General features: G+C 40.4%; 6 protein-coding genes across 8 annotated transcripts; 5 read left to right on the top strand and 1 right to left on the bottom strand.

Annotated features, from left to right (window-relative positions):
- Positions 1 to 6,506: 6,506 nt before the first annotated feature.
- guca1c (guanylate cyclase activator 1C) lies at positions 6,507 to 10,604 on the top strand. The gene is made up of 4 exons (XM_030066601.1): positions 6,507 to 6,890; positions 7,475 to 7,624; positions 8,963 to 9,050; positions 9,499 to 10,604. The coding sequence occupies exons 1-4, from the start codon at positions 6,696 to 6,698 to the stop codon at positions 9,633 to 9,635; spliced, it is 570 nt and encodes a 189-aa protein (XP_029922461.1). The 5' UTR covers positions 6,507 to 6,695; the 3' UTR covers positions 9,636 to 10,604.
- Positions 10,605 to 13,077: 2,473 nt separating this feature from the next.
- On the top strand, positions 13,078 to 13,631 carry thrsp (thyroid hormone responsive). The gene has a single exon (XM_030066602.1). The coding sequence runs from the start codon at positions 13,126 to 13,128 to the stop codon at positions 13,543 to 13,545; it is 420 nt and encodes a 139-aa protein (XP_029922462.1). The 5' UTR covers positions 13,078 to 13,125; the 3' UTR covers positions 13,546 to 13,631.
- A 639-nt stretch (positions 13,632 to 14,270) lies between these two features.
- On the bottom strand, positions 14,271 to 17,291 carry ndufc2 (NADH:ubiquinone oxidoreductase subunit C2). The gene is made up of 3 exons (XM_030066603.1): positions 17,003 to 17,291; positions 15,398 to 15,541; positions 14,271 to 14,475 (listed from the first exon to the last, which is right to left on the bottom strand). Exons 1-3 carry the CDS (start codon positions 17,139 to 17,141, stop codon positions 14,426 to 14,428), a joined length of 333 nt encoding a protein of 110 aa, XP_029922463.1. The 5' UTR covers positions 17,142 to 17,291; the 3' UTR covers positions 14,271 to 14,425.
- A 1,565-nt stretch (positions 17,292 to 18,856) lies between these two features.
- On the top strand, positions 18,857 to 24,312 carry rab30 (RAB30, member RAS oncogene family). 3 transcript variants are annotated; one of them, XM_030066599.1, is made up of 5 exons: positions 18,857 to 18,985; positions 20,945 to 21,043; positions 21,137 to 21,220; positions 21,335 to 21,518; positions 22,441 to 24,312. In XM_030066599.1, exons 2-5 carry the CDS (start codon positions 20,951 to 20,953, stop codon positions 22,689 to 22,691), a joined length of 612 nt encoding a protein of 203 aa, XP_029922459.1. In that variant the 5' UTR covers positions 18,857 to 18,985; positions 20,945 to 20,950; the 3' UTR covers positions 22,692 to 24,312. The 3 variants fall into 3 exon arrangements, with proteins under 3 accessions (XP_029922459.1, XP_029922458.1, XP_029922460.1); XM_030066598.1 differs by having other exon boundaries at positions 18,857 to 18,979; XM_030066600.1 differs by having other exon boundaries at positions 18,857 to 18,979; positions 20,950 to 21,043.
- A 5,403-nt stretch (positions 24,313 to 29,715) lies between these two features.
- Positions 29,716 to 46,827, top strand: prcp (prolylcarboxypeptidase (angiotensinase C)). Its single transcript, XM_030066596.1, has 9 exons — positions 29,716 to 30,191; positions 35,407 to 35,547; positions 35,633 to 35,734; positions 36,191 to 36,372; positions 37,538 to 37,695; positions 40,121 to 40,293; positions 43,465 to 43,632; positions 43,751 to 43,938; positions 45,738 to 46,827. Exons 1-9 carry the CDS (start codon positions 30,030 to 30,032, stop codon positions 45,940 to 45,942), a joined length of 1,479 nt encoding a protein of 492 aa, XP_029922456.1. The 5' UTR covers positions 29,716 to 30,029; the 3' UTR covers positions 45,943 to 46,827.
- Positions 46,828 to 49,489: 2,662 nt separating this feature from the next.
- On the top strand, positions 49,490 to 51,895 carry fam181b (family with sequence similarity 181 member B). Its single transcript, XM_030066428.1, is given in 5 exon segments — positions 49,490 to 49,522; positions 50,516 to 50,550; positions 50,552 to 50,613; positions 50,616 to 50,692; positions 50,695 to 51,895. Coding segments are annotated over 5 exon segments (1,266 nt in total). The 3' UTR covers positions 51,754 to 51,895.
- The last annotated feature ends 19,202 nt before the right edge of the window (positions 51,896 to 71,097 follow it).

The raw sequence follows: 71,097 nt of genomic DNA on the forward strand, positions 1-71,097 counted from the left end.
TTTTGTAGAGTTAAAAGAGAAATTCTGGGTTTTTTATTGTTCCAATAAAAGTTAGTCATCAATGCGTCTGTTGTTTTGAGCCATTTGTCAGTGGGGGCAGTGGGAATCATTGAAAATAAGCAGTTAATCTGAGGCAAGGTTCTCATTGTAAATGCAGCTATTTGTCCTATGAGACTGAGTGGGAGTTTGGTCCAGCGTTTAAGCTCATCTTCTATTTTTTGAGCAATGGGGTGTAATTGAGGTTGAATAACTCAGACAGTCTGGAGGAAATATTAATGCCTAAATATTTACATTACCCGTGTGGAGTGGGAGGAGATGAAGTGTACAGTGTTTTTATCCAAAGGATGAACCACTCTCCAAATTTGTGTGGGCTGCTAAATACGAAAATCCAGTTAACTTAATCAAATGCTTTTTCGGGCATCTTGAGATACTGTTATGGTTTTGTTTTGTTTTTTGTGGTGATATAATGATTAAGTTGAAAATGGATGTTATCTGGCGCATGGCTGTTTTTGATGAAGCCTGTCTGCTCAAGGTGGATTAGGATGGGGGTGGTCATTTTTAAGCTGGTATTGATTAATGAGAGCGGACGGTTGCTGGATGGGTGGGCTGGGTCTTTACTGAGTTTTCGTAAAAGTATCATAACAGTGTGCTCGTGTGTGTGGGTGGAGGAATTGGCTTTGATTTCTAGTTAGTCCATAAAATAGCGGTGATAAAGTTTCCCAGAAATGTTTATGGGATTCAGCTGGTTATCCATCATCTCCAGGTGATTTATTGGCATTTTTTTAAAAGTCTTTATTGAGTTCCTGAATGGTTATGGGTGCATCTAAAATGTTTGCTTGTTCTTTAGGTGGGATAGGTAATTTCAGGTTATTTAGAGAGATATCTATTTCTGATCGGTTCATCATCTGAAGAGTATAGGTTGCCATAAAATTTATGAAATTCTTTATTTCCTGTGGAATGTGGGTAATATCACCTGTAGAACTGCGTATTGACGAGATAAACGCTTTCTCTTTTTTGTGTTGTGGTAGATTTGCCAGATATTTACTTGATGTGTTGCTGTATTGAAAGTTTTCATGTTTGAGCTGTTGGATAAGGAGCTGTGTTTTCTTAGGTATGATAATCTCCAGTTGAGTCTTAAGCTGGTTCAGTTCCTTTTGTATTTGATCAGTGGGGTTACTTGTACGTTGGTTTGTTAGATTTTTAATTAATTGCTCTAATGTGTTTTCTAATTCCTGTTCCTGTTTGTGTGTGTGTGTGTGTGTGATGATGATGATGACTTTACCTCTCATTACTGCTTTATCTGTTTCCCATAACAGTGACTGAGATTTCTTTCCTCTCCAGAAAGGATGCCCACTTTCTTTGGATCATTGAATTGAAATTGGGGTCTGCTAAAAATGATGTATTAAAATGCCATCTTGTAGGAGGTTTAATATGTGCCTGACTGTTGAGACAGGCAGGGTGGGCGAGAGGGGGAATGTGACAGGAGTTGGGAAAAACATAGAGCATGAAGGACAAGAACAACACAAACACCAACAAGGGAGGAACTTGCCTCACCGGGCAGGGAAATACACATAACAGTATTATTATTATTATCATTATGTTGAGTTCGATTTTAGCACATTTAAATTCACTTTAGTTCAATTCAGGTCATTTCTTTTTTATTATTGGCTCATCTCAGTTCATTGTTGGTTAATGTCACTTCATCATTTTTTTCCCCATTCAGTTCACTTAGAAGAGCCATGGCTTGGTTTCTGTGTTTCTGAATAACTGTCCATCAAATATGCAGACGGTCAACTGCTGATGAATTTTGTTGATTTGTTTTGTTTGTTCGTGACAGACAGCAGGGCTGGGTTTCTGCCCTTGTTGCTCTCCTGTACCATGTTTCTGTCAGTCCTTTAGTTTGCTCAGCAGAGGGAGTACATGTGCAAGTATTAGTGCATCACAAAGTGAGACTGGCTACTGATGCCACCTCTTCTGTTTCTGCATGTGTTGTTCCACTTCATATCCATATTTTTTGTTTGTAGTGCTAGTAGCAGGTAGTTGTAGATAATAGTGCTTGTGGAAATTAAATTTAGCCACTAGAATTATGCCAGTGTGTCTGTTGGCAGTCTGTCTCCTGGCAGCGTCCTTATAAACATGTCCTTTTTCTAATAAGATTACAGCTGTGATGAATGTCTGAGCCAAATTGTCTGGCAGTGATGAGTCAGTCTTTTACCGGTTGGTTATTTGTTTGTCCTCATTTACAGGCGGCTGGACTCTTCATCGAAAACAACAGCTCCTTCCTTTGGGAGGCTTCAGCAAACCGAGACACTAGCTGCAGTGTAAATGTTATCATTTTTCATCAGTTGATCAGTATTACATGTACCCAGATGTGTAAACTTTATTATCTCTTGTACTTTTCCAGGTGCTTCTCACTGTCCAAACCATGCACAGGTAATGTGCCGGCATTCGGCACATAGCTCAAATTATGCCCAGTTTTTTACAGACAATATAACTTATTGAGGGTTAGCTAGCCTTTCCACTCAGGACACACTCTTTAATTATAGCCAAGAACAGGTTCACTCATGAGTCACTCCAATTCCTGAAGTTTCAAATAAAGATAAGTTCTGTTTTATGCCCAATTTTAGTGTATATTCAGTTTCACTGTATGAGTCAACAGGGAAACAGGAAAGGAGAATTTCACCCAAAACCTAAACTCTAGTTTTAATGACACAATTAGAGTCAATTCGAAAGAAAAATATTATTTTATTCTGTAGGCTTATGATATAAAAAATCAGCATAATGCAGGATAGTGTACAGGAGTTTGTTTGTTTGTTTGTTTGTTTTTTTTCCTCTGAATGCCGTTTAGCCCACATGCAAATAAAGACAGCGGGGAACTTTTTGGACCCACTGTATATTTGAAGAGCGACATAAAATTTCACGCCAGTCTTCATGCCGCGTGACGGTCATGTGCTAGTCTGAAAGGTCAAGTTGAGACAGATCCAAGAGATTTCAACAGGAGCATAACCAGATCGCACCACCTGCACCTTGAAACCCTCACGTTGCAAATATTGCATCTCACCAAGAATAAACAGCAACACAAATGATTGATTCAGAAAGGTTTGCTCAGGCCGCTCTTTACTGTATCTTTCTGTAACTGTGTCTCTTTGAGTAGCAGCTCTCTGAAGCCAAAGTAAACAGTTTGCTGGGTTTGAAATGGCTGGCAGCAACAGCCGGACGGTGGAAAATGGGTCTAGGTTGTATACATCTTCTAGGCTAATTGATACCAGTAGCCTTTCCTGTCTGTGACTCCTGGCGGTCCGTGCTCTTAATCCTATTTTCAGAATTGTTAATCGTCTAAAGGTAGATTTACTATAACAAGCACGCTGAGCTTTGATAGCCTGGCTGGTTTAAACAGAGCCGCGCTGCCCTCACACTGGAAAGCCTTTTTGCTGAGTGGTTTTCATACAGATGATCCTGTGACACAGGTTCTGCAGAGCCACTTATAAGTCCGTCTCCGCCCGCTGTAGAGCAAAAGGTCACTCACAAGTCACACTGCTGGTTAAACATGTATTTATCCTTTTTAGGGGGTGCAAGCCATTCATGTATTTTTTTTTAATCAATCATTTTTTTTTTTTTTTAAATAAATCAATAATTCAATAGGGATTATCTCTGACCTTTATATACATAATATCATTTCCCTCCCTTTATTAAGTTTATCAACACTGTTTTATTCTAGGAGGGAAATTAACACAATGGAAAATAGATATTATGTTAAGTGCCTAAGTAGTTTTTCGATTTTATTCATTTATTTGTTTATTTTAAAATGCTGGTCATTCTGTGACTTGTCCCGAGAATTTATTAAATTAAATTTATTAAATTAAATTTCCTTGTATGGAATGCAGTTTCCATAAATTCCATGACTTTTGAGAAATTCTATGGGAGCCCTGTTTTATCAACACAAACTCAACACAATGAAGTAAAATGCACTGTAATGCAAAAAATGGTAGATTTCATTCATGAGTAGGACTTGGGTTGGAGAGTCATGACACTCCTAATAACTGTTTCATGAAATTCTCTTTATATTTCAACCAAACTGGGTCCAAAATGCTCAGAGTGTGATGTCATGGCAGGCGATGAAGACGTCTCCTGATTTCTGCTCCATTTATTTAAATGAATATAATTGATGTCTAATTATGTCCTTAATTAGTGTTAAATTATGAGTATTTCCTTTTCCATTTTAGCAGTGCAGTGCACAGACTCTGGGAAGGTCAGAGGTGAAATGAAACACTTCTCTCAGAATTACAGCTTGCCCAGAGGACGACCACCCTCAGGAAGAGCTCTGAAACGCTCAGCTCATACTGATGTTTTTGACAAATCAGTGGTAGTGTTTTAAGCCAGCAATGACATGACGCAAGACACTAAGAAATGACATTCTTCATGACTGAACATTCACCTTTATATGATATTTTACAGCAAAACAGCAACACGTCCAGATATTATGTGCAGCAGCTTCTTCCATGATGATGATGATAATGTGTTCACTCCTCTCCATTTTTACCTTTTTGAAAAACTTGTTTGAAAATGTATCACTAATTCTAAAAAAAAAAAAATGAGATAATGAGAATAACTGCCCTTATAACTTCAATCAAATGCAACATTTAAAGAAATGAAATCACTTTTTTTAGCTTTTTGATAAAAAAAAAAAAACCTGGACTTTGCCCATATATCCGATTATTGCTCTCCCTGTTTATTTATTTAGTTAGTTTGTTTATTTCAAACGTGAAAAAAAAAAAAAAGATTACTATGCATTAATGAAAAGACAAAAAATATAATTCAATTCAATCTTTATTAACAGACACAAGGTCCAATAAAAACACACAACAAAAGACAAGACAACATCAACCAATTAACATCAGCACATTGAATGACTACAACAAGAGCCTGTACCAATGATTCCAAATAGAAAAAAGTAAAATAAAATAATCACATTACAAGGCAGACCTAACCAAAAGACATAGATCCCATTCACATGTCTGAAAAGGAGTGGGAGGAAGTAAAACTTATCTGATCCCACCCCCTCTTCATAATCCATCCAATAAAACACTATATTATATCCCACCTGCTGATATCGCAGAACCATAAACGCAAACACACAATATACACATATATCCATGTACATATATGCATCTCACACGCAGACATATACATACCTTGAATACAACACACATATACCTGAATGATAAACTAAAAAAAACAAAACAAAACATCAAACAACCAGACAAACAAAAACAAACAAAAAAGAAACAAAAAATTTATAAATACTAAACACCCAGTGATATTCAAACACCCTCCTCCATTCTGTACTTTGTGAAGATCGTTTCCTTAAATCTGTTTTTAAACTGATACATGCTTGGACATTCCCTGAGCGTCGCCTCCAAACTGTTCCATAGCTTAACCCCACAGATTGATATACAAAAAGTTTTTTTTTTTTTTGTTGTGCATGCCAATTTAAGGCAGAAGTTGAAATTTTGGGATATTTTATACTTTTACCACTCTACATTTCACAGGGAAATACTGCAGTCTTTACTGCGCCACATTTATATCACCGCTGTAGTTTGTCGTTACTTTGCAGAATGAGTTTTTACTTGCAACATATAAACTATGATGCGCTGTTAGAGCCGACAAGACAAGGAGCACTTAGAGCTACAACATGCTTCTTATCTTCTAGATATTTCTTGTTAACAATTCTTACACACTTTTATTTTTCATTTTGAACCACATTTTACTGCTACTTCTATAGTTTTACATATTCTGAGTACAGGGCTTTTACTTTTATTGGAATTTGTAGTTATGTAACTTTCCATATGTGTATGGCTACTTTTCCCACCACTGCATAGGATTATATCTGTGGTATGTAACATTTTGTCAAAGCAAAAACGGCATTTCTATAACAGGCCCCTCGGTGTTACTTATAGCACAGAAAAACCCTTAAGCCTGTTGGTGCCCCTTACATGTTATGCATTATGCATAATGGCAAAGAGGATGAGTGTAGTACAGCAGGAGTTCCCTTGGCTAATCATATCCACAAGGGAATCCCAAGACGTCTATGACAGCTGAGTATATGAGGGGATATTTTGCACATATGAAGAATTTTACACATTGCACAGGCCAGATTTCAAAACAAAACTATGGCACTTAAAAAAACATCTCGGCACCGAAGGAGAAAACTCAAAATCTCAATAAGGAGTCCAAATATAAGCACTGAAACAGAAAAAATGTCAAACACGCATGCAGCTGTAACCCTCAACCCCCATGGCGGACATTGACCTCCAAGGCAAAAGGGCTTCAATTAAACATTTTAATCTTCTGACAGGCAAAGAGTTCAACACGAAGGAGTTTCCACTGGTGTCCCTAAGACCCCATTCAAGTAGATAGAGGCATCCAATCCCACCTTTATCTTGGCCCAGTGCACGCTAGAGATGCCCTGAAGTTCTTGGAAGTCTTCAACACTTATCCCATTAAGGGGTTATCTCTCCTTTTGGCCGCGAGAAGACTTAAAGCTTAAGACTGTGATTGCATGAGGTTTCAGGGCAGACCCGGTGCTGCCTGCACTCTACTACCACTGTCCTCACCTGCCTCGGCTCCGCTGCCAGCTCTGTGCAGGAATCTTGGTTTTTACCTTTTCCCCCCGGATCTCGCCTGTGGAGGAAATAATGGGTGCCCACGGCTCCAACCTGGACGACATCCTGGAGGAGGACATGCACCACTGGTACAACAAGTTCATGAAGGAGTCTCCGTCGGGGCTCATCACGCTCTTTGAGCTCAAGAGTATGCTGGAGATGAACGGCATGACGGAGGAGGCCAGCAGCTACGTGGACCAGGTCTTCTTCACCTTTGACATGGACGGGGTACGATCATGCAAACACCTGTATTTACTTTTCTGGAAAATAATGACATTGTATGATTCCTTTGGGAAAAGGACACAGAATTATTAGTGATTAGTCTGATTTCTCTGTGTCTGGGTGACTTGCATTATGTTCAGCAATTAATTCATTTATGTTCAGTGTAAGCAACACCCAACTCTGAAATATGCCAAATATTTTTGCAATGTATGTATGTGATGTAACGCTTTAAAAAGGGAATGATTTGAGACTGTGGAGACGCCGTGCATGCTGGGAGGGATCAGCAGAGGTTGAAATCTTCTCAAGATAGTTATAATCAACTTTGACCCCTGAGCTCTTGAGCTATAAGCTTAGGATGTAAGAGTGCAAATTGCACTTGGTAGATATATGATTAAACGTTAAATAACTATTCTAATTTCTTAGGTAACTGCATTACCTTAAAATGTGTTTCTTCAATGAGCAGCCTCTGCTCAGAAAGATCAAATAGCTGTTGTTTGAATCTCAGAAATCGGCTCTTTTAAATGTTGCAGTAATAGCACGGACATTCATATTCCTCTCCCTAATTGCCTTTTCCATCGTTCATTTCGCAGGATGGGTATATAGACTTTGTTGAATACATCGCAGCAATAAGTTTATTACTGAAAGGAGAAATTAACCAGAAGCTAAAGTGGTACTTCAAGCTCTTTGATCAAGATGGAAATGGAAAAATAGACAAGGATGAACTGGAGACGATATTTAAGGTATGTTTCCTGACCTGGCAGGTGACCTGGACTAATTTTTCTTCCTAGAACTGTAAAAGCTTACCTCTGAAATTGCAGAAAAAGGTTTAACTGGACATGAACTAGACATGCCACATAATCCAGAGGGGACTGCTTATCTAATCCAAGGTCTAAAAAAAGCTTTCTCTATAACCTAATTCTGTAACCTAATTTACTGACTCCTGCATTACACAGTAATCAGGCCACACAAACTGCATTTTGTCACCAAGTTGCCAGATTTTTGTTTTTCATTAAGGTCATATTGCCAATATTTGGATGATTTACTATGCATTACCTTTTCATTTGCAGTGCACTTCAGCTTGCTAAACCACCTTGAATGATCTTGTCCTCTTCACTTCTCTTCAAACACATTTAGAAGGAAATCAGTAGAATATATTTCCAGTATCAGTGGTAGTGGTACTGTAGTAGACATAGTAGCTGTAGTAGTCTTTTAGTTAATCCCACCATTCAGTATCTGAATGGAGACAGAGCTACAAGTTGTGAGTGTGCACAACATTATATCAGTTTGCTGGGCCTATTTTTAGTTTCTGTTTAACCCAATTAACCAAACAAACAGAGGGATAAAAGAAAATCCATCACTGTAGCCCTGTTTTAGACTTGTTTTTAAGCATTTCAGTGTACTAATGGGTATTATAACAATGGTTTTAATACTTTATTGGACAGAAGATTGCTTTAATTTTTTTATTTTTACTTTGATATCTTATACCTCCATATTTCTTCTTGTACTTCTCGTGCACCCAAGTACAAAGGCGTATTGCGTTCACTTAAAAAAAAATCTGTTTTTTTTTTGTTTTTTTTTTAATTAATGTGATTATCTCAGAATTATGAGAAAAGCTTTAATGTGGACAAAAATCCACCCAGTTCTTCTGAATTAACAGAATGCTGTGTCTTGAGTCACCGGGTAGCCAGTTTGCATGCATTTCAGATGCCTAATCTTATTTCCGTGTAGCATGCCGTGTCGGCTCAGCTGATCCCGGAGAAACATCGCAATGTCAAGCAGATTCTCTCCCCCCGAACAGCCCTAAAGTCCTAAGGTGGCTGGCCGACAAACCTATCACAATGCCATCTGGATTACAAGTATCTCACAATGTCTCAAACCTAGACTGAAATAAAACAAGATTAACTAAACAGTCATGACGTAGTTGCTCTCTGTGAAGTCCAGCTCTAAAATCACATCATCTCTGCCGGGATTCTGAGACAAGTTGCAAGTTATAGGCTAAAAAAGTCAATCCTAGTCAAGTTTGTGAGACAGGCCTATTATCGTTCTGATAAATAATAAATGATAAACTCTTCTTCCAGGCTATTCAAGATATCACCAGGAGTTACGACATCCCTCCAGAGGAGATAGTGACTCTTATATATGAAAAGATCGATGTCAATGGAGAAGGTAAGAATGATCTCGCCAAATCTCGTCAGACTCCTGTCAAACCGGTGTTGAAATAATGGCAGTTTATGAGAATTTTGCCTTAACCGTTTTCTTGGGAGGCGAGGTCAATTTATTTGTATCACACAAATCATACCCAGTGCTTTACAGACTGCACATGCAAAAGCAAAGGATGATCAAAACAATGACATAGAAGACAATCAGAAGCACACAGAATAAAAACAATAAAACACACAGGCAAATGAGATGGTTGGTAACAGTGTCACCATTACCAGGCATGTGAAGTCATGGCCCAATGCCTTTAGTTAAAGTGAAAAATTGTATTGATGGGAATGAGCGTGTTAGAAAAAAGATGTTCAGAGATGTATACTTTTCTATTTCATATTCGCAATAGTATTTCCCTAAAAACATAATATAAAACACACTCCGTCTTTGCCGTTTGTGTCAACAGGTGAGCTGACACTGGAGGAGTTCATCAGCGGAGCAAAGGAGCATCCTGATATCATGGAGATGCTCACCAAAATGATGGATCTTACCCACGTCCTGGAAATCATTGTCAGGGGTCAGCAGAAGAAAGCTGTGAACTGAAACCTCAGTTTACGGCCAGGTGGACTTGGCCCGAGACGGGAGAAGATCATACGCTGAGGGTGGATGGATTTGAAAACCAAACGGTGAAGAGTAAAGAGTGTAAGGTGCTTGATAAGTCCCATCTCGATCACCACTGCCTGCGAGGTGATCCTAAACACTTTTTATGCCCATTTGATCTCTCTGCATATCACCTGAGGGAAGCAGACAGAGACTTTGTCCTCTTCGCTCTGCTTGTGCTGTCACATTTTCTGTGTGGTGGCTCTTCGCTTTTGTTGAAGCTTAAGACGCTTGAACGGGCGACAGTCTCAGTGAGAGGAAGCCCATCTGTTTTCACGGTCCCATCGAGGTATAAGCAGATGGCTTAAAGTACCCACAAGGTGAATAAATCACTCTGAGGCGCTTGCTGACCCTGTTTCCACTTGGTTTTAACATGTGTTTCGGCTGATGCGAACACAAGGGGACAGCCGAGACACATCACCGTTCACACCTGTCTTTATGCTTGCGTCTGCAAAGTGTCTTAGCTGACCACTTGTATTCAGATTTTGTTACTGCCTCCACGGGCGGGGCAATATACACAAAATCAAATATCACAATATCTTTGACCAAATGACTCAGTATTGTGATGATATTCTAGGGATGACTGCTGGTTTTCTGATTCCTGCTAAACAATCATCAGTAATGTGGATATGATGACCAAGCAGGTGCAGGCAAATGATAAAACAGCCAACAGTCGAATAAGTTGAGAGATTTGCTTTTCTTAACTGTAATGCAGCCTTTAAAACCAGGAGAAGACAACACTTATGCCATATCACGATATTATAACATCTGAAATCTCAGATCATATCTAATTTCGGATCATGAAGTCGATAAGATATCAATATACACTCAGTGGCCACATTATTAGGTCCACCTGCACAGCTGAATACAATCCAATACAAATGCTCTGCCATCAAATTTTATTTTCTGATGCCTATAATGCTCAGCTTGTCTTGTTGTCACAGTAACAGAGGTGTTCATTCACTTCTATGTTTGGCACTGAGCTCATAGTTAGTGCTGCTGTTGGACTGGACTGTATTTTACTGAGAGCTGTTTCCAATATTTTGTCCCCCTCATTGTATATAAACAGGGAGGACAAAAAATTAGAAACACCTACAAATATAATGTAGTCCGGTACAAGACTTCTGCAAACTACAACCTCAGTAATAAACATAGAATTAAATTCACACATTCTCCACACTGTCAACAAGAAATGAACATTATAAACTTTGTTAAAAGGTAGAATTTATGGTAGAGCTGTTGCACTGAACCGCATTAGACTGGACAGGTGGAGCTGATAAAGTGGACGCTGAGTGTATGGCACCCAGCCCTACTGCCTACATCGCTATGTCCTCACTGGGGACGCATCAGGACACAGTAGCATTTATACTACATGTGACATGTGGTCAAATGCGACCCACACCAGCTCCGCAAGTGGTTTGAGTGACGGTTGTTTACACTTGTACTTAGCGCTGTCCGATCACCAGAAACGCATGTTAAAGCCAAATGTAAACAGGGCCTTATTGACCCTTCAGTGCTGCACAAAGTTCTTGGATTGCATTTTTTTAAAATACAAAATAACAAGCAGAGTGGAGTACTTTAGTCTGAAATGTCTTAGACAGCTTTGGGACTTCACATTCTGATTGGTCCAACTGAAGATAGTTGTCAGATTCATTTGTTGTAATCAAAAAGCCCCTAGTTCACTTCTTATTCCGAACTGGATCTAAATGTCCTTCCATTATACCTTAAATGTAATGTAATTACTTTATGGTTGATTAGATTCAAGGGCAGAACCCTCTCGCACTGTTACACTTTTTGATCTTATGGTGTTGTTTATAACCTGCACGACAGCTACACTGAAGCTACTAAAACTGATTTTCACCTCTTTACCATGTAACTGTTGTAAAAAAAAAAAAAAAAAAAAAAATGTCGTCACTATGAACATGTTTATTGATGTATTTTGCATTAAGAAAAATGTTGCCTTAACCTCAATGTAATGTTTTATATAAAATGATTCCTTGCTTTGTCTTTTCAAAGAAACGTATCACCATGGCATCGTTGTTCACTGTGTGGTTCTTCAAATTTCCTACAGAATATGACACGTAAAAGTCTGTTTGGGTGCATCGTAAACACGGCATCTAGCTTTTTTTGACATCTACTCGACACACAAATGGTCATGTTAGGGAGACATGGCATACATTACTAAAACATACATTATTAAAAGGGTTTTTTTTTTCATTATTTTTGAAAATCTGCGTGATTTAAAAACGGTGACGGCATCGCTCTATGGCGCCACCTGGTGAGCATAACAACTGAAGTGGTGGGAATAGATGTTTGGTGGACATCGAGTGAATGCAGGGAAACACAGTTACTCTCACAATTATGAAACACAGCCCAGCCCTCCAGTACAAACACACACACACACACACACACACACACACACACACACAAAGTGCACATTTAAGCACATATGAGTGAGATCAAGGCCCCTTTGATTCCCAGTGTCCTTACTCACTGTGCAATACACAAAAAGCCTGCTGTAAAATATACATTATAGCAGAAGGGTGTGTTTTAAATCATATCTGCATCCAGGAGCTGCTGCCCCGCTTGACAAAAGCCCTAAATTTTATTCTTATATGAGAGATTTTATTTGGAAGATGTCTGTGTGACATGGCCCTTGGCTCCTCCTCTGAACCTGTCTGCCAAGGGGACAGTGTGTGTGTGTGTGTGTGTGTGTGTGTGTGTGTGCACAGTATTCAATCCCAGTTATGCAGAAAATGCCAGAGCTTTTCACACACATAACACAACTTTACAGACAACATCACTTAGAGTTAAGAAAATATGTGCATGCTTCACCCATCTTATCCAGCACCTGTTTTGAAGTGATTATGGAGGAATCAAACTAAATTTCCTTTCAAATGGAGACAAATTCCTTACTCAGCAAAGTTCACTTCACCTTTGCAATATAATGTGCTGACAAGGAAAGAACCATGGGTACAAGTCTGCATGATAAGCTAGTGTAAATAAGGCTGGTGCTGCCTTAACACCAACTGTCTCTCCTGTGGTTCATTTCAAACCATCAGACCATCTGTGAACTTGAGTGAATCAACAGTAAACCCTATAATCTTTTTATATAGAGGTCGTTTATAGATGTCTACACGGTTAATGATTGAACAGAAAGTGATACTGGTGAATACTGTTCAGACACTATTACAAACAAAGAAATGTCACGTTGTGAAAACCAAATAAAGATAAGGCTTTGACTCGACATAGCTCTTGAAACGTTCCTAAATCAATCAGGCCATCCGATTACGTAACCGCTCTGATCAACCCACCTCAGGCTCGGGGTATAAATTCAGCAGTGCCTCTCGTTGCGGCCTTGCACTGCACGCAGGCCTCCCACCGCGCCATCACAGCACAGGACAGAGCAGCCGAGCAAATCACAGCTGGAACCATGCAGTCTGCCGAGGCTAAATTCAACAGGAACAGCCTGCTCTTGGCACTGAGGCGGTACAGCTCGGCTGTCAGGGACATGGAGCACACCATCCTGCTCCCGAGCCTGCTGCGTGACGTGCCCACCGACGAGGTTTGGGACTGCGAGGCGAGAGAGGAGTCCAGCAAAGACTTGTATGAGAGCTACCTGATGTTTAAGACCATAAGAACCATGGTGGAGAGCGGCCTGGTGCCTCTGGACGACCACAAGGCCAAGAGCAACACGACTCTGAGCAAGAACATGGAGCCTCTGCTGGACGCGGACCCAGAGGCCCTCTTCCACTTCCACCTGAGGGGACTGTTTTCTGTGATGAGCAACCTCACCAAGAAGACCCAGAGCCTCACTGACAAATACATGGACATCATCGGCGTGGCAAAGTAGAGCACAAGTCAGACGTGTAGATTTCAAGCAACAACAAACAACATCTCGGGTGTTTGAGTACATACTGTGCAGTATATGTAGCAAACTTACCCAAATATCTCAAACATCAATCTGTTTACATTCAGTGCCTCTGACTTCAGGAAACGGAATAAACGTGTTTTGCCAAACTTGATCATGTGTACCTTTTGAGTTGCTTCCTGCAATGCACACTAAAAGCATCACCATGCATTCCTTCTTTCATTTTGTAAATGGTAAGGAAACACAGCTCTCATCTGCATGAGAACAGGGGATGTTTCCGCTCACAGTGATTTTAATCTGTAACAAAAACGTGGATGTTAAACTAACAAATATGACTTGGCCATCCATGTTTATAGTTGCTAATAATAGACCAAATTCTAGAAGATATTTTCTAACACTTGTTAAACTTATCTGGCTAACTTGTTAATCCTGCTTTGTGGAATAAACCCCGGATCAAGGGGATTTAGCTGTTTAACCTTTAAAGTTGCATTAAACAAAATTGCCAAGGATGAAAAAGCATCAACTTCAATAGCTGAGTCCAAATGGTTCTCATCTTTGGTCAACACTGACAGATGCTTCCACATTTTTTGTCAGTTGAATCCTCATGTCAATTTTTATAGCACAGCTTAAAGGGAATAATGAAGCTATGGTCTAAAATATCATCCAGTTTTAAGAGTGATGCAAAAAAAATCAATTCAAACAACAGATTTCAATTTAGGTATTTTTTTTTTATTATTATCATTATATACATAACTATGCTTCACACAATGTATGACAGCAAACTTTGACAAAAAGGACCAAACACACAGATGGCAGTCTGCAAAATGTTCTCTCTCTCCTCCGTCTCGCCCGCTGCCAACACTTAGCGCACAGCATGGAAAGGCTCCACAATCTCTGCAAGGGTCCTCTTCTCTGGTGAGACAAAGAGAAAAGACAATAGTATCCCACTACACACAAAGCTGGTCCATTATTCTACCTTCTGCTCAGTGTCTGGGCCTGTAGATGTCCCAAAGCACTTCATGCAACACAAAAATCATGGCTCAAACTGCAGAACATCACATCCAATATGCTCAGCTGAATTAATTTGACGATTCAGGTTTGTGATCCATACATGATGTACGCTGACTGCAGCAGGACAATAAGCCTATCATATTACAACGGTGATAGTTCAGATTATCCCTCACATTAAAAATGCTTTAAAATGTTCAAATTTTATTATCTATCCTTTCCAGCATCGTGTAGGGATCACACACAGACACAGTCAGTATAGCTGTGTGATCTGACAGACACAACAAATCAAAAGGCCTGCTGTATCCTAAAAAATGCAGAGAGAGGAGAGGAGAGACCATCCCTTGCCAGACAAATTAAATTATTACTCTAATCGGACCACAACAGTGATCTACAGCTTTATCTTATGGTACTTTCAAAAAAAGAAAAATCTGTGACAAAACCACAAGGAAAGCAGTGAAGCTCTTTCTCAAGAATCTAACCATATTAAACTGTTACTGTATTCCCCATTTAGCTAAGTGTTATATTAAATAAGACAAAACTTTGATCTCCACAATGGGAATGGGGTCACTGCTGTGGCAAACAGTAACAGGACAGAGCAGAGAAATGACAGAACTAAAAAACTGCTACACAACATATTGAGACAAACAAAAAATGAAGAGAAATGTGAGTGAAAAACATGAAGAATCTATCCATCTATCTTACAGGTTGAACAAAATGTGGACGTGCGTACTGCTTTAATCGTTTCAGGGGGAATGGCACATCTTGTGTTGTGCTGTTGGGTGCTTGTGTCTTTTCTCAATTAAAATAAAGAAAAACTACTTACCCTTCATTGCAAATTCCTCTGGGTGCATTTTTATATATTGATTCATGTCCCGATCCAGTCTGGCGTAGGTGTAATTTTCATATTTTGTAATGTGGTAGCCAATGAACCAACCAATTGTTGCTAGCAGGACTTGCCGATGAACACCTAGAAAAAGAAATCAACTGTAAATGGCAGGTACTATAAATCTATGTTTAAATCATACAGTGTTTAACAATATGACAACAGAAGGATGTCAAGGGTCCAACACCGAAAGCATAATCATAACACATCTGCAGCACTGAAGGCTTTCTTTACACTGATGTGGACTTGTATTAAGCACCTTACACTTTGCAGAATTAAAAAAAGGAAACAGGGTTATCTGCAGATTTGAGAAAAGAGATTTGCAAACTTAACTTAAAATCCGCTGCACAATCATTGTAATGCCCGGCACCCCAGTCTTCTCAGCTCTGAGACTTACATACAGTTTGTTTTAACCTCCATAACAATCAGGTTTCTCTTGAGTGGGTATTTGCACCTGTCTGCGTCTCTACAAACTGTGAAACATTTCTTTCCAATAGACAAATTTTACTTGCTGCTAAAATAAAATACATGTTTTCATGTCATGTAGGCTAACATAAAGTGAAACACACTATATTGACGCAGATATGATGCCTAGCCTACACCTGACCCCATTCTGTGTTAAACCATGGGTAAATACTTGAAAAACAAGACCTCCTATCACTACATGCATTTTATTGAAACTATACTTTTTCAAACGGTACATTTAGATAAGTTAATACTTTTTCAAGACTAGAACTCATGAATACCTGTGACTGAGCAGCCCCGCTCTGTTCTCTCTATCATTTTAAATTGAACTTATGATTTGAGTTTGATTTAGATGATTTGAATTTGGGTGATTAATAATATAATAATTTAACCCCTTGTAGACTATTGTCGCAAATTCGCCTCAAACCACTTCCAGTCTTAATGCAGCCGAGGTGGTGTGTGTGTGTGTGTGTATCCCACTGATGCTGTTGATGCATATTTCACACACACCAAGAATTGTATTGGAAGCACTCTACCACCACTAATTTAGCATTTGCTTGAAGGCAAAAACACAATTTATTTTTGTAGATAATTGTAAATAAATTCAGGCAGTAAGGGGCTAAAGCATTCCACTTACACAGGGCAAAGATCTTTTTTTTTTTTTTTTTACCGTTCACTCCAGTTGTCTAACTTCACCCTGAATATCTAACACATGAACCTTGACAGCCTTTCTGTGAGTAATCGCTACAGTTATTATATTTTTTATAGTTTTCATTCATTTTTATTTTTATTTCAGTTGACTAAAATGTGTTTTGACATGTGGTTTTAGTTTTAGTTGACTATAATAACCTTGGGGAAACAGCCCACTGGCTCCCCACACAGCTAAATGATGTTTTCATCTCCTCAACAAGCTCCTGCTCGGCTGAGACGATGCAGCTGAGGTCTCCACTTTATGGCGACAGTGCCTTGATGACAGAAGCCTGGTGTGCTTTAACATGCACTTAAATATATATATATATACAAAATACACGCCTGAGACGGGACTGGGCAGCCGATGCTAACAGCTGCTAGCATGCTAACCTGCTTTGAGCGGCGGCCTGCGGTTCATGGCGTTCTGCAGCATCGCCGAGCACCAGCCGACACCGGACAGCCACACCGAGTTCCTGTTCACGATGCCCGGCGGAGGCAGGGCCTTGCCCTCGTCTGGCACCAGCACCATGGTCCGGTCTTTCTTTCAGGCCCCGACAAGACCAAATCCTAAATCACTAGACTCCACAGCCACCTTCCTCTCGCTCGGAGGAATCACCTCTCAGAGGAAGTCAAGGGCATAGTGTGCAACACCGATGAAGCGCCCGGCGGAAACAGAAACCCAGTGTCCTTTGGTTCCGCTCTCATCTTAACGAGCATTTCGTCTCCTAGCAACCCCAACGGAGGAGAAGGGAGGGTCGGAGGGGGGAGGTGTTGTTATGGTGTGGAGACAAATTAAGAAAGAACTAATTAAAACAACCAGGACAGGAAAAAAAAAAAGTTTTCCAGAGGAATTGTGTAGTTATCCACTTGCAATTGGAACTGCCATACTATAAGTATTTAGAAAGATGCACAGATAGATAGATAGATAGATAGATAGATAGATAGATGGATGTACTTTATTGATCCCAAATTGGTAAATTCGTCTTGTGTTCCAGCAGCAGGTTGTCCAGCCATTGCACGGGAACACTGGTAGACAACACAAAATATACCTCATCATTTGGAGAGAGAAATATAGACGTTTATCTTTTAAAAAATTAAACACAAGTAACAAAACAAATAGAGTGGGTCAATACAAAGGATATAAGAAAAAAAAGAAAAACCTCTGCACGCCAGCAACAGCATTAACTTAGTAGAAGAGACCCACTAGTAGTACTAGTGGTAATGTAGTAGTACTAAGATGTCAGTACTCACTACTTAATAACACTTTTACAGTACAGGGCTACCTCATATTCAAATTTAGATTAGCCTACTATTTTGGAGTTTCCATAATATTATTATTCGCATATAGACTTAAAAAATTTACTATGATATGTATAAAAACATTCATTGTATGATTACCCTAATATTAGTTTTTTTTTCGTGAAGGAAAAAATGCACAAAATGTTTACTTGAGAGACATACAGTCGGTATTTTGGCCGACTGAAAACGATGAAAAAAAAAAAAAAAATCAGTCATGAATATCATTAAAGTTAGATGTTTTGGTTGGTTGGTTAGATCAACAGTTACCCCTAGGGGTACGTTGAAGTACTGCACGGGGTGTGTGAGGGTTGTGTGTGTGTGTGTGTGTGTGTGTGTGTGTGTGTGTGTGTGTGTGTGTGTGTGTGTGTGTGTGTGTGTGTGTATGTATGTATGTATGTATGTATGTGTATATATATATATATATATATATATATATATGTATGTGTGTGTGTGTGTATATATATATATATATATATATATATATATATATATATATATATATGTGTGTGTGTGTGTGTGTGTGTGTTAATTTAAAAATATCAGTCACGTATAGTTCCCAAAATAATTACGGTACCCTATGCTATTATGATAAGTTAAGTAAACAATGTAAATGTGAGTATGATAAACCACGTTTTACATTCAGTATTCCCTCCGTGTGTCCTAAAGGTGTCAAATGTGTGTTTTTCTGGTTTTCTGGCTCACTATGACCGGGAAGCCTGACAAAAATCAAGAAAATGGATTTGTGGTTGAAAGGAAGCAGTGAAGGAGCTGAAAAAAAAGGAGAAGTGAGAGAGAAGACAGGAGCGGAGCCAACAGAAGACCGTCAGTGTGAGGAGCCTCTTTCTCCTCAGGGGCCGGGAGCTGCGCAGGGTTTGGGGAGCACCGTGTCGGCCCGCGCTGCTCCTGCGAGCCCCGCGCCTCCAGGACCGGTGACGTCATTGGACGTGCGGTGCGCGAGCTGCTGAGGATAGAGGAGCGTGCCCAGCCCAGCTGCTGCTCTGCCCGTCTGATCAGCTCACCTATGCATACCAAGTAGTTTCCAAATCGGGGGATCTCCCCGTGTTTTAGGTAAGTGTTCATTCTTTTCCAGCTCGACCCTAAAGCCCGTGGCTGATCTTCTCCCCCTCGCATCTCCTGGCTGAGCCAAAATGGCTCGGGTCGCACGGTAGCCCGCTAGGTGCTACTGTTAGCTAGCTGCGCCCCTTATTCCACCCAGATTGAAAACGAAACCTCATCTGGGAAGAAATGCAGCGTTATCTTTGATTTTAAGTCTGTGACAGGGTAATCGGCACGGCGTTGATAACTGCATTGCAGAACAAGACTGAAGCGGCCAGCTGGAGATGCGACACAACGGGAAAGAAAATGCACACATACAAGCGATCCCAGCTGACGTTAGCCAGAAAACAGGAGTCATTTTTTTGGTCTTATTTCTCTCTCTGAGATTTCACATTACATTGTTTTTTTCAAGCCAAAATCGACTAGTTGATCATGCGCTTCATAAACTCGTTATTAAATTATCACGTAGGCCCGAATCACAGTCCTGGTTACTGTGATTTATTCTGCTGCAGAGAGTATTCAGATTGCCATGTATTATCCAGTCATGTGCACATTGGTTTCAGATCCATTTGAATGTGTGTGTGTGTGATGTGGACACTGACAGCTGCAGCAAAGAAAGCCGCTGTAACTTTGCGTTTGATTTTGCAGCACAGTTTCAAACTTATGGCTCCATGTTCCCCCTGTAAGAGAGAGAGAGAGAGAGAGATGCCCAGCCCCCTGAACCTGGAGCTCCGACAAAAAAAAAAAAATGGGGGAACGCGTTGTGCAAATATTATATAAGATAGAAATGGTATAACCGCCTGGGGAAATGCATGAGAAAGCACTGAGCACATTCCCTCTGTGTTGACTCTGTTTCTGCCCTTCAGTATTACAATAATAAGTGCAGTGGGACTGCTGAAGTCGCCGCTGAGGACTAAATATTATGTTTGTTAGTAACTCATATATTGCACATCATTACCAGCTGTGCAACAAGTGACAGCACAACATTAATAGTGAACTGGTCAAACATGGAGGCCTCCAAGGAGTGCTTGGAGTGAGCAGTTTGCAAAATGGACACAAAACAACACAAGAGCCCAAACATGCAGTGTATGATCACATACTGAGTGATGAAAAGTAGAAGGCCCGCCTGCTGATAAATAGACTGCACTGGTGATCAGATTAATGGACATTGTCTGCTTGAACATAAATGCACTTTAAATGCAATGCAGTTTTGAATAAGAAGAAAAGTAGAGTTGAGGAATAAAAGGTGCTGCATGAGTGATGGTCAAACTGAAATGTCGCGTTTACGTCGTGGTTCCAAATTTGATTTTGTGTATTGTGTGTTTTAGGTTTGATTTCACCATGTTGAACTTGTCAGGTTGTGTGTTTGTTTGTTTATTTTTTCACATCACATATTGCGGAATTATTTTGCAGAAGTAGTTATAAATAATGAATGCTAAACTGTAGATGTTAGCCAGCGTTAGGGTGGTTTCATATGCAGGTTTTTGTGCCATGATGGTGACGGACAAATACTTAAAACCCTCTACTGCTTCAACAGGCTGATCATTAATCAGAACAGGTGGAAGATAATGGCAGGCATAATGATGACTCATAATAACCAGCTCCTTAGTCTCACTTTTGCTAATAAAAAGGGGTTGGTGTTTGTGAAATAGGCCAGAATCTGTTTCACGACCAGATTTAAAAAAAAAAAAATTCTCACTAGGTATTAAGGAATTATGGATGATACAGATATTTTCACATATTTTATCTCCTGACAGCACTAACTTGGGTCTATATTACAACTGTTGAGTAGTGTCAGTGGTATCTAACTTTATTTTCAAGTTTGAAATCTTGTCTGCTTCTATTTGAATCTCACTGCAAACATTTCACAGTCTTTCCAGTAGCATCTATGTACCCTGGAGACAAATTTATTCAGTGCAGTCGTATGCATTGATTTTGTACTCATGGTTCTATTTCTTTTCTCCCCTTTTTTTCCAGTTTAGCATGAGCATGGAAGATTATGACTACCTGTTCAAAATAGTTCTGATTGGAAATGCTGGAGTGGGAAAGACATGTCTTGTCCGGCGCTTTACTCAGGTGTGTACAGCTCTGTGCTTATGAGATTTCAGTGACTGAATTATAGCAGTAAACACAAATAATTAGACAGTTTTTCTCTGTTTATTTCTTTAGGGCCTTTTCCCGCCTGGACAAGGGGCTACTATTGGAGTTGATTTCATGATTAAAACTGTGGAGATCAAAGGGGAAAAGGTCAAGGTATGCAGTCTTTTCATATATATATAAAAAAAGAAAAACAAAGTAGCATGCTTCTTCAGTGTTGAAAAAACTGAGTGGACGGACAGTTAATCATATGAAACGTTTGTTTTACAGCTACAAATATGGGACACGGCTGGACAAGAGAGGTTTCGCTCCATTACTCAGAGTTATTACCGTAGTGCCAATGCCCTCATCCTTACTTACGACATTACCTGTGAGGACTCCTTCAGGTGCCTTCCAGAGTGGCTGAGGGAGATTGAGCAGTACGCTAACAACCAAGTGGTGACTATATTAGTCGGTGAGCAAGCACTACTTTCTGCTGTAATAACTGATAGAGCTGTGTCATCACTGTACTGGTGGTGCACCATATGGAAAATGCAGTGTGAAGTATATTTTTTTATTAGGATATGTCACAGTTTTCTGAGGCCACCTAAATGAGACCATGAACCAGCCAGCTGATTTTACAAGCAGGTGTTAGACTCTCAAAGCCCATTTCCTCTTTGTTAAAGCTGGGATAAGCAGTTTTTTTGTTGTGTTTTGTGTCATTGGGCAAAAATTCCATAATAACCTTTCAGAGTATTGTAATTCCAGTGGTCTGAGAGAAAACCAGGCTTCAGCACCTCCTCTTGGCGCTGCATTCAGGCTTTGGAAATTCTAGCTTGTGATGGGAGACTTTAGCCAATCACGAGTCATTTCAGATAGAGGGCGTTCCTATTGGCTCTTCTAGAAATGCAGATTTGCATGTACACATTCAATTGGTGTCCGCCCAGCCTAGTTTACCTCCCTTCTTGCTTTGACTTTTCTTGACATATGCACATACTTGTCTAGTGGGAGCGGCTCAGGATATTTTCAAATTCTTTTTTTTATTGTTTTTTTGTTTTCCTTTTCTAGAAAACTGCGTACCCCAGCTTTGAAGTACATTTTAAATCTAATTTCTGTGTGTTTTATGGTCACATGAATACAGGAAGAAAAAAATCAGCAAAAAACATTTTGTTTCTTCAAATTTAGTCCCCCACCACCACCACCAACACACACACACACCCTCCACACTCACCCACACACACACACACATTCCTTGCTTACATCTATCCCACAGATACATGCGCGCACACACCCCTTCCATCTGTCCCATCTACACACGCCCACTCGCCTCTGTCAAGACAATGTGTACTGTCATGCGAGGAACCAAAGTGTTATTTGCTCTGTTGTTTTGCCCACAGGAAATAAAATCGATCTGGCGGAGAAGAGGGAGGTTCTCAGACAGAGGGCTGAGGACTTTGCCGAGGCTCAGAGCATGCTGTATCTGGAGACCTCGGCCAAAGAGTCCGACAACGTGGAGAAACTCTTCCTTGACCTGGCCTGCGAGCTCATTCGCGAGGCCAAGCAGAACACGCTGGACAACAATGACACTGCCCCGATGCCCGGTGAGGGTAAAACCATCAGTTACTTGAGCTGCTGCAGCCTCAATTAGAGAGAGCTCAGCATTATGGCCATGGTAACTAAGTAGCCATTGACTGTGGAGGGCAGATGGCAGAGCCCCAATGCCTCCGTCCTCCTGAACTGGCATAAGGCCTCTTCTTAGTCCCATCACTTTTAGTCCCATGCCTTTTTAACCTTCAGCTGTACAACAAGGGAGTTAGTCAACCTTTGTTTGGCCTTTCAGGAACAAGTATGTTAAGAGGAAACTGTTTAAGATGCTGCCATTATGGAGAAGAATATTGTCCTCAGTGCAACAGGATGCCAAGTACATCTGGCTATTTTTTTCTTGCCCGATGAACCCAGGAACTCTAATATGTTGTAAGAAGCTCAATGAATTTGTAGGGCTCTGTTTTGTTCTGTTCATAGCGAAATGGCAGCATCTCCTCGTCGTTTGCTTTGTAGGATTCATTTCCATGAAATTTCAACATTCACCAGCAGTGTTATGTGAGTTTAAAGCTCTACCAGCTATTTTGTTACAGACTCAACATAGCTAACAACATGTTACATCAATATCAATATCAGCGAACGGTATCAGCTAATGGTAATCATATGTTTACATAAGGTATGTTTTAGTGATTACCAAGTCTGATGAAGTTGCAAAAAGGATTTGCGAACTTAACCCAAAATCCATTGCACAATCATTGTAATGCCCACCCCAGTCTTCTCTGCTCTGAGACTTACATACAGTTTTAACATACTGTTTTAACCTCCATAACAATCAGATTTTTCTTGAGTGGGTATTTGCACCTGTCTGCGTCTCTACAAACTGTGAAACATTTCTTTCCAATAGACAAATTTTACTTGCTGCTAAAATACATGTTTTCATGTCATATAGGCTAACATAAAGTGAAACACACATAAAAGTACTACATTGAAACAGTATTCTGTGACATTAACAACTTAAGCCTTTTTTTGAGGATACTTTTAGTACTTGTGATAAGTCGGTTGAAACAGTATGAAAAGGCCTGTTGAACTGTCGGCTTGTTAGTACAGATAACACACAGTTCAATGAAGTGACATCTTTATTCAGCTGTCATCTGTTCATTTTACCCATAGATGTGTATACTCCGGCCTTTTGTTGTTGCTGCCTAGCCATGAAATTACCACTTTTTATTTGTTTGAAGGGGTATGTTCCAAGTAATTTTGTATACGACTTGTATTTGTATTTCATATGCTTTTATGTGAAATTTCCCGATTGTCCAGCATGTTCTGCCATAATTTCTAGTGTCTAACTTTATCTTCTATATACTTGCCATAATTGTAATGTACTGTATTGCACAATGCCATATACTGCACACTTATTTTTTTAGTGTTATATTTTGCCTTTTGTTGTACAGACTTGTAGGTGGATCTCAGCACTTTGCTTTTACACTATTTTTTTTGTCCTTTTTTTTTTTTTTTTGCAATAATCCCTTTGTAAAGCTGGCCAGCGTATTTTGTTTCGCCTTTTACCTTAGATTTAACAGTAATGACTGATTAATTCCTTGCATCTTCTTTTCAACACATCAGAAATACAAAGAAAAAAGACTATGGGGATATTGTATTTCTTTTCCTTTATGTGTACAAAATAATCTCTAAAGCTACTCTGTATAACATTAAATAATTACACTAAATATCGCATGACCTTTGTCATATGTTATTATTGCTTATCTCTGATCCATGTAATGTAAATGATAAAATTAGTCATAGAGTTTGAAGGCTATTGCTGATCATGGACTAACTTCGACTACTAGTGTTTTTGGTGTGACAGGATTTCAGCTGAGATTTTTTCTTTTTTTATGCTGTGTTCAGGTCGGCTCAGGGCTTCTTAAAACTGAGCTCTGACTTAGGAAAAAAACAAAAAAACAAAACATGGGCCATGTAACTTCATCCGAGTCAAGCTGGAAATTTGATCAAAACATTTCACAGCTGCAATTTCTGATTTCAGTCCAAGTGGAAAATCTCCTTTTGCTGTTTATTGTCAGGACTGAATACATTTCAAACTGTTTATTTCATACACTTATGGCGTCCCTCCTTCAGATCACGTGAGCACAGTGATGTTGCATGTTTTAAATTCCAAGTTGAACTAAATGCAGCATTCACTGGAAATTCCTTATAAGCAGAAACTCTAACTTAGTATTTCTGAACGGGGGTGCTGGAAGCAGTATTTTGCATAGGGGACGCTGAGGTATATTTGGGCGTTTGTGTGTGTCTGTTTTAATGCCAGTTTAGTCCTACATTCTCAATGGACATATTCACAGTTTTGTCAACACACTTGCTCTTATCACTGTCATCTCAAGGTTTTTTTCGCCCGAGGTTTTTCCTGCTAAATTTAAACTTTTCTTCTGACTCGCTCACTCCCAGCTTGTCACTGTGCTCTATGGAGCGACGTGCATCGTTTTTAATTTTTTTTTTTTTTTTTTATTATTATATTTTGTAAAGCGCGTCAGAGTAGGAAAACACAGTTGGAAAACACAGTTTAACACACAGAAAGAGGAGAAAACTCGGCCGAAGTCCGTCTGTCTCTCTCTTTGTCCCTACAACAAAGCCTCTATAGGTCAGTGGTGTGTACAGTCGGCTCTCCTTGCTCTTTGTGTGGTGTTTTATGTGTGATCAGAGCCTATTCAAAACTGGAACTCGGATTACCCTCTGATTAGCCCAGTGGCTGGCAAGAGGCGGCCTGCGGGCCAAAATTGACCCGCCAGCAAGATTATTTTGATTTTTGTGGACTGATAATCCCAGATATGACTATAATGTCCAAAAACAGCATCTAGCCCCACCCGAGGAGGGCTTTATAACCTGAGAGTGAAAGAGACACAGACATCCACAGATCAGCTGGGATCAATGGTGGACCGCGGTCGGTGCTGAAATCTCTTAAATTTATTATCTGATCTGATGTGGACAGCTCTGAGCAGGCCTACGTTAGCACACGTCAGGCATCAGGAGGCTATGCATCTCCACAATGTGTTTTCAGTGGGAAAAACTGACCCGTGGCCAAACTATAGGCTACTATAGGGTTAGCCGTTTGACTGGGTTATTTAATGTAACACACTCTGCCGCTACAGGTCTCAGTATTTTATCAAGTGGATGAGGGAGGTCCTGCACTCCCGTAGGGATAGGCCTCTGCCTGCATGAATCCCCTCTGGTTAAGAGAAAACTGATGATATGACAGAATCCAAGCTGATGCAGCTTCAAGTTTAGAAATAACAGGGTACCAAAAGTAGGCTACAATGAATGATTTCAACCATTCTCTGTTCAGCTTTCTTCCTCTGACAAATGTTGGCACTTTGAGATGGACGTGAGTGAATGTGACTCCGCTATCCAGGAGCATCGATATCCAGAGCGACGGAGAGGCCCAAATGACGCACATCTGCCCGGGGCAGCATGCTGGTCAAACATGCGGAGTGTTACCTGGCTCCCTGGGAGAAGACAAGGCTGCTCCTTCTTGCCTTCCAGACATCATACCTTGGTGAGCAGGGATCCAGCCAAGTCCTACACACGCAGTCCAAGTCCAAGACTTGACGGCCCCGGGCGCACTGCGGCTGAAATGAACATCTCTGCAGCCCGCAGTGGAGAAACTGGCAGGGAAACAGCAAGCACACAGCTCACACTAGCTTTAAAAACAATTTAGCTTGTTTACAAAAGTTACAGGCTTGCAATATAGCCTATCTTTCTTTCTTTTTTCTTCCCCAGTCTAACCTCTAATTTTTTTTTCATCGGCTTTTCTCATTTTCCGTTGGAAAAAGTAAGATGAATTTATTAGCGCCTTCTGATTGGTTTAAGGTTTAAGGTTTAAGGTAACTTTATTTATACCCGGAGGTAGATTTGGGTTGCAGCCAGTGAGAAGCCCCCCCCAGACAAGAGACAAGAGACAAGAGACAAAAAACAAAAGACAAAAAAAAAAAAAAAAAAAAAACACAGCACTACATCAGCACATGGAACTACTAGTACTACTGATTAAAACAATGACAGATAAAAGTGCAGCGCTGTGTGTGATCAAAGGACATGAAATAAGTTAATATGTGAGTGTATAAATAAAATTCAAAATTCAGAGTTGAGGCATTAAAAGATTGCCAGCCGCATACATACATTTACACACATACAGTTGTCATTTATTCAGTTTGGTTTGGCAACTGTTTGTTGGTATATCTAATTGCTGAGGGGACAAAACTCTCTCTATATCTCTTTGTCTTACAGGCTGGCAGTTTATATCTGCGCCCTGATGGAAGGGGCTGAAATTCATTGTGCAGAGGGTGGGAGCCATCTAGCAGAATGGAAGCAGCCTTCCTCTGTAGCTGCCTAGTGTAGAGGGATTCAGGGTAAAGCTGTGGCTCACCAGTCAGCCTACTGGACCACCTTACTATCTGACTGAGGGAGTTCTTATTTTGAAGAGACAGATTGCCATACCAACACACCAGGCAGAATGATAGTATGGCTTCGATAAAAGCACGATAAAAAAGAGTCAGTAGGGTTCTATCAACATGAAAAGAAGACAATTTCCTCAAACAATACAAACGCTGGTTTCCCTTTTTAAACACAGCTTCACAGTTTGCCTCAAATGTAAGCTTGTTGTCAATGATTGTGCCGAGATATTTGTGTTTTTCCACAAACTCCACTATCTGACCCTTTATTTCTGTGGGCGTCTGGACCTGGGACTGTTTTCTAAAATCAATGTGCATGTCTTTAGTTTTTGTCACATTCATCTGCAAGAATGATTTGTCACACCAGTCTGTGAACTCCTGGACTATCGGGCCATGACATACTTCATTACCTTGAAGAAGACTTACAATGACCGAATCGTCAGCGTACTTCAGGATGAATCTGTCCGCCCTGCTGCTGCGACACATGTTTGTGTATAAAATGAACAGAAGAGGGGACAATACGCACCCCTGGGGGGAGCCCGTAGAGGTACAGCTCTGGTCAGATAAAGTGCCATTGACCCGTACTCTCTGTGTCCTGTTAGTTAGAAAATTTAGGATCCAGCCCACAAGGTTATTACTTATATTAAAATGTTCCATGAGCCTATCCGTTAGGACATGGGGTTGAATTGTATTAAAAGCAGATGTAAAATCAATAAATAAAAGCCTAACATGTGTGCCTTTCCCCTCTACATGTTTGAGTATCATATTTGTAAGGGTGACAGTGGCATCCTCAACCCCTCTGTGTGGCCTGTAGGCAAATTGCAAGGGATCAATATCAGACTCTGTCCTCCTCATAATTTCAGCTCTCACAAGTTTTTCAAAAGTTTTCATTACAATGGATGTCAGAGCAATAGGTCTGAAGTCATTAAGCACCTTAGGGCAGTTGGTTTTGGGGACTGGAACTACTATGGCATCCTTCCAACATTTGGGGACTTGCTGTGTTTGCAGGGACCTATTAAATATGTACTGAAATAAAGGGCCCAGTTCTTTGGAGCATGGTTGCTTTTTGTTAATAATTAAAGTTTGAATGTGAAGTTTAGCACCCCGCCTTCTGATTGGCTGCTGTTTGTGATCAATAAGAGGCCTAATTAATTGAATTTTGAATGTCAAATTTCTAGCACACACTCATAAACTTAATAAACTAATGATAATGGTAATACAGTTAAATCAAATCTGTTATTTGGCATTCAGGGGCATGCTTTTATAATGATATGTTACAGACTAATAATCAGCATTCATATTCCTGTAAGAGAATTAGCTTATAGCATTTTAGTTGATGGGGGCAGAAAGGGACCTGGACAGCCTCTAGGGGGCGCTGGCCCCAAAAAAAGGTTAAGGACTACTGTTCTAACTGGTTGAACAAAAGAACGCTAAATGGACGAAGACATGGAACAAGTTTGCTGTCAATATAAGGTCAAAATGAAAGAACAGTTTATTTATTTATTTTTTTGTTTGTTTGTTTAGTAATGTTTTCCTAAAGGCAAGTGGAAGTCTTAAGTGTCAGAGATGGAGCAGCTAGTGAGAGGAAGCCAAACTTCAGTGCTCTTACCACTAACTGACGAAAATGTGCTGACAGCCACAGAAATCATATTTTCAGCGGCAGCAGTGTAGACAAAGTGCCTGTTGTTTGGCTGGTATCAAAAAAAAAAAAATGCTCTAAATTATTAAGGTTAGCCACAGAAATGGACTGGGCTTTAATTCTGTTTCTATGAAGCCTGATATTTAAAGTTCAAACTAGCCTAGCATGGCTACAAACGAATGCTAAAAGCCGTTTAAGCGTTCATGTATCTCACTGTCCTTTTTGTTTTTTTTAATTTTTTTTCTTTTAACCAGATGGGACTTGGATGTTACCTCAAAAGGGTGAGAGCAAAGCGGGTTATTTGTCTGAGCCCACTGAGATTTACCCCAACTGACTTTTTTCTTCTCCAAGGGCTGTACACCAGGGTTGCCAGATCTGTGAGACAAAAGCAGCCAAACAGCAACTCAAAACCAGCCCCAAACCAGCCCAACCGGGTATAAAAACGGCCCAAAAATCAGCCCAATACCAGAACTCAAAATATGCCCATAAAAATCCATATATGTTGCTTTTAAAGTCCAACAGCATTGCTATAATTGCAAAATGCGCTATAATATCTATAAATAACATCATAAACATTAAAGGCAATTTCCCGAAACAGTTCTTTCACCTATTTAATTTACAGTATATCAGAACTTAAAATATAATATGGGATACCTTACTTCAGCTGAGTGGTGCTGATGATGTGATTGGTCATGTGCTGAGTGGCCTCACACAGCATTGGCATATTATTTGTCTGTGGAGCAGGTGACATATGTGGATAGTTTATATGCTGATCTGGCCCGGAGTCAGTTTGACAGGATTTGGGTATAAACATTAGTCATTCAAAATATGAATCTTTATTCATGTCTGCCCAACCCTCGGACAAAATTTGTTACCCGCGGCAACACTTAAAAAGTAGCCCAATTTGGCGGAAAAAACGCGGACTTGGCAACCCTGCCCCAACTGACTTTTTCTGCTCCAAGGGCTGTACACTCAACAGAACTACAACTCCCATCAGCCCTTGCGACTCTATTTACAGTAGGGTCCTCTCTGTCAACTGTCTGGGCTCTTTCGGGACCAGATCGCTGTGCGGGACGACTACCGAACCTGAATTAAAACTGATAACTCCGTGCTACGACAATGAGACCGACACATCCAGGACGGCGTGCCCCCTCCGCCACGCTGCTAAATCTGGCCCCAGCGGCTGTCTTGACACACCTCTCTTGATTTGCTGACAAGCGAGTCTTACTTCCTCTCCGGGGAGCCAGACAGGTCTCCTCTTCCCACTGCGGGGATCATGCGACCTCATTGTGTACGGATCGATCTGTGAGGCACTTTGACAGTATCTCAGGCACAGGCAGCCGCAGCAGAGATGAAGCTTTCGGGGAGAGCCGCGGCCACGCTTCTCCTGACGCCGTGGCTCACTTGTTTACACGTGATCGCCCTCAAATCACAACTTTTCACCAGACTTGGGGCTGTAGATCACTCCAAGAGGAACCCCATCAGCTATGAAACACTCTACTTTAACCAGAAGGTGAGTTTGAAACTGCCATTAAATGTATATATGCCTTAACGAATTGTTAAAAGAGTCTTTTAAAATAGATGTTAGAGCTATGATTTGCATATACATGACTTCCCTTCTTTCTGTTTCAGTTTTTTTTTGTTTTTTTGGGGGGTTTTTTTTTGGTTCTCTAGTGGTTTCCTGTACAATTTTAGTATGTAGACTCCATGTAGTGATTTAGTGGATGGTCAAATCCACATAAATTTAGTTGACTCACATGTTTAGACAAATAAATCTTAGGGTATGTGATATAAAATGCGTCATGCTCAGTAGAATCAAACTGAAAGTTCTTATGAAGATAGAGTCTTTTGAAAATACAAATGCTTTGCAAAAATACAGCTGATCTTGTTTCTTTGCAAGTGGCGGTTTGTCCTATAATGATGATTACTGACTGCTTACAGTGAAAGCCAGCTTATTATTTACCACTACATCACAGGCTGCACTGTTTGTTCACCATACACCACTTGCTCTTTCTTTAATTTTCTGTGTAGTTAATTCTGCACAAGTTATTCATCTGCCGTGTCTGGAGACAATAAGTGTTTCCCTCTGGCTTCCTGTAGTGAGGGAAAACCATCACAATTGGCTCCGTTCCTGCCAGCAGAGCTGTAACTGTGCCCTCTGGCTCCTTGCCTAAAAAGGTCTCCAGGGCGCAGTGAATTTGAAACGCTGCACCTCAGGGGTATACAAGAGCTATTCTTGCAGCCCTTATTTTTTTCATTTAGTGTTACTTCACTGAGAATCCAATTGCGTCTTGGGTATGGTGGTAAACAAAAGATCATGCTCAGTGAGCTCCTAACGTGACTCATACAATCAGATGACTGTGCTTTTGTCTGAGTGCGCTCCTATCCCCACAGCTTGGGATGCAGTGAAGGGTAAACTCAGTTAAATTCATTTTCCCCACTGTTTTATTGGCAGAACACAGTTTACCCACCCGCTTATACGATGACATGGATAATTGTCATATAGATTCATTGTAGACGTCATAGTAAGTTGGAATAAACTGATGTAGGCCTAAGTGAAAGTAAAAGGTCTTTTAAGGCGAAAAAAGTATAACCTGAATCCTTGAAATTTTAATTTGGTTCCTGATTATGGCTGGTTACCTCATGGTGTTCCCCAGCTGGAAGTCTTAATTTATCATTAACAGCTAATTAGTAAGCGTTTTCATTGTGCTGAGAGTCACAATATTTTTGAGGCACTTTTTTTCTGTATTTTTTAAAATTCGAGGGTATCCTTAGGCTATTTTGATGAGGTGCAGTGATCAGCATCAGCAGGACAAGTGGGGTATTTCCATATTTAGATTTCAGTATAGTTTGAATGCTGTGTGTTGAAATAGTCATGTGGTATGTGCATACATGTCACGCACACTGCACACACATCACATACCATGACAGTAAATAGAGTGTTAATAATGGAAACAGAATTTTGAAACAGATACTGATGATGCATTCAGGCGCTCCTTAAAACATGTGATCTGGAAAATGTGTCATCCAAACAACCAGCATTGATGAGGTGCCGGTGCCCAGGTCTGAAAAGTCAAGACCAATGAGATGACGTGAAATACCAGTCTATACTAGACTTAATTATTTACTTATTATGTCCATGTGGTTTGCTCACTTTTAATAAATTACATTAAGGCAAATATATGAGGAAATCATATTTTGCCATATATGTTGTTATGTTTTACACATAAATATAAAGCATGTGTTGGCATGTTCCATCACAAAAAAAGTTCATAGGTCACATGTGTTCATGGATCCTGGATAACATAGAACCAGCTTGAATTTACTGTTAAACTTCAGTCTTTATTGAGTATTTAGGCATAATTTAATGGTCCAAGTTGGAAGTTTACTTTTTTGCAATGTCAGTACAAGCAGTCAATGTGTGTGCACAGGGAAAATATGATCTAATAATTAATAAAGTTGAAAGAAACTGCTGTTAAATAATGAGCGAGGCAAGCTTCAACATCTCATCTTCACCATTGCGTATGAATATAGAAACAAATTGATTTATACATATAGTGTGTTAAAGTGTGTATTAGCAGTCCACACTATTAGGACTGTGTATGCCATCAAAACAGTATTTGGAGATGAGGACAATGCACCCCACCTAATCCAGCCCACGCCATCCTGCCTAATCAGCCCAGCCATTAAGAAGATTGAAAGCACCATTTCCTCCTTTTTGATGCCCTTTGTCTTGTCCGTTTCCTCCCCAGCTAATCAACATGGAATAAGATGGTACTTCTTTGTAAACAAGTAATATCTCTATTCCTTTTTCATTATCACTTGCTTTAATGCAGTGGTCTTCACACTTTCACAAATGTATAATCAATCTTACAGCTTTCTGTATTTTTTAATCTGTGGGTGTGTGAAGAGAACAGTAAGTGATCTAGCAGTTGTCCAGAGGAAATCCTCTTAACTGTGTTTTGCCTGCAGACAATGAATGGAAGTGTCCTTTAGCATCCTTTTGGCCGATTGACTGCTCTAGTTTATTGTAGTTTGTTCTTCACTCGTTTCCCACAGGACTCCATTTGCTGGACGGTGTCACGACAGATGCAGCCTCCTATCTTGCGCTATCGCAGCAATACTGGTCAAATAGATGTGCAGTGTGTGCCCTGAATTTAATTTGAAAACCCCATGCTCAAGTGGTGCCTGCAGTAACCACACGGTGGCACTATGTAGCAGGATGTGGATATGTTAAGAAACCAAATCTCATAGTTCCTGTAAAATGCATACTGAGTTAGGTGGAAGTGAAATTGTACACAACAGAGGTCCTTTTGGTAGGCCAGGTTTTATATTTAACTGCTTTAGTCTTGGCATTCAGCTGATATTTGCTCATAGGAATATTATATCTAACAATGTCAACTTTGCAGGGTATTCTAGTGCCATGTATTGTTCTGCCTCGTACACTAGGCACACCTGTACAAAAAGAGCTGTATCAGTGTGTTTCACTGTTTAAATAAAAATCTGAAAATGGCCTTTGCTTTTTGGAGAGTTTCAGTCCAAAATTAGATGTCCACCATTTGGAAAAATAGGAAATAATTTCTAGCACAAACTTCAAACAAATCATGTTTCTCTATAACTGATGCTTTGTTGACAAAATTATAACACTTTTATACTCTTTATTCTCTGTATTTTTCCAAACTTTGGAAGCAAACTCTCCACAGTGGAAGATATTTTGCTGCTGAAAGACTGAACCTTTCCTTTAAACCGTCTGTTGGTCCCTCTCACACTTAAAAGCCCTGCCAAGCGCCAAGGAGTAGAGGGTTGAATGAACACATTCAGGCCCCCGAATCTTTTTGCTGTCATTGGCTCATAACATTGCTGGCTCCTTTGTATCCACTGAGAAGGGAAGTGAGCGAGAGGGGGGGAAAAAACAAAACAAAAACATTTTGTATTAAGTGTTGGGGCTGTTTCAAGCGTTGGACAACTCTGCTATGGCACTCAGCAGCCTCATGGGGCTGTCTGCTCCATGGGGTTATTGGTTTCTTTCGGTCTTTGTTTGATGCAGAATGCAGGAAATATGGTTGAAAGGGGAAGATACCCGAGAATCCCTGAGGTTTGATGAAAGGATATCTCACAACTCATCTTAAGTGGAACTAATGTGGCATCCCTTAAACTGGCTCGAGATTTTTTTTTCAATACAAATTGAGGCTAATTACCCCAGTGTCCAGCCTCAGGATTGTCCCTTCACAACACCAGGGCTGGCACAAGGCCAGGTACCCACTCATCATACCCAGCTCACAGCAGTTTGTTTGGAGTGTATTGGATCCTCCACAGCTCCTTACTGTTGCGTCCTTTAAGGTGCTATGTGTAACCACATACACTTATAGAGTTTTAAAACATGAAGAAAAGAGGCCAGCTGTTGCCACAAGGACTAAAAAATAATTTATTCTGGTGCTGCTTTGACAAGAAATGTAAAAATTAAATATTGCCTATTTATAGTGTCTGAATCCCTTCAGTTTTTTTTTTCCCCAAAAACTAAGGTTATTATGATTTCTTTATGATGTTGCTACTGTGCATTTGGCATCTTTAAGAACACAAAAGTTAAGTTTTAGAGTTTTCAAGGTGGTACAATTCATCCAGTCTGCTAAAAGTTACTTTCCCATACAGCTAAACTGCATTCTTGATTTTGTTTAGAGCAAAACTTTTTTTTTTTTCACAGATTATGTTTGTTTCTGTCATATCAGAAATACACATTTCTCATCAACATGTTTTGTATATAATGTTGGGTGGCATTTTAGCCAGTTTCAGTTTTAGTCGTTTGTTTGATCCATCCACTACCCCACCTACTTCCTAGCTTGGACTAAATGATGACAAATGTTCTCGTGATACGTTACAAACAAACATAATCCATGACAAACACACGTTCCCACACACGTTAGGAGACAGGGTTTGGTTCTAAGTGTTTTTTTCTATTGAGCTTAACAATTTTTGAGCTTTTCAGCACACACAGTAGTTTTTAGACATTGGTGTAGTTACCATAAACAAACATGGCCACCGCCGAGAAGGCTGGCAATCTCTTCCGGTCTTCAGACAGCGTTTTACATCGCTTACCACCAAGTCAGATATTCTGTGAAATTGCTTGTATTGCTTTCCAGCACAAAGGGAGATTACTGTATAGCACAAAACAGGAAGGGGGCGCTGTTCTTTAGCACAAGAAATACACAGCTGTCGAGTTTAAAAGTCACGTTAACTGATAACAGTGAATAGCAGTCTGATGAAGTAAGCTCTGATCCTTCTTCTTGCTCTTAAAATCCCCATGAAGTGACACTCTTATTCCCTCAATTTTATATTTCCTGTAATAACAGGATGTTAGGGCATAAATGGAATGAGAGATCATTTTATTGAGACTTGGAGCCAAAATGCATGTAGAGTGACTATGGGTCATACAAGAGGGTTTGGGGGAATTTTTCGAAACATCAGTGTTATAATACAACTGGGATGAGAGGGATGCTGCCAGTCATCTCAGCTGTGATCTCATTTGTTTATGGTAATTATACCAAGGTAAGACTGTTAATTTGACAATGACATGTTTCTGTTTAAAAATGCAACATATAGCATCATTAATGACTTGTCTAACAGCAACACGCTGAGCATGTTAATTATGTTTTTGTGAAATTATGCCAGTTTGTGCTTGTATTTATGGCTACATGGTAACTTTACAGTTGACTCATTTTCACTTGTTCCAGATTGATCATTTTGGATTCTTAGAGGATGGCGTCTTCAAACAGCGGTACCTTGTGAATGACAAACACTGGCATCAGAAAGGAGGCCCAATTTTGTTCTACACCGGCAATGAAGGCGACATCACCTGGTTCTGCAACAACACTGTAAACACCGGGCAATTTCCACCCATTTGCCTTGTATTTACATTGTATGTGATCTTAATTTTAATAGACAGCCTATCATTTGTAGGGCTTCATGTGGGAAATTGCAGAGGAGTTGGGCGCCATGCTGGTTTTTGCAGAACATCGTTACTATGGAGAGTCTCTGCCATTTGGAAAAGAGTCTTACAGTGTAGGTAAAGATGCAGTGATGCACTTTGAGCTATTTTAAACTAAGTATAATCTGTTAAATTGCATATTTTTCTCCTCTTTTTTTTTTTTGATGCTGAATCCAAAGTTAGTTGGTGACCTTCACAGTTAACAGATGCTATATACTATATATACTACAGATGCTATACTTGATGCTATATACTTCATTCCAAAATGGTATTTAGCAAGAAAAGAAAAGAAAGAAGTTGAGATTTCCTGTCAGTATACTGAAAGTATGAATGATCAAACTGCTAGTATTATGTATAAAAATACACTATATATATTTCCTATTGGAAAATTCCCTTATTGAACACTTAATAACACTGAAAAATTCATTTTCAGTGCCAGCAGTAATTTTCTAGGGATGTGTTTGTTTATTTTTTCCCAAATGCTGGCCTTTTCATTTTTCAAACAAAACTCCTTATTTATTAACCTGCAGGACAGCAAACATCTGAACTACCTGACCTCAGAGCAGGCCCTGGCAGATTTTGCGGTACTGATTCAGGAGCTGAAGAACAGCAGGGCGGGGGCTCAGCTCAGCCCTGTCATCGCTGTTGGAGGCTCTTATGGAGGGATGCTCTCCGCCTGGATGAGAATGAAATACCCCAATATAGTTGTAGGGTAAGATGTTTTTGTGATTGTGAGCAGCTGCAGGTTACATTTACATAATGCTGCACTAGGCAGCTTCACACTTTGGCAACTCCAAATGGCAGCAAAAAGGTAACTGTTTGAAAAAGTTCAGCTTCAGTACCCAGAAATTATGTGACGTGACACCAGTAAACTGCGCACCGCATGCTCGTGTTCACCAACTGGGACGGGTCTGTTATTGCTTTTCAAGAAAGAGATGAGAGAGGCAAAACATCAAATAGAACACTGATGTGTCCAGCTTCCTCTGGTTGGCGCGCATGCTCTCAGCTTTTTCAGAGACAGCATTTTGGTCTTAGGTTTTTATTCACCACTTCCTAGACTTCCTCGACTCTAGACTTTAATTTGGCCAATAGGTGAATCTATAGCATCTCACTTAATGGGAATGTGATTCACATCTCTACTGCAGTTGTAGTTCATGCTTTATCCCTATGGTAAGGGTGTATTTTTACATAAAAATTTCTCTTGTTCCATTTTAACTGTATAATGAGCATTAGTAAGCTGCTGCTGGGTGTGTTGTATCATTGTGTTTTTAGCTAGTTTCCTCTGCCTGTGCGTGCATGAGCTGTTAACACAAAAACATGGCAGCTAGGTGCCCTTGCTCAGTAGCACTTTGTGTCAGGCACTGCTGGTACTAAGAAAGGATCCAGCAACTTTTTTGCAGAAAGGCTGGGTGATAAAATCAAGTATGATAGCATCTTTGACTAAATAGCTGTATCAGTATTACTATACTGTATTATAAGGGATGACTGATGGTTCTTTCATCAGATATTTACACACAAGAGATTTTTGTTAAACAGTCATAAGTAATATGGATATGACGACCAAGCAGGATGAGGTAAATAGCAGAACAGCTACAACAGTCTAATAAGTGCAGACAGTTGCATCCCTTTGCTGAAATGCAGCCAAGACAAGACAACACTTATGCCATATCACGATATTATATCCAAAATCCCAGACAATGTCAGGTGTCATGTTGCTATATTGATATAATACCCAAATCAGCCTGCCTCTTCAGGATGCTGCTGCAGCCTTTGTGTTGTTCAGATCAGCTGGGATGATGGTTGTGTTGTTGTGAGGTTGGGAACAAACAAGTGGAGAGGTTTCTGAGTCTCAGAACTTTCTCTTTCTTGTGTTTCAGCGCCCTGGCAGCCTCAGCACCAATATGGCAGTTTCCTGGGATGGTGCCATGTGGAGACTTCTACAAAATAGTAACGCAGGACTTTGCCAGCAGCGGCTTTAACTGTGATGTAAATATCAGAAGGTCATGGAAGGCTATTGATAATGTCTCTTCCACTGGTGAGTCATGCTGTGCAAACAGAGGGAAGCATTTTCTGTGAGTGGCTGCTGGCAGAAGGGAGTGGGAGTCTGCTTCTCTGCTGATAGTTTTGGATGGGCTACCTGCCACCACTGAACTCTGAAAATAAGGCAGGCAGCATACTGATGATAGTGAGTTGTTATGATGGATTTATTTACTTTTTGAATGTTGTTATGCTCTAAGGAATAGTCTGTGTGGCTCTCTCACTCCAGTAATTTAGAATAATAATCTACAGTATAGGGTGGCTTACCATACACACTGCAAAGAATGCCCAGTATAACAAGTAATGCTCAGTGTTAAAATGTGTTATTCTTCAAACAAATGGAAAAAAAAAAATCTGCCAGAGCTAATCAACTTGTTTCCAGAATTTTTTTGAATCAAGTGTCATTTTCCTGATACTCTTGGGCTGATCTGCCTTATTCTGCCTCGTTTCAACACATTTATATTTGTTCCCAGGAAAAATTCGAAGTGAAGTAAAACTGCCTGGAAACAAGTGAGATTATCTCATCCCACTGGCAGGTTTTTCCCTGTGTTTTAAGAAAAACAACATTTTTCGACTTAATATGAGACTAAGTGAGTTATTAAAGGCAGAATGAGAAGGATTTTCCTAAAAAAAAAACAACAAAAAAAACAATGTATATGTGGATAATCCCTCTCAATCCCAATCACTTATGAGCCACTAGAAGTGTGTGTTGGTGTGTGTGTGTCTGCAGAGACTCTGCCCTCTGCCTGGATTCTCTTGTTTTGCTGAGCTCACGGCTCTTCTGGGCATCAGCCTTTGGGCAGCGAGTGTGTAGCTCCCAGCCAATCACAGCGTGCAGTGCCAGATCAATAGCACGACATCAAAAACTGCAGACGCAGATTGCGCTAAAAAGGAAATCTAGCGAGGTGAAACGCCAAGCTGACAAAGCTTGTTCCACAGCGAGAGTGAATCTGGGGTTGGCTTCCACTCGCTGGCGAGCGCTGAGGGAGAGGATGACGATGTTTTCTGCTGGACACGGAGGTGCCAGCAGGCCAATATTTTTTTTTCCAAGGACGATGGCATTACATTTTGGGCAAGCCTTTGATTCCGTCGCCATCCTAGGAAACAAAAGCTTGCTGCTGGTGGTTATTTTAGCCAGGGACGAGGGGCCAACTTTGAATGTTGTGTTTATAAACCACAGCTGACAAATCCTGCTCATTCTGCCTTCAACATAGATGATATGTAACCTCATCTTCTTTGATAAGGGACACCTTTTCACTTTTCACTTCTTCATGTTTTTTCATATGATGTAGGATAGCCTAATCTTTTCTTTTTTTTTTTTTTTTTTAAACAAGACCCACCTCTCTTAAAATGCAAAACTCAAAGAGGTCATACTAAAACGTGTGGTGTCACTGGGTGTAAAATGTGGAGCAGCTCTATAGAGTTGTTGCAGTCAGTGGAAGACTGATTTTGTGGATCCACAGAATTTATAATCTCATTTATAACCAAATTATCTTTGTGTTTTTAGCAGTCAGTTCTGGATCAAAAATTCTTCCCCTAATCATAACCCTCATCCATAAAAAAGTACTTTCTTAGCCACCTTTTCCATTTTGCACAATGCTAGACTGCAGGCATTTTGGAATTGAGTGGTGCTTATTGATTTTCATCAGGAGGCAGGTGGTAAAGTAGACCAATAAAAAAAAAAAACTTTAATCCTTTATCAACATTTTCAAAGTGCAGCTTAATAGCTGCTCTTAAGGTATGCCAAAATCAAAGAAAGAAGGAGGAGGGAATTGCACAAGGCTTGTTAAGTAACAGAATATTTCACATTCTCGAGGTTCATTGTTGCTTGAGTTATAAAAAAAAAAAAAAATCTCACTACACTCATCGGTCAAGCTTTCCCCTTGGCCGGGCCGCACATAAGTTGCATTTAGAGTTTACTAAAACCTTGATCAGTGTTCTCAGTTTGCAACACAAGTAAACAAGCAGTTACGTTGTGAGACAGCTTTGTAATCATTACTGTCAGGTGAAATAAATGTGGGAGGAGACACTAAATATTAGCTGTAATTTGTTTGCTGTTGCTGTTTGTAGAAAAGGCAAAGGGGAGGAACAATCAGTCAGAGCTGGAATGAAGATAGAAATCAGCTATTGCATGAATGTTTGTTGGTTAAAGTGATTTAAAAACATGTGGCACACACACTGAGGGCACGAAAAAGAATACAATTTGGTATTTCCAAATATTTCCCTGGGGGTTGGAGTCAAAGCTCAGTGATACCGACTGGATATTTGATGTTAATTCAACTGTTGATATAAAGCAGACGGGACAGTTACTTTAATCTAATATGGACGCATTAACACAGTTTGCTTCAAAACTGCCAAAGCATGGATGTATTCCTGTATTTCCAGTTATTTTTAATCCCGTATTTTTGTGTTCTTTTGGCCAGGTCGAGGTCTTCAGTGGCTGTCAGATGAATTTAGTTTGTGCACACCTCTCAAAAAGAGGAACGATGCTGTCGGCTTCAAGGCGTGGCTCCAAGAGACCTGGGTGAACCTGGCCATGGTGGACTACCCCTATGAAGCCAGTTTTCTCCAACCGCTGCCTCGGTGGCCCATCCAGGTAAATGTGGTCACATGTTTAGACAGTTAACACAAGAAACAATATCTTAAAATTAAAGTCCCCCTTCGCTAAAAAATGGGTTTTTCTCATGTCCCCTTAAATGTCTGACCCTGTCTATTCCGATTTGTATCCGTGCAAAGTTTGTCAGTCGAGAGGTGTTTTCACTTTCCTCTACTGAAGGGAACCGTGACGGGGGAAGTTTCACATCCCTAAAATCTGACATTCAGACATAACCCAGGCCGGTACATCACAGATTTGGTACATCACAGATCCTGCAGTCAATCCTGCCTGCTGACAGGGTGGTGCTTTCGCACAACAGTGTTTTATTTTCTGAAAAACAACAAGACCAACTCAAAATGGCTGAACAATGAACAATACTAGTGTAACTGAAAGATTTGCTGAAAAAATATATTTTTTCCTGGATAGATTATCAAATAATGGTATAATTGTGTCGTGAGATGGGACCTTCTGGTTCTGTAAACACAGAGCTGAAGATCAACCAGACCAACTTGAAATGGCTGCTTCACATTAACAATATTAATGTAACAAACAAATTCACTACATTTTTTTTTTTTTTTTATCAAATATGGCCCAATATTCATGAGGGTGCGATATTTCTTGGTTCTGTGAACAGAGCTGTGGTTACGAGCCTGTGTACCAGCAGGCAGGGAGGTGGGCAGCGACTATTTGTATATTCATAGATCTGCGCATTTTTAATCAGGGCAAAATTTAGAGTTATATTTAATGCAGTTTTAAGGTAGTAAGGGATATTTTTCATGGAAAAAACTTAAATAAATATGTAATGTTGATGATCAGAGATTGTTTTTTTATGGGCTTAATAAATGGCTGGAGGGGGACTTTAAGTCTTCCAAATGTTATTTATTGCCTGGGCTCCAAAGAATTAGCCAAGAAACATTTAGCTGAACACCAAATTAATTTCTGTTTCATTGCAACTTTCAAGTTTATGTTTGTCTTTAGTTAAACGCTTGATTTGGCCTGACATCCACTCCTTAATTGAAATGAATGTGCGATTCAGCCGATTGTGTGTCACAAGTGTTTGTTGTGGTCTTCCAAGCTTTTGTTTACAACAGCTGTCAATTAACTTCATTAATATTCATAAGGATCTAGTTTCCTTTAGATTGTAAGTATTCTTTAGATGAGCAGCTACAAGTAAGCCACCATTCTTTTCTTCTCTCGTACCAATGGCCCTTTCATTTGCACACTCCTTCAGATCTCTGAGGTGTTCTTCTAAGGCCGGTCACATGGCGCCACAGAAAAAGGACATTTTGCCCAGTGCCGCTCATGAGGGCATTAGACAAAGGTTCACCACACTCATTTGAACAGGACTCTAACAAATACTTAGCTTAACACTTCATGTGGAAAAAGCAGTTTACAGTAACTTGCCAAAGGAGTAACATATCAACATATGCATTATTTAGCATTCAAAGTCCAAGCCAAGTCTTCCACATTTTTAAACCCTCTCTCTCTGTTGTGTCCTTTGTTTTCGCTGAAAAGACCTTGTGACAGTACAGCGGCTGTTTTGTGGAGCCTGATTGACTTGGGTGCAGTGCATTCTATCAGTCACCTTGGCATGTCACGTGCATAAACCAAGCCCCACTATTGACCCTCAACTCTCTGTTTTCTGCTCGGTGCTTCAACGCCCCTCCGAGGTGCCCCACACAGCAGCCTCATACACAAACTGTTTACTGTTACCACAGATTTTTTTTTTTTTTTTTGTTTGGCTCATTTATCCGCTCTTGTCCAAGCTGAATTTTTACCGCATACCAGTTGCCACACTTTTGCCACAAAAATAGAACCAGGTGCAACACGTTAGGTGAGATAAACACTAAATGGTCATTTTGCGTTTTTTGGCTCCTTGCTTTTAATGTATGCGACCCCTATGGGTGGTTTAAGCGGTTTAGGCAGTGGGTGCAAAGAGGAGCTTTTTTAATGACAAAGCTAATGTGATTATCTGAGTGAGTGTGAGAACGGGGTATTGAGGGCTTAGAGGAGGGAAATCTGTTGGCAGAGATGAATGTATAAGCCTAATCCTATCTGAAAAGTAGGGAGAAGATGCTTTGGAGCAATTGCAGTTTTTTTTCACGGTATAAATCTTTGGTTGGACATGTCTGTAGCCCTCCTCATCCATCGACCACCAACTCCTCCCCAGCCTGCAGACAAAAGCCTTAGTAACAGACTCCACTAGCGCAGCTCCCCTCCAACCTCCAAACAAGCAAGCCCAGTTTCTGTGCTTCACAAAGAGTGCAGAACAACGGCCAGAGCCAACTCTGCCGCTGCAACCATAACAACACTCAGAGCAGCAGCTACAGTCAAATCAAACAAAAGTTGAAACTCAAAGCATTTAATATCAGCCGCATTATTAATTTTGAGACATCAGACATAGTCAAATGGACTGGGAAAAAGGAGAGGAGAGCCTCTAAGCCATACATCTTTTGAGATCATTTGCATTAAGTAAATGGAATGTTTTTCCTCTTGTGCCAAGATTAGAGCAATAAATTCAAGTTAGGCTTACTTTCATTCCAGTGAATTTCATATGCAAATGAGGCGCCACAGCTTCCTATGTGGAAAAACACTTTATGGGCCGCAGCAAAACAAGTCTAGTAAACAGCTCGGATCTAAGACAGTAGATACTTTGATAGTCTAATTGTCCACTTCAGTGTTATTCATAAACACCATGCATGAAACTATTAATGCTTAATTAAGCTCATTTAATCAACACCGACTATAAGGACTGTAGATTTGGCTCCGTCCATCCGTTCGTCCATCCATCTGTCACGCATGATTTCTGTGCCTCTGCTGGCCTGTTTTTTGATGAAACTTGGGGAATGATGGATTTTGACACTGGCGGCTGGCATTTTGAATGTAAATCTCATCGGCCCGCAACACTGCCACCACCAGGCTGACACGACCCTAATCTTCATGCCCAGTATCTCAGATGCTGCTGGGTCTGAGGTACTGTTTTGATGAATGTTTAGGGAATGATATGTTTTTACATTGATAACCAGTTTCTGCAAAATGAAAGTGTTTGGCCCATCTCATTACCACGAACAGACCAAAAAGTTCCCAAACTTGCACCAACAGTGGGGGATGTAATGGGACTCTTGACTTGATTTTTTCATGCCATTTATGATAATTTGTTATATTTTCCAGGTGGTGTGCAAGTACCTTGGTTTCAATGCCTCCGTGTCTGACTACCAGCTGTTGCACGGCATCTCCCAAGCAGCCAAAGTTTACTACAACTACACCGGAAGTGCTTCCTGTCTCAACACTTCCCAGACGGCGACTGGCAGCCTGGGTTTCCTCGGCTGGTACTATCAGGTGCGACAACACAAAGTGCAGCTATCATTCCGGTCACGCTGCATTAAGCAACCGTGAGACGAACGAGCGTGCGGCGTTACCTGTCAGAATGAATGTGGCTTCAATTTCTCATCCTCAGGCTTGCACGGAGATGGTGATGCCCATGTGCACGGACGGTGTCCAGGACATGTTTGAACCTCAGGAGTGGAATTTCCAAGCTTTCTCGGATGAGTGTCACACACTGTTTGGTATCAGGCCTCGGGCTGACTGGGCACGCACGGTGTATGGGGGAAAGGACATCGCCGCACACAGCAATATCATCTTCAGGTAAATGTTGCATGTCAAAACCCAGACTTGGGTTGAATTACGACCCGAAAGACAATCTCTGTGACTTTCCAGGGCTTCTCTGGTACCGTGGATGTAATTCATGTGAAAAATCTGCATGCTGTGTATGAGAGGAACATAATGAGAAGCACTGACCCAGGTCTGCAGCATGCTGTGAAGCTCTTGTCACAAGAAAGAAAGAAAGAAACAGTTTTATTTATTTATTTATTTTTCACATATTTTACGATTTACATACTTAACTATTTTCACAGCCTGTGCATGGAAACCCTAAAGAGCGCTACTTAGACACTGACCAAAAAAATAGCCCGAGATATCATTTGGCAGTTTAATGAAGGCTGTGATGGCAGGAGGCACACTCTTCCTGCAGAAACAAATATTTGTCTGCAAGCACTAACTTAGCTTAACTATAACTCATGATATTGTACGTAAATACTCTAATAAAGAGGTTTCTCAACTTATATATATCTATATGTATATATACACACACACATATATATGTGTATAGGACCCAACAAACAGATCTGCGTTGAATTATAGACCTGCACTTTGAATGAAAAAAAAAAAGCAAGCCACTCGCTTTTTTCTCCTCACAGTTAATTTTATTACAATGAGCTACTGTATGTACTCAGTTTTGTCCATATAGAGGCTGTTTAGTTGGTTTGCATCGTTGCTATGAAGTCCAGTGACCGGAAATACAAATATGACAGAGAAAATGGGCGCGGCACACGAGGTCAGTACAGGCTGCTGGAGATTAGCAGACCTACAGAGCTGTGAGCAAAGTAATCATCCTCAAACACGCTGTCATTGTACCGACTTCCACAGGGGCTAACATGGTGTAATTAAAATGTTGCTCATTTTCTGGAGACCCCTGGAGCGTCTCTAAGGAGCCCACGGGTCCCCCAACTTTGGGAGCAACTTCATAAGTGCTGAAGCGATTAGTCGATTAATCAACGATTTGATTGTCAGAAACTTTATTATAATTTTTATCACTGTTTAATCCTTTTAATAATATTTAATTAATCTATTTACTTAAAGTTTTCACTCAGGTCAGACTTAGGAAGCAATTTGATAACGTTATTTGGGCTCTGCTGACTTCCCATGAGCACTTGTTATTATTTTTGACTTTATTAACTAAATGATTAACCGAAAAATCGACTGATATATTCATTGACAGTGAAAATTATCATTATTAGTAGTGCTGTACTGCAGGTTATATACCTTTATGCACTGCAAAAACTCAAAATCTTACCAAGATTATTTGTCTTATTTCAAGTCAAAAATGTCTTATTACTAGTCAAAATATCTCATTACACTTAAAATAAGACATGATCAGCTCAGAAGTAACTTGTTTTTAGACAATTGTCTCTCGTTTCAAGTGAAAATTTGCTTGAAACAAGTGAAAATTTGCTTGTTTAATTGGCAAAAATTTTTTCTTGTTTCTAGCTAAATTTCACTTATTTCAAGTGAATTTTCACTTTTTCCACTGGCAAATTTTGCCAATGAAACAAGCAAATTTTCACTTGTTTCAAGTGAATTTTCACTTGAAACAAGTGAAAATTGTCTAAAAACAATTTACTTCTGAGGTGATCATGTCTTATTTTAAGTGTAATGAGATATTTTGACTAGAAATAAGACATTTTTGACTTGAAATAAGACAAATAATCTTGGTAAGATTTTGCGTTTTTGCAGTGTGTGCCCCTTAGGCCAAGTGTAACATCATCTCCACTCAGATTCCTGATCGCCTGTTCCAAGTGTTTGCTCTCTCTGCTGCTGTGTTTCAGTAACGGAGGACTCGACCCGTGGTCGGGCGGCGGCGTGACTCACAACATAACAGATTCTCTGGTCGCCATCGTGATTCCTGACGGAGCCCATCACTTGGACCTGCGCTACAACAACGACTACGACCCCCCTTCAGTGCGGGCGGCGCGGGCTCTGGAGGTGAAGTACTTTAAGGAGTGGATCCTTCAGGCTAAAAAGGCACCTTGAACTCACCGGCCTCTCAAAGCAAAGCAAAAGGTTTCGCCTCCTGGGATGTGAGCGACGTCCCAGATTTACCAGCCTCCAATCAGCTGCTTCACATGGTGCTTGAAACGGTGCTGTTTGTCAAATGCCAAAGTTTATCCTTCTTTTTAGCCAGTGTTGGAGATTGTTGCTGTTTTTTAAATGAAATTATGAAATCTAAGCTTAATTTTTAACTTGATTTCACTTAGGGTATCACAAATCGAATAGCTTTTTCGAATAATATTTATATTAAATTCTGGAAGAAGAGAAGAACAACACTGTGTTTTTTTTTTTCCTGATTAGATACACACTCCAGTGCTTTATGCCAAACAATATATTCCAGGGCTTGGAGCCAGAAAGGTGTAACTGTTTTTTGGGGCAAAAATTACATGTACATATCAAGTTAATAGCTCTTTAAAGCTAAAGTAATCTAAGGGTCTCTTTGTTTGTGTATTTATCGCTGATGTTGTCATTATCAAAAGACATTTGATGAAAACTAGGCCCACTTTTTAAGCCCATCTGCCTCCAAATGCTCATTTTTGTCCTTTTCAGTGCAAGGGAATAATGGATGCCTTTTCCATTATTCGCATCTTTAGATTTAATTTCATGGTTAGGCAATAATTCTAATAATAATTTGAAACTCTTTCTTTCAGTCGTGTTGCAGTTCTGTTTCTTGTTTTTGCCAGTTGTAATTATTCAACTGGATTAGTTCTTCCAAAAAAAGTGTTGATTGTATTTCGACACATGCAGCAAAGAACCTTTTAACAAGTCTCAGGAGAAATGTTTGGCTGAGGTTTACCAAAATGAAACAGATTTCAGTTTGTATTTGTCTGTATCTGATTATTTTTCACTCCTCCGGCTGTAATAATAAACCTGATTTGTAAATCTTTACAAAAGAGCTGTGTCTTCTCAGTTTTTGCTATAAAAGTCTCATACATTGTAGCGTTCCTTTAAAATGCTCTCATTCCCAAGAAACTTCTTCTACTTCGTCTTCCAGTGATTATGTTGTATTAGCATATAATCTTTTTTTAATTATTGTCTTTTAATCACACATGAATGCGATTCTGTCGACTTAAAAGCCTGCCTTTTTATAATCTTTTAGAAAGACTGGGGCTATTAGGTGTCTTCAGTCTAGTAGGAAAAATTACATGTGCTTGGGATTTAATAAAAAGTCAATCGGAGGAGGCCAATAAAGCGAGTGGTGGGAGGCTATTGCAGCATCGCCTGCTGACCTTGCCCCTGTGGACCAACCTGTGGGACTCCCCTGGCACGTATTCATTCACTGGCCGCCTTTAAAGCTCTAAATTGCAGCACCAAGACAGCCCATGGTCCCTGGTTTGTTCCCCCCCTGCTAATAATATTATTAATGCACGCATGGGGTGCCAAAGAGGTTGAGAAGGGTTGATGGAAGGTTAAGAGTGAGGCAGCGAGGGGATGCAGGACTCGTCAGGGACCAGGAGGCCTTTTGTGGTTCACCATGAAGTCAAAGTTTTTTTTTTTTTTTTTCTTTTTTTGGCTGTTTCTCTCCCCCACAAGATAATTAGAACGATTTTGCTGAAGTGTCATATAAAAATGCTGGGACTAACTAAAGCACCTTGACTTACAATGACAAAACGCCTGCTTGTTTTGTGTTTTTCTTTGAGCCATTTGGTCAGCCCCCCTCCTCCTCCTCCTCCTCCTCTTTTTTTTTTTTTTTTTTTTTTTTTTTTCTTGCTACCCACATCAAGTAATAGTTCTTGATATGACACGACTTTGTGAAGCAGATGGCGAACACGTCCTGCACCGGTATGTGGGTTGATTTTCTACCAAGAGACACAAAAGCCTGGCTTCTCAACATTTTGTCACAGGGTTGACTGAATTTCAGACAATCTGCAGAGAGAAACGTAGCTAAACATGGGGGAGGAGGTCTCTGTCACTAAACGCCCTCCTTAAACTTTTCTCAGGACTTTGAGAGGTCATTAATTTTGCAAGCCTTTTCTAAGTCTGACACTGGCCATCAATCAAAGATGTTATTAGTATTCGGCTGACCCCAAACTCCGAGTACGTCCCGACTCGGACAGGGACCACACACTCGTAGGAAGAGATTAAGCCTGTGTGTGTCACATCACATTGCACTGAGCTCTGGGGACAGCCACCTCGCTCCCTGGGGGTTGGGTGCTGAATAAGTAAATTCTCGGGGACAGAGGGCGTGGTGGTAATGTTTAACAATATCTCAACAATATGGATCTGTGTACTTAACAGCTAGCTGGTTGTGGGAAGAGGCAAAGAGGATCTTTCTAACTATTTTCTCCAAATTAAAAGTCCCCTCCGACCCAAGCCTGTACCTTGAGCTTAACAAGATTTTCGAAATTACAATTTGGCCTCTATGACTACTGCTAAAATAAATAATGGTCCATTTTAGGAGCTGAACAAATAACTTCACAATTGACCTGACACTGAATGCCCTGCAGGCTGGAATGACTCAAAACCGCCTCAGTTGTTCTGTTAGTTTATTTTTTTTTTTCCCCAGTTGGTCTGCCACTGCCCATCCCCTCTCGTCCTCTCAGCCTTTATGCGACAATAGAAACTTGTTTCCGGAATCTGAGCGTCAGCCTCTGTGATGTGAATGACCCACCAGCACAAAAGCCAAAGCCCCTTGACTGGAAAAAAAAAAAAAAAAGGGGGGGATATGGGTGCCATGACTGTGATGATGTCACTTTGCCAAAATTGTGCCGCTAGCAAAGAGAGTTGGGCAAAATCGTCATGGGCAGGCGTTAAGAAGCTCAATACACCTACACACTGCGTGTGTGAGAGTTCATGATGTGGCTGCAGCTGGCCTCCGTTTTTCCCTGCACTTCTCTTTATATTTGACTACATATGTTTGAACGTAACACCAGGTAAAGTGGATAAGAATGAATATCCAAAGTCTCTGTAGTGCACCCACATGCATTCTTTGTCTCTCTGAGAAATGAAAGAGAGCTTCTAATTTAGCAGCTTTGAAAAACAAGACAAGAAAATATACAAATGTTCTTTGTTTTGTAACTCTTAGATTTTAGGTTTTCTGGGAGTTCCTTTCAGTCAGAGCCTTGTGTTGAGCCACAGATAATTAGATCAGTACTATCAGTTTCACTGTCCCTTTTCTCCCGAGGAATTTACATAAGAAAGAATTTTTTAACGGTCCCTCTCCCTCACTGCTTTAGACTTTTTTTTCCCCCCTCACCCCGACTCTTAAATGAGTCGCTGCCTCACCTCAACATGCAATTTTAAAGTGGAGGAATCCTCTTCCAATTATTCAGCCAAAACATCACTTAACCTGACATGAAAGAAAAATAACAATTAAACAAGGAAAAACCCTCATACTATCAGTATGAATGGGATATGTTTAACAACGTTGTTATAAAATAACCACATTTTAAAAGTTTTCTGATGCATTATACAACTTTTTCCTTTATTTTTTCTATTTTTTTTTTAAATCTATGTACCAGCCTATCCACTCAAAATAACAGGAGAAAATGGCAGAAATTTCACTTAATTCAGGATAAGCACTGGCAACATGAAAATCCCGGATTCAGACACTTCTTCCAGTGTATTCACTGTCGGCCAAGAAACTTCCTGTAAATGCATTATTGTTTACAACAGAAGTTTCATACCCAGGATTTCTTAAGGTCAACATTTCTTCTGGCACACTGAGCTTGAACTGCACTTTATTCCCCTTTAATTTAACAGCTCCGGCAGCTTTTCTAGTTAAATCGACTGTTCATTATTGAGACCCATTTTACGAAGGGGCTGTGAGGTGCAATTTAATGAATCTCTGGCACAAAGCTCCCTTTCACTGCCGGGCGAAGAATAGAGGCTATTTAGACCCTGTAGGGCTTTATGTCAAAGGCAGCCCATAATAGTTGTCAGGCCAGGGCAGAAATTCCCACTGGCCTGGGAATGCACTAGAAATCAACTTTTGCCATGAGCAGATTAAGACACAAGCAAGCAGTTGGGAAGATTCTCCCTAATAGTGGCATCTGTTTGGGCACAAAGATTTTCCCACAGAAAAGAAGCCTCTCTCATTAGTACTGTATACCATAGGCTTGATTTCCCAGTCTTATATTTTTGGGTAGAGGAGAGATTATGTTGCTAAATTAAGGTCTAGTCATTAATCCAGATTGGACTTTCCATAAAAAATTAAGCATGATGATAAAAGAAGAGTTTTAAGGCTACTGGGGAACCACATGAATAATGACACTGACAGATTAGCAGAGTAATTACTTTTCCTAGTTGACTGTGTACTTTTGAGGACTTCATATTTTTTTAGTTAAAATGCTTAAAACTAATAATCAAGCTTGAAACAGCAAGCTATTTGGAAGTAAAATGCTGTTTGTACAGCAGTTCTACTCAGCAGAAATGTCCTATCCTTTGGGATTTAATAAGTTTGTCCGGCCAGTGTTACAGTAATATCTTCCAGTTTCATGAAAGCATTTTTGGTTCAGAGCACACATAAACAGTTAAACTGGAGGGGGAGATTTCTAACAGCGTGCATTGTCTTGAACTCAGCAGGGAATTTCAGACAAATCCTTCTTAGTTGCAGGTGGTCAGGCATAAGCAAAGAGTTAAGTCTTGTGGTCCCGCTGCCCCTCCTCTTTGATGTTCTGACATCATTAGTCCAGCCCCCTGAAAGATCTCCCTGCTTTCCTCAGTGCCCGTCAGTTTTACTCGGGAATGTTTACAGGAACTTCATGAACAGCATCAGCACCAAGCGCTTGCAAGCTATCTTGAAACAGGAAAAAGGCATGCTTTGAAGAAACATCTGGCCCGAGGATCACAGCGGATGCCACAGGTAAAGCCACTGGGCTCAACAGAGTAATGGCTGTTCAGACTGCAATCATGAACCCCCAGTTCATGAATTTCTGCTTCCCTGGATCTGTGATGGAGTATGACATGGAGAAAAGCCTGGATGGGAGTCTCCTGGGTGAGGCAGAAAATGACGGGGACTACAGAGAGACCACAAGGGACCTGCTGAGCTTCATAGACTCAGCCTCCAGCAATATCAAGCTGGCTCTGGACAAGCCGGTAAAATCCAAGAGGAAAGTCAACCACCGTAAGTATCTGCAGAAGCAGATCAAAAGGTGCACTGGCATTATAACACCAGGGAACATAGCAGAAACCCCAGTAAAAAGGCAGGGCTCCCCTCTGGCTCAGGCCAGCCCTTTGCAGAGTAAAACTCTACCTAAGCGTGACGGGGTCCAGGCCAATTTGCAGAGCAAGAGCCTGGCAGCCCTCTTCAACCCTGTGAAGGATATTAGGGGTGAAAAAGCCAAGAAGCCACCACTGAGGCATCGCAACCTGCCCCCTTCATTCTTTACTGAGCCTGTCAACTGCTCCAAAGTCAGCTCCACCTCTGGGATGACTTTAAAGGACTTGGAACGAGGCAATCCTGAGGCTGCCGAGTTCTTTGAGCTCTTGGGGCCTGATTACAGCAACATGGTCAGCGACCAGGACCTTTTTCAAGGCATGCCGGTTCGGGTGCAGCCGGAGATGGTAGGCCCAGATCCTGCTTCCTATGATGCTCACCATTTAGTCGGTGGTCTTCTCTACTCGGAGCCCTGGACTACATGCTCTGGACCGTCTAAGAAACTAGGGGAGAGCCTGCGTACAGGCCCAGCCCAGCCTCCTGTCTACTGTCACTCAGAGTCCACGTCTGGGCCCATAGAGGACAACACACTGTGCACTTTGGCCTTCCCAAACTTCTTCACAGACTGCTCCATACCTCAGGTCACTTATGATTTAAGTGGTGGATATAACAGAGCTAATTTTTCATCTCTATGAGACACTGACAATTTTATTAATAGAATTGCTGATACTACAAAAAAAGCATATGAAACTGTGGTGAAGAATTTAACAGTAGTCTGAGAGAATTTGATTTACTGTGTCATGTTTGATTCTCTGTTGTGGAAGTGAAATTGCAGCTGGAGTTGAACGTTTTTGCGTCACCCTTGCTCACCAGCCATTTGCACCACAGGGAGGTTTTCCACCACAGAAGCAAGGAAATACCCGTTTATCTATCATAGAAAATATTGTGGAAAAAAGAGCCTACAATCTGCTGCAAATGTTTCCACAACATCCCAATCTGACCACACAATTCTGTTTGTTGTTCAGTTGTTTCATATAAATATGGTTCTCTCTTCATCTCAGGCATTTTCAGAATATATTCTAAACAGATATACGTCTGCTTTTACAGAACATTTTTCTCTTGTTGCCAGAAGTTGGTGTCTGTTCATTCAGCCGCACCTCAATCATTTGGGAATCTGTTGTTGCTTTTATATTACACAAAAATATAGTAAAACATGCAGAGATAATTGTTGGGTTTAGTCCGTTTAATATCAGTTTATTCTAGAAAAAATGATGCTAGAGACACATGTCACATTCTCAGAAGAAGCTGCAGACAAACGCGAGCGAGGCACTTTTATGTTTCTGTGCACAGGAGCAGGAGGGGGAAAACTAAACTTCTGAAATGAGGAGCACAACAACATGTGACGCCATGTTTGTATGAGAGCACGCTACAGCTCAGAATTGAATTTCAGGTGGCAAAACTACAAATAGTGTCTTCTTCTTTTTTTTTTTTTTTTTGGAAGAAACATTTAATGTATCTAGCTATTGTGAGAGGACAAAATAAAGCTGGCCTTTATTACTATGACAGCAACAGTGTCTGTGTTGGTGTTTATAGCTGCTTATGGTTGGTGGGGTGTGATTGACAGAGTTAGCAAAAAAAAAAAAAAAAAAAAAAAAGTACAGTGATGTACTTACACAAACATTGGACAACACAATAATTTTCCATTCATATGATTTGTTTTATTATTTTGTTTTCAAATTATCGATATACTGGCTAATATATTATTTTTTAACTTACATAAATGTCTTGGGAATATTCAGAGGGCTGACAATGTCCAGTAAAATTATTGAAGAAATGATTGATTATTGAGAAAAGAACACATTCTGAAACAACATTACAGCTTCTGAAGCAACACTATAGCTTAAATACATATGCAAAATATGCAGAGAGCACACGACGGTGGCATTTTTGGGTGAGCATAAGTAATGGCAAAGTCAGGCCGCAATGAATGTCAGTTCCACACACCGGAGAAAATAAAGAGGGATGAATTTCTTTTCCATTTTTCATCAGGGCGGAGAGGAGGCCATTAAGCACCGTGCGCTGGATAAACATGTCCCTGCTTGTGAAGTGCTTTGATTAAAAAAAAAAAAAAAAAATGGTGATGTTAATGTGTCATCAATCATTAATTAACCTTGCAGGCTGACTAACACACTTTCTTAAGAGAGGAGGAAGGGTGACACACACACACACACACACACACACACACACGCTGTAATTGCACTCACATTTGGGCAAAGCTCAGTCCAATCACAGGACGCTTTTAGCTACCTGACGCCTCCACTTGGCCACTTGGTGGGTAATTTACTCAAGCGTGGACAAATCAGCGGTAATTGTTGAGGATAGAGATAAGCACCCTTTCATTAATTTCTTGCCGTTTTCCCTTATTAAAGGCGTTCAAACGCACAGCCCTCTGACCTTCTCACAAGACGACCCCTCCAACAATTAGAATAGCACCACCCCAGAGGCATGATGTGCTGTTACCTCCCTCTACTGGCCGATGAAAGACCGTCCATTTACCTTCTAACATGGACGCCAACCACACACTGCTACAGCAACGTTTGGCTCAAATATCAATCTAAAATCCACCTTGTGTGCAGTTCAAAGTAAAGACATGAAGCGATGGTGTGCTGCACTGTCTGGGCACATGATCTGAGAGCGAAAGTTCATCCCCGTTTTAGGGCCTGCAAACGTCGCAAAAGGACGCAAAAAGGAAAGCAGGGTGAGAGCATGTCATTAGTGGCTTGCCAAATTTGAACTGAAACATGCAAACAATGCGCTTTACTTTTTTATTTTTTTGCACAAGTAACACAGTGATGCATGAGTTCAAACAGTGCCGATGAGAGTCAAGGAAGCACCCAGGGGCAATCTCACCAATATCAAAGCAAGGCGAGGACATTTGTACAGCACCTTTCGTTACACATCACCAGTTTTTCTATATTATCGTATGATATAAAAATGAAAATAACAGAAATCCACAGTATCTTATTTTGAAGATGATTTCAGTGACACAACAACATTGTTCCATTGATTTCTGATTCATTCAACGTTTCAGATGGGCAGAAACCGGACCAATTTACGGAGAGGAAATTCAGAATGAAAATCAAAGGAAGGTCCCATGCTTACTCACATTTTCTGAATTTCAATCCTCCTTTTCTCTGAGTGGTGGCACTTTAACAGAAACATCAGCTTTAGTAATTCAACAGTTTTAGAGTTTTGAACACATTATCTGGTAAGGTTTTAAATAAAATCTGTGAGAAGGCGTCCATGCTTGCTCTTTTCCAGCAAACACCCTGTGCCTCCGACTCACGCGGGTTCACAGATTCACATCAGGATCAGCCCAGAAGTCTTCTGTTAGCGGCCACTTAGCTGCTCCACTGGAGCAAATTGGGGGTTAAGTGGTTGAGGGAGTTTGTAATTGTTGAGGGAAGCGGGACCAATTCTCATTCTGCTTCCGCGATTGATCAATCCACAACCTGCCTCCTTCCCCAATTTGCAATTAGGAAACAGTATCAAACTGTAGAAGACTACAAAACACAGCTGATAGTGTGCTGCATCCTCAGGCCTGCGAGCAGCTATTCATCAAACACACTAGATGGCAGTGATGGTCCATTATAAAAAAAAAAAAAACACACCACCACCCCAACGCCGTCCACTCAGGAGAGATTCCCATCAAGACAAAAACAGGCTCCTCCATCTGATGTATGAGATTATGTATGCAATCATAGCTGGGATGCTAGAACCGAGTGGTTTTTCAGATGTGTTTCCAGAAAAGACATTTGAGCTGAATTTAGTTTTAGTTGGAGGGGATGAACAGGCTTGTAAACTTCCCTATGATTTTTAATCTCCCTTTCTTTTTCCCCCTGCATAGATTTAAATGGATTCCTACAGACCCGCGTTAAGATGCTTACTCCTGTAAGCACATTATATGACGGTTTGCATATTCATTGTAATGTATGCTCTACTCCGAAGCTAATATTGTCTGCCAGGATTTTTTTTTTTTTTTTTTACCACCCCCCCACCAGCTGGCATAACTGGCAGGACGGTCAACACTAACCTATGTGATATGCAGGCCAAAACAATATCTGGCAGCCTGCAATACAGCAAACTATGGACACACCAAGCATATGGATTTTCTGTCTCCGCGCTGACACCGGCTGACAGAATCAGATTAGGCCTGGTGTTGCAGCCACAACTGTATCATGCTTTAATTTATGGCACATTGGAGATGTAATGTTTGTCAAAGCGATTAGCAAGATCTCCGTCGGTGCAGACTGGAATGACAAGAGACAGACATCTAAGTAAACTAGATAATGTACAGCAGATTGTCCCTGGCATGGTGTGCTGTGTTCTGTGATGCAAATAATATGCACACACACAGATGTGATGCGGTGCCTGTATTTGCACACACACACACACACGCACGCACACGCATATATCACATGCAAACACAGGACAGGGTGGAGAGATAGGAGCACGACCAGAACAGGAGGCGCCGTGAGGAAAGCTGCTTTGCATGTTGCGAGTTATTTCTTCACTTTGCAACACCGGAGATCGAGTAAGTTCCCGCGCTTGGCCTCTCGCTGACCTTTCACAGCTAGTCCTCGTGCCTTGTTAACACCAAGCGCAGTGCAGCTCGAGATTCACAAGCCTCTCGCCCCTCTCAGGCGACATGCAACTCTTGTCTCCTCGTTCAAGGCAGTGGACAGTTTTTACACCTCTGTTTCATGCCACACTAACAAAGCCAATGGCAGGAGGAATTCGTACGTAAGCGGCTGCAGCATGGCATCCGTATCGTTTGCAATAAATCCGGGGCGTAATTCTTGCAGTGAAAATGAAAGCTTTACGTGCGGGTACACAGGTTTGAAATCGCCTGCTTTGCCTGCTGCACATCACAGCGAAATAAAACCCAGGACGAGCTCATCATATCTGCTGATTAAAACATTTGCAGTGTGTAAAGGCTCAATCCATCTTCACAAATCGTCCGGTACAACATTTAACCGGGTGTAATTAAATTTCACCTCGCCTTTTGTTGCGAATCCTCTTTGTCCGAAAGGTTTCTTTTCTGCTATCCGCCAACAAATCCAACATCTCTTTTGTCCTTCTGAAGTCCTTGAAAGATTTTTTTTTTTTTTCTGTTCAGGTCTTTGGTGAAACTTTCTCTCTCCTCTTAACTCTTCACTTGAACTCCCTAACGTCAAAAATGTTATTTTATCTTTTATCATAAAGGCTGCTATAGGCTGTAGGCTGCTTCCTGTAAACTTCTCAAGGCCCTCCTGTTCTTAAAGATCTTTGTGAATTCAAAGCAAGGTCAGAGCGGGGAGATATTTCTTGATACGATGAATTTATCATTTATCATCAGTAGCCGTCTTACTTGCATAAACAAGTTATATCAATTACTAATAGTTACCACTAATATTAAATGAATAATTCATCAGTGTCCGATGCTTTCATGTCTACAGGGTGGCATTACTTGGACAGGGATTTTTGCTTACAGCACTATATAGTTCTCTCTATATGCATTTCATGTCTCACTGCTTTCCATTTAAGCCTGCATTCGTTTTCAACAGCTATGATGCTCTGTTCTCCTCCTCAGGGTGTTGTGGGTATGCTTGCTTACATCTGTGTGTTTTTGTCAGTGTGATAACAATTGCAAGCTGTGCGGCTGACAAAAGTCTTAGCCAGATTAAAGAGAATACTTCCTCAAATTTCTCATCCACAGCAGATGCTACCGGTATTGACAGACACAAATCTCTCATGCAAACCACATTAATAAATCTTATTCTAAAACCCATTTCCCATCCTCAGATGGCAGATTTTAATAGATGCAGTCGCTCCTGTTATGAGTAAAGAGAGACAACTGCTTTCACTTCACCGTGGTTGAATGGACAAACCCAGGCTATTAAAAAAAGAGTACAGGAAAGTCAAATGAAAATGTCAGGGTGGTAAATTCAATCAGGTGTTTTATATCATAGGAACGTCTGTGGTAACAGAATGCAATGCCGCTGTTCAGGGCGCCAAAGCCATGCATTTTTCTCATCACGTGGAGCCATAATAAACACAGAATATACTCTACTATTAATTGAGTTGTAATTGCTCTAATAACAGTAATTTCCACCACTTTTCGGAGGTGGGAGCGCAACGACGGCCTTCACAGTGGAATCTGAATTTTAAAAAAAAAAGGCACAAAACGTTATTTTGTTAACCTGGGTGTCATTTGACGGGTGCCCACTAATTGAGTTCACTGTTGCTCTGAGAAACTATAATAGAAACACGACAGGGTGGCATTCTGAAAAACTGAAAGAGACATATCATTGTGGGGCATGAGCAATTTTGTCGTCCAACACTGTGTCTGTATCTGTTGCGGAGCAGAATAGAACGGAATATGTCTTTATTGTCATTGTGCAAGTACGACGGAACTGAAATGCAGTCCTTGGGTGCATCTTAGAAAAAAAAACTATGAATAAAAACTATGAAATAAATACTAAAAACTGTGAAATAAAAATAAAGGAAAAGCACTGAACGGCTGAGTCAATGCGCGCCGTCATCTTGCCATCGTCCATATCTATATTCTTAAAGCACAACAGTAGCAGTCAGCAGCTGATATAAAAAAATATTTGCAAGCATATTAGCTATTAGCGATGGGTTTTATATAAGACGCAGTCCAAAGCAGCGGTGCACGGCCCGATGCTTCGCTCTGCTGCTCACAGTTAAAACACAAATCATGACGGGTTATTTACTCACTTGTCTCAACTGTGTGTGTTCTTTCACTCGTGCAAATTTGTGTGTGTGTGTGTGTGTGTTGCTGATGGTTATTAATTGCTTTAAAATGAATTCAGGTGACAGTCGACGTCCGGTGGCTCAATGGGCCGTGCTGTATCTACATAAACAGCATCATGAGCTGTGGAAAGGCCCTGGCTAATGACCTTTTTTTTTGTGCACGTCATCCACCTTCATTCCCAGTCGCAGCCCATTCTGGAGCACCTAATAAAGAAGAAACTCTGAAAAAAAAATTAAAAAAACAGACAATAACAGAATTCTCCCTCGGTTAACTGTCACCTCGTGAGACATTTTGAGATGCACGTTACTTAGAAAGTCCTCGCATTTATGAACAAAACAAGACATAACGCACAACCCCGAAAGATATCTGATGATCAAAAGATTGTTTATAATTATGAATAGCTTCTTAATCTGTACAAGCAGAGAAATCATGTCGTACTCTGTCTAAGTGCCCTCGTTATTGATCTTCTGAGCTTCTTCATTGCAGCGATGGGAGAAAAAAAACAAAAAAAAAAAACCATTCTGCTCTAATTGGCAGTAGCAAAATGACAAAATAAATAAATAAATGAATAAGTAACTAGTTGCATCCACCCCAAGTGACATATATTCAACTCTGGCGTTCACCCTGCAGCACTTTTCTTTTTTTTTTTTCAGGCTGAATTTTGGTCCACTTATGGTTTACAGCAAATAAGCAAACACAAACGTGCAGTACATTTTCAGTATCATCACTCACTGGCTTTAGCTAGAGACAGACCTGTGAAACAAGATTGTTGCATAACACCTCGGCAGTGCGCTGGATATGTATAGCCTGCCTGTGGTAATTTAATGCAGTGAAGTCTGCCGTTGCACGCCACATGATAACGCTTCTTTCAGTGCGTTCTGCTCATCGTCATGCAAAACGGGGACGTGAGTTACATTCTCACTTCAAAATAGACGTTGCATTGTGAGCCTCACTAAGATCCTCCAGTCCTCCCCCTGCCAAAAAATGCCCACAGAGCCGTTAAGTTGTGGAGGTAGCGATTGTATTCCCGGTGTTCTGCAATTATCTCTCCATTGAATGTCGTGATGTATGAGTTATAGCATCCAGTTAAAAGGAAATTTCTCCCTGGTTGCTGTTGGGAACAAATGTTCAAGGATGTTCAGGCAGAGGTGCGTTGTGAAGACTCTATCTGTCTTTGTATCATACTGAGGGCAAGATCGGATCTAAAGATATAAATGATGTACCTATCATCTGAAGGAGAGGAAGTTGTATTATACCACCAGCGCATCCCATGAGAAGCATAATAATCTTTAAGAGCAGAGAAAATCCCATTACCTGTCACAGATTTCTTCCCTCATAATTGCTGGAGCCTCCCCTTTTGGGGGGCCGGGGGGGGGGGGGGGTTGAAGGACACCAGACATGCTGATAGCAGAATATCTCCAGGAGAAATCTAGGGGACATCTATTTTTGTCTTGTCTGTCCCATAACAAGGCCTGGCCTTTCTCAATCCTCGAAAAGGGGTTTGGATATAAAGTATTGCTGCAAGGATGCAACACCACCATCATTTGATGCTAAAGACCTACAATCCCGAGGACGTGCACAAACATTTTCATTGCACATTTTATTTATTTGTTTACCTGTTCAATGCATGCACATTTTTGAAAATCAACTCTCATTTATAAGCGGTAATATATTCCACTCTTGCTTTACCTTTCCACCCTGCCAAGAATAAAATTCTGTGGCAAACACTGAATCACTCCCTGCAGAAATCTCCATCTTAACAAGTCATTTAGTCTCATACTCGGTCTTGAAATCGTGCCTTTCTTAAAACAAGTGAAAAAAAAATCTGCCAGTGGCATGAGATAATCTGACTTGTTTCCAATGAAGTTTCACTTATTCGAAGTTTGTTTTTTCTTTGAACAAGTATAACTATGTTGGAACAAAGCAGAATAAGGCAGATCAGCCCACGAGTATCAAGAAAATGACACTTGAGTCGAGAAAATCCTGGAAACAAGTTGATTAGCATATACCTTGTGAGGCAGCTGGATTGGCAAGTCACGCCACAGTCAGTGGGTTGGACCCATGAGCATTGAGATTAGCCTACGTTATAGCAGTTATATCTTAAAATATTCTTAAAAATTCTTTAAATATTCATTGAATTGATTGGTAGGCACACCGACTTGTCTGCCAGCTGTCAAAATTCCTTAAACTGTGGCTTGTTGTTGTTTCATCTGTTCTGTTTGATTAGATTTGTTGATTTTTGAAATCTGGTTCTTCATATCCCTGAATAGGTGGTAAATACTGTTATTAAAACCCCGCTACTGATTCCTGCATGCTATTAGCACAAGCACCTGTGATGTTTCCAACACAACCAGCAATTTTGAAATTGTTAATCTGATGTTGCTCTGTAACTGTTAACCTTAAATTAATTTTACTTTGGTTACTGAAAATGAGACTTCCTTGGCTTACAGCGGGCCAAGCACTATTACAGTAAATGCCAACATCGTGTTGTAGCTTTGGCTCATCCTCCTTATTGGGAAGATATCAGAGAAGACAGTAACACTTTGGGGCGTAAACACAAAACTTAAAAAACCTGATCATAACCAGGATACTGAAGTCCATGTAAACACAGTCAATCACGACTTCTCAGATGGTTCTGTGTGACGAATCATCTGGTTAGATTAACTCTGAAAACAGGTAGGATTATATCTCATCTCACTGGCAGATTTTTAAAAAAAAATGTTTTAAGAAAAACAAGATTTTAACACTGAATATGAGACTAAATGACTTGTTAAGATGGAGATTTTTTGCACTGATGAAATTGTTTGGCGTGAAAATGATGTTTGACTATTGGCTGTAAGCAGCCAATAGATATAAATATCTGACCCTCATAAACCCATATGGTGTAAATCCTGAGACGCACACGCACATGCACGCTTACATGCAAATAAATACATCAACCCCCAAAGCTGTAAACTCCACACATCACAGAAACATACAGCGAACCACACCAAGGCAAAGTGGTGAAGTTAACTTGTAATCACGTCAGTGCACAAGCACTTTCCCCTGAGGAGCGGCATGAACCCAGCGCCTCAGTGAGCCGGGCGGCCTCCGAGTCTTAATGTACTGCCGTCTGTAACCAGGAATCAACGTCCAGACTGTTGTTTGTTCTGCTCACCCAGCTCCATTTGTTCAGCTTTACATTTAAGCCGACCCAATTACCGAGTAGCAAAATACCCGAGGTTGTCTTGTCAACTTAAAGGTGCTTTTGTCTCTCTATCATTTCCCCATGGATAAAAAGGATAACTCTTTCTTCAACAGTTGGTTATAAAAAGTTTGTTACTATTTAAAGTAATAATCTGCAAAATACTCTCTGTTTCTGATTATACGGCATGGTACTGGCAAGGACTTCATGGTACAATATGTATCATGACACATGATGTGTCACACAATGATTTGCACTGTATTGAATATGCATGAATAGACCTTTAAAAAACGACCCACTGAGTAGACTAATAAAATACACAACATATTCTGTGATAAACTGGCAAACTGATTCCCGTTCTAATTCATTAAACCAGAATCCTCTTAACACAGTGCATTAAAATGTAGATGCCATAACAATACATGAATAAACATCATATTGATACAAACGCCTAGAGTCAACACATTATTGAAAAAAAATTCACATTACTAAACTGTATTGTTTTGTTTGCACAGCTGTACTTACTGATGTATGTACACTAGTAGTGATTAAAGCTATCCCTACATGATGATTTTTTTTTTTTTACTGTCCAACCAATGGGTTTTGAATGAGCATAAGAGATAATGTAATATTCAAAATCGAGTTATTTTGATTACATGTCGTGAAATCTGGACTGCCCCCACATGATTTACAAAATGTTTTTTCGTGATGTAAAATGTGGATCAGTTATAGTAAACTGGACAAACATTAACAATCACTGTTCTGATCCTTTTAAAGTCTTGTTTTTCTTAAAACAAATGCTAAAAAAAGAGGGAGGGAGGGATGAGCATTTGTTTCCAGTGCTAATGAACCTGTTTCCAGAATTTTCTTGAATCAAGTGTCATTCTCTTAACACCCGAGCGCTGGTCTGCCTTATTCTGCTTTGTTTCAACTGATTTATACTCGTTCCCAGAAAAAAAATCTTGAAACAAGTGAAGCTGCACTGGAAACACCTGGGATTATCTCATCCCACAGATATTGACAAAGTAAAAAAAAAAAAAAAAAAAAAAAAAACTCTCACTAACTTTAATAGACACGGTCAGACATTTTCATAAATGTGTAACTAGTTGGCAGCAAAGTGACCTAAGCCATAAATGCTAATAGGTCTAATGTGCAGCCATAACATAAGCCTCTCTCGCCTCAGCCATTCATTTGGAATGCAAATATCTGACTATCATGCAGATAAAAAACACGGTATGATGGGTGTATAAATCAAACTTGAGTACCTTGTTTTCCTTCCCAGTTCTAACACTGTGTCTTATAAGTTGATTTTTTTTTTTCTCCCAACTCCCTGCTGGATCTCTTATCTGTTTGCTTTGTTGGCTTTCATCATTTCATCTTCTCGCCTGTTTAGCTGATTTGACTGATGTCCAAGAAATTGCTCTGTACAAGTATATCCTTGGATGAGGCTCTTTTGTTTGTTTGTCTTGTTATTCCTCCTGCGTTGCCATGCAGGTTGAGCACTGTGTTTTTGTGAACGATGGCAAGTTCCCATTTTTAATGAACTGTTTACTGTGTGTCTGGTTACTGGCAGCGCTTGATGTTCCTCATGGAGAGACAGTTAGAGAGAGAGAGAGAGAGAGAGAGAGAGAGAGAGAGAGAGAGAGAGAGAGAGAGAGAGTGAACTGCTCCTCGTGACATTTTGTTTTGTTTCATTTCAAGTGTACAGATTTCTGTTGCAAGAGTGAGATGCATTAAAATATGGACGAGGGCACTTAAAAGAGCAAAGGAGGAATAATCACAAATAATTCATGGGATTCTGTCCAAGAGAACACTCCTCGGGGTGCAAAATTGTTTTGCAATCTCGCTTGCAAGTCAGGTCATTTCACAATATAGGCTTCAGTTCCTTTATGGATACGTTAATAAGATGGAGTTTATTGTTGCATGGAGAGAAATCAGGTCATCGCAGCAGCATAAATAGCATAGCGATAACAATACAGTACAAATACAAACACAAAACAAACTTAAGATTTAAGATACAACATGCTCATCATGCGAACACTGGGTTCCTTGAAAGATCTGGCAGATTCACAGATGTTTGCAGCCTCAGATTTCCGGGTGGCTGCAGTTTACAGATGTACAAATTTAGCCCGCACAAGATTATATATGCAATGTGCAGATACGTGCCGCTGAATAGCTTTTTGCCGTTAACTATGAATTACTATATTCTGAGGTGCTTTCTTGTACTATCCATCCAATATGTTCTCCACTGGCAATGTAAAGGGTGGAGCGTGTTGCCTCAGGAGAACAATATGAGAATTTCCTTCCAGAATGAGATGTGCACCATTAAAATAAACGGGCATCCAGTCGACAAATTAAAAAATGTATATTGTCTATTTAAAAGGGGCAATAAGTATCAACCTCTATTAGCACCCAGTGGGAAATGCAACAACATCAGATAACCATGTAGTGGAAACAGCTATGCATAAGGCACTTCCAAGGCGTTTTTGACCTCTACCTTGAAACTGGTGTGTAAGTCTGGGGTAATGACTTAAAATGTGATTGGAAGGTGCAAACTGAGTTTTATTCGAGGGGAAACGCATTGGGATTCTTGGGTTTCCATCAGAGCAGGCAATAAATAAAAAAAAATAACAAACAGCGGGCTGGGTGAAAAGATTAAAGTGAGAAAAGGATCCTCTCCTGCACTGACCAGAGCAATAAAGTGCTGCCGCTATTTACTGAAGAGGCCAGCAGCTGGAATTATGAAAGACAAGGCTGCTATCAAATAATAACTGTGTTTGTGGAAGCCATTTTCTCACAAGTAAGTGTGTTATTTAATTTTTTTTTTTTTCATGTAGCTTCGACTGTCGCTTGGAGGAACACGACTTAACCTTTCTGTCAGTGTTAACTTACAGCTCGCGGACGATACACGGCAAAAGTTGGGTTTGGTCCCACATAAATTGGTGAGATTGGAGCCTGGTCAGCTCTGATGGATGTTGCTGAAGCTCTCCCACACACATCAAACATGCACAATCTTTACTTAAAACAAAAAAAAAAAAAAATGTTTTTAATTGTCAATTTGCACGTCAGAATACTTTCTGAATGGTCTCTCTGTCTGAAGTGGGATTTTCCAGTCTGAGCTAAATTAATTTTTACAAGATACTTTAAAGAGCTTTAGCTTTGAGATCCCACTTTAAAACAGCCCGTTAACTTTCAAAACTCAATTCAGAGAAATTATTTTCTGCTTGATATGATTTTAAAGAGCGGCAACATAAGTCGTCCTTCCTTACGAAACGGTAACACTCAACATACACTCGACGTGCGGGCTGGCTCGGCTGTGTTGTCGAAGTGGAGGCTGGCTTGACCGCAGGGCTTGCTGGTGGTAAACTACATCAGACTTTGTTGGAGTTTGTTGGAAAATATCAGGCTAGTCAAACAGTCCACAACCCAACAGACGCAGACTGAACATGTTCAGTCGGGGAAAACAAACGCCAGCATGCGCCAATAGACGCTGACTGGCTTAACGCGCTGACCCAGCAGAACCCAGCAACTGTTGGCTGTTGGTGTTTGTCGGTGTTTGTTGGGGCCGGTGTGAGCTGGCCTTTAAATGCGAGCTGCTCAGACACAACACGCAATCTAACCGAGTCCTGTAGCCATCCCAGACATCAAAATCTTTTCAAACGTATTTGATTTTATCAGCACAATATCTGCCTCGGTCTTGCAGAGTCAGCGGTATGAGCACAAGTTTTGAGGGCTGCAGCCAATCGGAGCTTGTGAAGAAACTAGGTGGAAGCAGTGGGAGCTATAAACGGAATCACAACAGACAACCCATAATGCTTGCATCTCTCTTCCAGATTTGGCGATTGTCCCTCTTTTTCTTGTCGACACAAATGAGTGAAGAGGAAACAAACATGGCAAGCTCCATCTGGCGCAGTCGAGTCACATGAAAAACGTGGTATGTTCTGCGTTTGCTCATGCCTCACTGTCTCGAAATCCAAGTCACCAAGCATGTGGTTGCGTGACTTTCGTTCACGCCAAACCGTTCAGTGTGCACACCAGCACACCGACATGACACGAAACTAAAGGTGAGGATGTTGTTTAAGCAGTTTGGGAGTTTGACAGTTGTACAGTGTGCTCCAGGCTTGAGCGAGCCAAATGCCACTTAATCTAACCCACTGGAAGCAGACCGGGGGGGTTGTCTCCCATCTCTGGTGTATCAGTGACATTAGCAATGAGATTTTATGCAGACAAGAGAGTAATTTATTATCAACGGGCCCAAAGTAAGAAATGCTGACAGCAGTGATACAGGAAACTTCTTAAGTGTTTAGTTTAGTTCAGATTTGTTTCGTTTAGTTTACTTGCACTGAAACAAAACAATGATGACGGTGAACAGATAAGAATCGTACGTAAAAATGGATTTATAAAAACATTAGTTGTCATACTGTACGTGTTTACATAGAAATGCACAATTCCTAATATAATACTGAAGTGTGCAAAATGATTACTGTGGCTCTCGGTGTAGAGAGGGTATATCTACTTTAAATTATATATCACAAAAAACAATTCTTTAACCCTAATATCTTGTGCATGCAACATCTTGATGTCTGAATGGTCTGCAAGAAAGGTAGAGGAAAAACAACTGTTAAAGAAAAAAAAAAATAATGGTATGTATCCCCCTGTGTAGGTTTATGTAGATAATGTTACATAAGGGCACGTGGAAACTGGAACAAAGATATTGAGAATTCGGAAAGAAGGTGTACTGAACCCTGCCTTGAATAAAGTTGTGTTGTGAACTTATATTTCTATTCTAATTTTGCCCCGGTTTGTGTTTCATTTGTGGGGAGAGTTACTGTATCTTATCACATATTCACAATGACAGATGAATAAAAACAAAAATGATAACTCCTATCGCTGCAATAACGCTGAGATTGACTCCTTTGTCATAACTCAATTTTTTCCAAGGCAGCTCCTTTATGCATTGCGGCTGAAATATGACATGTTTGTTGACAGTGAAACTTATCCGGATACACTATTGTATCCTCGGCGCGGGTTTTTATGTCTTATGTCTCAAAATGCAGGAATACAATGTTCAGTAAGAACACAGCAAAATAATACAACTCCAGAATTTGCCTCAGACCTAATCACTCATAATCCAACTTGTTATTATCATTTATTTTGTAATTTTTTTTTTTTTATGCAATACTATTTTGTGAGGGGAACAATGTGTTTTGCATTCCTACTTTGTCACGTTCACTTAACCACTTTCCTCATCCGCTCATTAATTTGAGGGTTAAAGCGATGAAGTTGTAAAGACTCTGTGTCTCTTTATGTCCTTGTTCGTTTTTGTGATATGCTAATGTATGCAGATTAAGGGGCCATTAGCATCTTAGTCCCAGGAGATAGGTCTGCATGTACTGATTGTATTTCTGGGGCCAAAAATTTATATGGAGGAGCCAAGTTTTTCCCTTTTCCCTCGTCTGGCAAATTGTTCCATTAGCCGTTCACCAAAAAAAAAAAAAAAAAAAAAAGAACAACAACAAAAACTACAGATCCTATTCTCCAATGTTTTCAGTAATTATTACTAGTTTCTGGCCACACAAATAAGTATTTACTGCTTTGGATTTGTATGCCAGGCCAGAAAACCTATTTTTACTCGGCTGTGCACAGCACATTGAAAACTAATCCATCATTTGTCATTCATTTCTCCTTCAACAAGTCATAAGAGGTTCAATTTCCCATTTCAAATCTCTATGTATGAAGACGGCATCCCCGCCAAAAAAAAACTGCAACTATCTCCACCTCTAACACAGAAACTATGCTGGCTTACAAAGCGTCAAACAAACTCCGCCGCAGATGTGTGCAATAGGTGAAATCCTCACGAGCAGCTGCATTCGATGCCGGCTCATTGACCATACCAAGACAAACGACCAACAGCTGTTTTGGTCTCAGCAGTCACATTCTTGTGACTGCTGCCTTTACAGTATGCATCTTCCATGCTGGACTGTGTGCATGCTGCTGCCTCCCGGTCCTGCAGCCACTCAACTAAAACCAAACGGCACATCCCTGATGCTGCCAATGCTGTTCAGGCTTATCGGGGAAATTAGACTGCACTGAAAAATGAAAGGTGATGACCTGGCACCCCTCAGTGTTTCATACTTTAAAGCTGCCAGAACTGAAATGGCAAAAACTGAAGGGTGTTTAGACTCAACTGGCAAAACTGGAATAAGCAGTGATTTATAAACGAGGTGATGATGATGAGAACCACGTAGACCATCAGTTTGCATGCTTATTGCATGTTTATCTGTCAGTTGAGTCTAAATGATCCTCACTTAAACTGACCCGCGGTAATGTTTGATTTTTGATTACTGCAATAATGTACCCAGTTTATGTTTCTTTGTAAACTCATTTGATTATTTAGATGCAAACTTTCTCGCCAGAATTTCAGTGAGTCCTCGTGGCCCAATAAACATGTTGAATGCATTCCCTACTTCAAAAGACATGTTCAGACATATTTTTGAATGTTTCGAGAGCTGCATTGTTTACGTCGTACCGTGCTGTAATAAGTCGTCTCCGTGCTCATGGCGTGCTGGAAGACCATATCGTGCAAACAACACAGGAACCAGGTTTTCCTGCATCATTACAGTGAGAAAACCTAAATATAATTATAACCTAAATATAATTGGAAGTTTTTCAGTAGTGAGAGTGAGTTTGTCTCTCATGTGATGCACAACTGCCTTTGACAGGTGAGAATGCAAATCCTTCCTTGATACCTCCCCCTGTTTCTCACCCCCTTTCCCTGTTATTGATGGAGCCCTTTTGTGCTGAGTCATGATTGCCATAGACGTCTAGTGTGCACTAATGCTGGAAATATACAATCCAGTACAATCCAGCCTCAAGAACAGCCTCTACGCCAAGAATGATTTCTGAACTGAACTCTGCAGTGAGCAACTCGCCATTATCCTTAACCCCTCCTTGCTCTGCACCCTCATTTGCATTATGTCTTAAATAGATGCTGCGCTGTGTCCGCAGATGAGGCACTCTTCATCAGGCACTGCATTATATCAAAGTAATGACACTTTTTAGGAAGAAAGGACACTTCGGCAAGGTCCATTTGTTTCTAATGCCATTTACCCGGTTTCAGGAATAACAAATACGTTGAAATAAGGCAGAACAGCCCACTAGCATCAAGAAAATGGCATTTCAAAAAAAAAAAAAAAAATCTAGAAACACACTGATTGCCATTGTAAACGGGAGATTATTTCATCCCCCTGACATTTTGTTTTTCACCTGCCTCAAGAAAAACAAGACTCTGGGTCTGACTAGACGACTTAAAATGAAGCGTTTCTGCAGAGCACTGTTGTGTTTTTTTTTTTTTTTTTTCAATCACTGCAGGATTTTGTTTTGTTTTTGTTAATGTTTAAATTACAATTACAAAAATAATCCAAGGCATTAACCTCTGCCACGGCGAGATCGATGTGAGACCTTCATGACAAAACCACTAACGCCGTCCTTCAGTAAGCAGCCGTGTGTTTTATGAAAACTGACCTTGCTGCGAATGCTGTCAAATTGAAAAGCTGTACTCTGCTAACAAGGTAATCGAAATGATCAATATCTCTACAGACAATGCAATATTCCTGTACTTAAGACATGGGTGAACCCTATATCCTAATTCAAAAACTGTCTCAAGTTAAGATTATATTTTAGCCATAATAAATATAGCGCATTACCGCCCTGGCTTCACTAAAATTGGCAAGCACATTAAGGCTGCATATTAAGGCTGAATGATTAAGGCTGAATATCAAGTGGAATGATTGCATTAGCCTGTAAACAGACCTAACTGATATGAAATTCATCGTCATCTGTGTGTGTGTGTGTGTGTGTGTGTGTGTGTGTGTGTGTGTGTGTGTGTGTGTGTGTGTGTGTGTGCTTGCATGAAGAGATGCAGCCTACCCCTGCATATCCCTCTCAATTTGAAAAATGTGTCTTAACTCCACAGCTTTAACGCAGCCTTATCTGCGCTACCAGATGCACACTTGTTGGGAACAGATATGGAGGAAAGAAACAAACAAACAACAACAACAACAACAAAAAAAAGAACATAATCAGATGCGAGATGCTAACTGTACCTCAGATTTGATCACAGCTGATTTAAAACAAATAACTGCTAGTAATGACATGGTTCCACTGTAATATTACAAACATACGAGGATGTTTGTGTGTGTGTGTGTGTGTGTGTGTGTGTGCTGGGTTTAGGGGTGCATCTGCACAAAATGGCCTGTGAATTGCGCGGCCATGCATGCACACTCACAGCAGCCTGATTACTGCCTCGTCAATAAACCTTCATCCCAAACCAGTAAATCTGTCAATTGCTTAATCAAATAAAATCTCAAACTGTAGCGTCTGATCCTCGGCCATGCGGCCGCATTAATGTGTCCTATTGACTTTCACATATAGACGTGGAAATCTGCATACTGATGTTGCCTCGTTAAAGCTGCTTCAGTCCGGACGCACCTGGAGGGTTTAGGTGAGGCGCTGCCATGTAAACAGTCTCTTTCCAAAAGCAGCAAATCCAGGCGCAGAAAATGATTGCTGGCATTAAAGCTGAACTCATTATAGATTTTTTTATTATTCAATTTGATTCAAGTAAACCTCAAGTCAACAGTTTGATTCAGTTTTTTTCTTGATAATTTTTTTTCCACCGCAGCTGGCCTGAGCCTCGATCAGTGGTAGGGGAGAGTGGGGTAATTTGTGCCAAGGGGCAAGTAGTGCCACCGCTGTTATCTAGAAAACCATAGAAGAAGTTGGTCATGTGACCACATATTTCTGAAGAGGCATCCATTTCACTCATCCTGTAAAGAAGGGAGACACATGGCTTGAGAGCTAAGCACATTTAAGTTCAAAAAACATTTTTTTGCCCTCCAAAGTAAAATTTCTATGATCAAGGTTTTTTGATTGCTGTGTTTGAACAATTATAGAAAACTTTGAAAACAGTTCACACAGGTTTTAGTACTTTAGTAAGCTACACCATGAGTCTGTTCAGTTAGCATGATGTTAGCTCAAAACAGCTGGGGGATGCATTTTTTTTTTTTTTTTCAAAATGGTGGGCTTGGGGTAAATTGTGCCAGTGGAACAACTTGTGATTATATACTATATATTACTTTATTGTATTTTATTGTTATTGTACATTGTCTTCTTACCTATGATCACTAAAACTATTCAGATTCAGATGAAGATGATTTACAGGTGCTCATTTTGGAATTTTTATTTTGTTCTGGGTATGTGTTCATGTGGCGCTAGGCCTCGTTATAGAAAAGTGGCCTGTGATCTTGTTAAAATAATAAATAAATGTTAAATAAATAATTTTGTATTGAATTTGTTTTGCTTTTATATAGCATTATCATTTGTGAGATTAAAATGATCTGTTTTACTTCAATTATCAATGGCACAATTTACCCCAGTGTATTCTCTCTAATGGCACAATTTACCCCACACCAGGGGCAAGTTGTGCCACAAAACCACTTTTTTTTCAAAAGCTATATTTAACAGTTTAACAGTTTATATAAGATCCAAAGTGATTGTTCCCAGGGATGCACAACATCTTAAACTATATGTGCATATTTTAGTTGGAGGCATTACTGTAATCCCCTCGCTTTAAAGGCAAATTGGCACTACTTACCCCACTCTCCCCTATGCTCCACCGTGTGCACCACGGAGCACTTTAAGCCAAAATTTAGATTGAAATTTATGTTTAAATAATAGCAACAAGTCCTCCGATCCATACGAGCACACAGGTTGTCGGTTCTAACCCTCTAATACGACCCCCCAGTAGCGTTTCCTAAATTCGTCGCAAATACAGCCCAGAGGAGCCTCTTTAATCTGACCCAAAGGACCGTTTCCTGAGCAAGGAAGCCAGCGAGGCAGCCACCAAAGAAAGCCACGAAAATATTTAAGGTTAGCAAAATGTCATGGTTATGGTTAAGGAAAGGTTTGTTATAATGGTTAAGGTTAGGATAAATATACTATCGTATATACTATCCTGTTTTTTTCTGTTTTTTTTTT

Source organism: Myripristis murdjan, chromosome 13 (genome assembly GCF_902150065.1).
Source record: "Myripristis murdjan chromosome 13, fMyrMur1.1, whole genome shotgun sequence".
In the NCBI taxonomy this organism is placed as follows: domain Eukaryota; kingdom Metazoa; phylum Chordata; class Actinopteri; order Holocentriformes; family Holocentridae; genus Myripristis; species Myripristis murdjan.

Bases quoted from the DNA above. Each gene is read 5' to 3' on its own strand.
- thrsp (XM_030066602.1), top strand. From the start codon at position 13,126: ATGCAGTCTGCCGAGGCTAAATTCAACAGGAACAGCCTGCTCTTGGCA.
- rab30 (XM_030066599.1), top strand. From the start codon at position 20,951: ATGAGCATGGAAGATTATGACTACCTGTTCAAAATAGTTCTGATTGGA. The intron at 21,221-21,334 runs GTATGCAGTCTT...TTTGTTTTACAG, and splicing joins TCAAAGGGGAAAAGGTCAAG to CTACAAATATGGGACACGGC. The intron at 21,519-22,440 runs GTGAGCAAGCAC...TTTTGCCCACAG, and splicing joins AGTGGTGACTATATTAGTCG to GAAATAAAATCGATCTGGCG.
- prcp (XM_030066596.1), top strand. From the start codon at position 30,030: ATGAAGCTTTCGGGGAGAGCCGCGGCCACGCTTCTCCTGACGCCGTGG. The intron at 36,373-37,537 runs GTAAGATGTTTT...CTTGTGTTTCAG, and splicing joins TACCCCAATATAGTTGTAGG to CGCCCTGGCAGCCTCAGCAC. The intron at 37,696-40,120 runs GTGAGTCATGCT...TCTTTTGGCCAG, and splicing joins TGATAATGTCTCTTCCACTG to GTCGAGGTCTTCAGTGGCTG.
- guca1c (XM_030066601.1), top strand. From the start codon at position 6,696: ATGGGTGCCCACGGCTCCAACCTGGACGACATCCTGGAGGAGGACATG. The intron at 6,891-7,474 runs GTACGATCATGC...TTCATTTCGCAG, and splicing joins TCACCTTTGACATGGACGGG to GATGGGTATATAGACTTTGT. The intron at 9,051-9,498 runs GTAAGAATGATC...TTGTGTCAACAG, and splicing joins GATCGATGTCAATGGAGAAG to GTGAGCTGACACTGGAGGAG.
- ndufc2 (XM_030066603.1), bottom strand. From the start codon at position 17,141: ATGGTGCTGGTGCCAGACGAGGGCAAGGCCCTGCCTCCGCCGGGCATC. The intron at 15,542-17,002 runs GTTAGCATGCTA...TTCTTTTTCTAG, and splicing joins CAGGCCGCCGCTCAAAGCAG to GTGTTCATCGGCAAGTCCTG. The intron at 14,476-15,397 runs GTAAGTAGTTTT...TTGTCTCACCAG, and splicing joins AGAGGAATTTGCAATGAAGG to AGAAGAGGACCCTTGCAGAG.